Source organism: Nicotiana attenuata, chromosome 8, assembly GCF_001879085.1.
Source record: "Nicotiana attenuata strain UT chromosome 8, NIATTr2, whole genome shotgun sequence".
In the NCBI taxonomy this organism is placed as follows: domain Eukaryota; kingdom Viridiplantae; phylum Streptophyta; class Magnoliopsida; order Solanales; family Solanaceae; genus Nicotiana; species Nicotiana attenuata.
Window position 1 is genome coordinate 23,363,069 of NC_031996.1, and position 67,231 is coordinate 23,430,299.

Sequence of the window (67,231 nt, forward strand, 5' to 3'; positions counted from 1 at the left end):
CTGTACGCCGCAGCGATATAGTGCTTGGGATGTAGGGACCCCTCTGGAGTCTGCACGCCCCCCAGTGAGGGCAGTCGACTATATATATGGATCGGGCTGCACGCCGCAGCGATATATGGATCGGGCTGCACGGCGCAGCGGTTACTATATGGTACCTAATGAGCGTGAGTGCTGAGTGTGAGCGCTGAATGGTAGGAGTTGAGTCACGAATGACAGAGAGGCTAGCCCGAGGGGCGATAGATATATACATGCACATGAGTGATGTTTGCCTGAGGGGCCTGATTATGAACTTATTGATTGTCACTTCTCTTTAGAGTGAGTTTCTATCGAATATGTTGATTTAATGACTGTTTTCACTCATCTTTATACTGAGCCTCTGTCGAAAATGTTAGATAAATGTTTTTAAACAACTTTTAATGGAAAATGGTTGACTTGGGGAATTGTGTCGGCTGGCCTTGTCTTCACGAGAGGCGCTATCAAGACCGGGTCCGGTTTGGGGTCGTGACAAGTTGGTATTAGAGCCTAGGTTACATAGGTCTCACGAGTCATGAGCAGGTTTAGTAGAGTCTCGCGGATCAGTACGGAGACGTTTGTATTTATCCTCGAAAGGCTGCAGAACCTTTAGGAAAACTTCACATTCTTGAATTCTTATCGTGCGTCCTTTGATTCAGCTTGAAATATAACTCTTTGAATTCCTTCCACGCGTTCGTGTGCGTGCATGGGTGCTCAGTATCAGATTTGCATCGATTGCTCGTGATTCCCTGATCGAGGGGCGAGATGTGATCTCAGTGTGTAGATGTTGGGCCAGTCTGGAATACTTGAGGCCGGATTTTTGCCTATAGCTTGAGCACCGAGGTGTTGATTGCGTGAGCGCGTGTTTCAGGATCTATATGTGTTGGTGTGTCCCTATTAAGGGAAGTGATGACTGGATAGTTACGTGACGAGTATGATGTGACTGCGAGATGTATTCATATGATTTGGAAGCGACGAGAAAGGTCTGCTGGAGGATAGAAGAACTATTAGGTGCTTGATTTCCATCTTGATTCTAGGTATAGCCCCGAGTTATGGGCGTGTGAAGAATCTTTCCATGTTTCCTTGTGGGAGTGAAGTAAAAAAAAATTCATGGTGCGGTATGAGTTCAGACTCAGGAAGACTAAGTGATTGCATAATGTTTATGACGGTGGAAAGTATACGGAAATTTTAGTTTGAGGCAAAGCAGGTGGGTTATCTCCTACGGAGTGTTCTGAGGTTGTGTGATCCTTATGTTGTCTGTTAGAAGATCTCATTTACAAGTGAAAAATATGTGTTGAAATTTAAATTTGGGTCGCTTAAGAGAGTGGGCTTGACTATTGCGAGGATGAATGCGAGATTTGCAGAAGATTTAAAGTACCAAATGGTCTGTGTTTCACGAGCTTATGAAGGATTGAGTTTAATCTCACTATGGTATTATGACAGCAATAGGGTATATGCGTTATGAGTTATTGTGTGTGTTTTGGTCTATGGCTCGAGCCAAGTGGGGGAGTCTGCTATTGATTAGGCGATTGCACGGTTATGTGCTATGTTAGTTCTAGTTTGAAGCGTATTGGTGAATCAGTTATGGCTTATGGAGATTGAGACCGAGGATGTCTCGAGTAACGGAAAATTTTGACAAAGGTTATGTCATGCTTCATAGGTGTAAGAGAATATCAGAATGTCTTGAGTTGTTGTTGGTAAAAGATGCTCGGTTCATAGAGCAGGAAGTTGCTTGGTTGCATTAAGCTGAGGTTACGCTCTGCGGTGTTGGAATGCTAGGTCGTCCGGTCCGTTGATCGGGCTAATTGCGGTTTGAGTAGAGCGGATGACTTGCGAGAATGGTTCTAATGTATTCAAGATTCTACATATAAGAATTGGGTATTGTAAAGTTGCATATGTGGTTAGAAACTGAGTTTTCATTGGAAGATGTCAAGACTTGTGGTATTTTCTATAAATTGTGGGATTCTATGTATCAGTATCAGGAAGGTAAAGGTAACGGATTTAGATTCGTAGGAAGTCTCTTCACAGTAAAGTATTTTGAAGGCGGTGCTTTTAGGGATATTTAAGAGAGTATTCAGCGGCTTATGAGTCTTAGACGGTGTGGTTTTATGCTTGGGTCTCGTGTGGTAAGTCTGGGTTGAGAAATTGTGATGTTATAGCAAGAAGGAGTATCAAGTTGAAGGTAAGTCAGAAGGGAACTCGGATAGATGGGATAGCTTGGTAGTGGCCCGGATCGGTGTGGTAAGGATATAGTTAGTTCTTTGGATGCCTATGAGGTAATGAGTTTATACAGGTGGTTAGCGACAATGCTCTTGGGTTTTAGTGGCCTGCATAGCTTGGTTGAGTTATAAGGATTCAGTCCTGACGGTTTAGTTTGTGCAAATGAAATTCGGAGAGTTCTTGATGGCTTTCTGCCACGGTTAGAGATGTATATTTTCTATGAGCATGAGGAGCATGGGATGTATATTGTTTTTCTTCTAGATGGGATCAATGGGAAGTTCTTGGTTAGTTGAATACATAGTTGCTTGTGGCTTGGAAGGGATATGAAGTTCTCATGATATCCTGGGATGGTATGGCACATGCGATATGTTATGGAGAATGGAGAATTGCGTGAGTAAGGTTACGGTTTAGTTATGTAAGGAAGGACATAAAATTCTTAGGCAGCACGGGCAATTTCGGATGATTAAGGAAAAGGTACTGCTGACTGGTGTGGCTTGATGAGGGTATACATTTCAGAAAGGGCGATGTGTTTGAGTTATGGATGCTTTATTGATATTGCGGCACTATCTTGTCTTATTGACTGATGATATGCGAATTTTTTAGGTGGCACAGAAGAATTATAGGTGTACCTCTCATGGGATGATTGAGTATTAGAGGTGTGTTGTATATTCGAGCGGCGAAATTGGGATCAGATATGGTAATTCATGTGCTTTATGGACTTGGAGACTGGAAGTTCTCATAAGCAGGTTGGCTCGTGGTTGAGGACGGTAAAGATGTGGGTAAGTTAGTTAGATGATAGTATGTGCTATAATTCAGTCATTGTGAACCTTTGGAGGGTTATTTATCTGTTGTGAGTGACTAGAGTTGGTGTATGGTTCATTAGTAGACTTATATGGATGCGTGTTCTGCATCGGGACGGCTTTGTTGACCCCGAATTGTATTGTTGAGGGATGTGTTGATTCGATTGTTATTGAGCTTATTAGTAATCTGGGGAGGTCTATGAGTCACCTTTCTGTGTTGCGAGGAGTTATGATTTGTTGGTTATAGGAACATATGGTGCAGTTCTATTGGGGTCTCATAGTGGGAGTCGAGCGGGAGGAGTATTGCATATTGCTTGGCAGATGGCGCATCGGTTATGTCCTTCGGGTTGTGCGGTGTTATGTATTTGTTTCACCGTGGTTATGATGATTTACTTTGGTTCTAGACATCAATTGCGCGTGGTCGTCAATTTCGAGCAGAGTGACTTGAGGTGTTTCATGTGGAGCAGTGTTTGGGTAGGGTCGCGCATTGCAGCGAAGTTATGTAGAGGTATGACCTTGAGGGTTAGATTCGTTTGTTCTGTTCCTATGATGTGAGACGGGTTCTCAACCTTGTGTTCTGGTGGTACTGGTGAGCTTGAGGTACAACTCTTTCATTTGAGACGTTTTCATGATTTGAGTATGTTCGGACTGTTGCTTATTGGTGCGCGTATTGTGCAAGTTGCGGCTTAGGCCTGTATTGATGTGTCATGTCACCAGAGTAGTGTTGGATTAGAGGAGATCGTTGGGGTCATTAATAAATACGAAAGGATTCGATTTCAACATGTTGGAAGGATAATATCGAGGTCCGGCTCAGAAAATTTGCTATGGTGTTTGCCAAGGAAGAAGTTTCATGAATGGTTGATCTGGGAAATGGTTATGGCTTACCGCGTGTTTTAGGGATCATTGGCAGTATATGAAAGTGTTGGGATGAAATTTTAGTTGATAAGAGTTTTTCTATCGGTATTCGGTGCTGTGTGCAGCTGCTGTGAATAGAAGTTATCGCTACCAGCGTTTGAGTTACGTGGTTTATCATGGAATTGCATCCGAGGTTGCAGGTATGGTTTGCTACAGCTGGTTCGGGCTTATTCAGAATATAGATGTGAGATTCTGATCTTGTGAATGATGTCCGAAGTGGAAATGTGGTTTTAAGGCTTATGGGCTAGGTTGGAATGTGAAAATGCAGTTTCATTGTGTTATCGGACCTATATGAGATAGGGTGACGTGGGATCACCTCGGGTACAAGCATGGTAAGGTTATTCAGCGATTGGTTGGCTTTTAGAGCAACTCTGGGCATGTTCGAGGACGAACGTATGTTTAAGTGGGGGAGGATGTAACGACCCGACCGGTCGTTTTGAGCTTTTGCACTTTGCTCGCCAGTTCTCGGGCATGGCTTGCCCCGTGTGATGTATTATGACTTATGCAAATCGTTGGTTTTGGTTTTCAGGGTAATCGGAATGAATTTGGAAGAACAGTTCTCAGTTGAAGCATGAAATTTGAAAGGTTTGACCGAGTTTTGACTTTTTAGTATTCGATCTCGGATTTGGATTTCTATGATTTGGTTAGCTCCGTTAGGTGATTTTGTACTTGGGAGCGCGTCTGGAATGTATTTTGGAGGTCCGTGGTAGATTTAGGCTCGAATTGGCGAAATTGGAAATTTGGCGTTTTCCGGTCGGCAGTGGAAATTTTGATATCGGGGTCGGAATGGAATTCCGGAAATTGGAGTAGGTCCGTTGTGTCATTTGTGATGTGTGTGCAAAATTTCAAGTCATTCAGACGAGGTTTGATAGACTTTTTGATCAAATTCGGAATTCGGAAGTTTTGGAATTCTTAGGCTTGAATCCGAGGGTGATTTGATGTTTTGATGTTGTTTTGAGCGTTCCGAAGGTTGAAACAAGTTTGAATTATATTATGGGGTGTGTTGGCATATTTGGTCAGGGTCCCATGAGGCTCGGATATGTTTTGGAAGAGTTTTTGGAAGATTTTGGCGTTTTGAGCATAAGCATGTAATGATCCAAAGGTCCATTTTTAGTTCTAGAGATCAAAATTTGATTTTGAGACTTCCGGAATTTTGATAATGAATTATAGGAGTGATCTGGAAAGTTCTAATTTCATCAAGTCGCGATTGGATTTTTGACGCGAATCATGAGTTAATTGTTTAACGAGCGAAATGGATATCTCACTGAGCAAACGAGCTCCGAATTAAGTTTCGATTGAAGGACTATGTTCGTATCATTATTTGTGACTCATAGAAACAAGAATCATCGAATTCCGAGTTCGTATGATGGAGTTAGAGCCTTTTAGTGAAATTAAAGACTGCTGGTGCATCAGATCTGGTGTGCACCTTTTAGCGACCAGATTGGACCTTTTAGCGACGGTAATTAAGCCTTTAACGACCAGAATCGGATTTATTAAAGCTGTTACGTTTTTTTTTAGCTCATTTTGACGTTTTTTTTGGTGAAAGAACACGGCTTGCGGCGATTTTTGAGCAAGAAAGCATGGGAAATATTGAGGTAAGTCACTTGTGATCATTTCTACTCCATAATATTGAATTATCATCGAATAATCCGACTAGATTACATATTTTTGAGGTATAAATTGGGGATTTGGACCTAGGGATTTAAAAATAAGATTTGAAGATTTGGAGGCCGAATTGTTATCGGAATTTAGTAATTTTGGTATGGTTGGACTCGTGGTTGAATGAGTTGTCGGATTTTGTGAGTTTCGTCGGATTTCGAAGCATGGGCCCCGGGCCGGGTTTGAGCAATTTCAAGATTTTGATGTTAAATTGGATATTTTCGAGTGGGATTCGCTCCCTTAGCATATTTTTATGTACTGATTGTGGCTAGATTTGGAGCATCCGGAGGTCGATTCGTGCAGGCGAGGCATCGCGGGCTAGAGTTTGGACCGGATCGAGGTAAGTAATGATTGTAAATACTGTCCTGAGGGTTTGAAACCCCGGATTACACATCGTTGTGTTATTTTGAGGTGACGCACACGCTAGATGACGAGCGTGGAGTTGTGCACCGTTGGGGATTGTGGCTTGGTCCGTCCCGTACGATTGTTAAGTCGCGTATTTAATTTGAAACCTTATGATATTCCATGTTCTAGAGAATGATATTATATTTTGGGTCGTATGCCATGTTTGGGGCCTTGTGCCGACCTGTTGAGACCCTTAAGGGCATTTTTACTATTTTTCCTCACTCTATTTGTTTTGAAAGCATATCCTCAGTCATGTTTTTACCTGGTTATTGTTTAAATCTGGTTTTATCAATATATTTCTTAAAAATGTGAAAACTGTTTGGGCTGGGTTCCCTGTTTTACTGATGGTCCGAGTGATTGTGAGTTGATGACTGAGATAGACCGAGGGTCTGATTGAGAGGTTGATGACTGAGATAGACCGAGAGTCTGATTGTGAGGTTAATGACTCAGAGAGGCCGAGGGCCTGGTTGTGAGGATTATATTTCTATGGATCGGGCTGCACGCCGCAGCAACATATATATATATATATATATATATATATATATATATATATATATATATATATATATATATATACATATATCGGGCTGCACGCCGCAGCGATATAGCGCTTGGGCTGTAGGAGCCCCTCCGGAGTTTGCACACCCCCAGTGAGCGCAGTAGACTTTATATATGGATCGGGCTGCACGCCGCAGCGATATATGGATCGGGCCGCACGCCGCAGCGGTTACTATATGGTACCTATTGAGCGTGAGTGCTGAGTGTGAGCGCTGAATGGTAGGAGTTGAGTCGCGAGTGACTGAGAGGCTAGCCCGAGGGGCGATAGATATATACATGCACATGAGTGATGTTTGCCTGAGGGGCCTGATTATGAACTTATCGATTTTCACTTCTCTTTAGAGTGAGTTTCTATCGAATATGTTGATTTAATGACTGTTTTCACTCATCTTTATACTGAGCCTTTGTCGAAAATGTTAGATAAATGTTTTTAAACAACTTTTAATGGAAAATGGTTGACTTGGGGAATTGTGTCGGCTGGCCTTGTCTTCATGAGAGGCACCATCACGACCGGGTCCAGTTTGGGGTTGTGACACCTTTGGCCTTAAGGTTGTTATTTCGAACTTGTCGAAATATTAACCCGTCGTTGTTCGATCGAGGTCGAACTCTTCTCTTTGGCGATGGCCCTTGGCCTTAAGGGTGTTATTTCGAACTTTCGTCGAAATGTTAACCCGTCGTTGTTCGAGCGAGGTCAAACTTTTCTTTTTTGGCGATGGCCCTTGGCCTTAAGGGTGTTATTTCGAACTTTCATCGAAATGTTAACCCGTCGTTGTTCGAACAAGGTCGAACTCTTCTTTTTGGCGATGGCCCTTGGCCTTAAGGGTGTTATTTCGAACTTTCGTCGAAATGTTAACCCGTCGTTGTTGGTGATGGCCTTTGGCCTTAAGGGTGTTATTTCGAACTTGTCGAAATGTTAACCCGTCGTTGTTCGATCGAGGTCGAACTCTTCTCTTTGGCGATGGCCTTTGGCCTTAAGGGTGTTATTTCGAACTTGTCAAAATGTTAACCCGTCGTTGTTCGATCGAGGTCGAACTCTTCTTTTTGGCGATGGCCCTTGGCCTTAAGGGTGTTATTTCGAACTTGTCGAAATGTTAACTCATTGTTGTTCAATCGAGGTCGAACTCTTCTTTTTGGCGATGGCCCTTGGCCTTAAGGGTGTTATTTTGAACTTGTCAAAATGTTAACCCGTCGTTAGTCCCAGTCTTCTGGAGAGTTTTGGGTGTCCTCTGGAGGAGTCCCAATTTTTTGCTTAACTTGTGTGTTACCTGGGTGAGTCCCAGTTTGCTTAATTTGTGTGTACTGGGGAGTGTGATGCTGGAGAGTACTGAACGTTGCTATCCTGCTAATGTTTGCTTTATACGTGTATTGGGGTGTGTGATGCCGGAGAATACTGAACGCTGCTATCCTGCTAATGTTTGCTTTATGCGTGTATTGGGGCCTCCCTGTTTAAACCCCCCGTTGTTCGGCCTGGAGAGCTCGCCGATAGGCGGGGCGATAGACTGTCCTTTGAGCTTTGGTGATGCCCCCCTTGTTGCCTCGTTCAAGACCTCCCCGAGAGAACCCGATTGGGACAAAACCCGAGTGAGGGAAAAAGTGTGCGACTGTAGGGGACGTCATTTTCCAGAGGTTGACGTGTCTGAGATGGGCGATATTCAGGATATTTTGTAATAGTTCTACTCTCTAGTTGGGATGCTTCTCTGCTCGCTCGCCCATGCGGCGCTTGTGTTCCTGTTTAAGCGAACAACAAAAGGTGAACCAAGATGAGATTTTCCTTACCTCGGTCCAATGGGTTGATGAACGAGGGTAGTCTTATAGTGTTGTTCGCTCTCCGTAACGTTTAAGTGGTTGATGGAATGGTGGTTTGTGGATTCGGCAGCCGCGTTTGGCCTTCTTTTCTTCCTCTCTTTTTCTTTTAAACATGCCCTGGTTCTGCGTGGGTTGGGTTTGCCTTAGCTCGTTCGTGGATCATTCGGTGCGTGGGTCACCCCATAAGATACGCTCATCCTCTTGCGGGATTTGCGCACCTGGCGTCGTCTTCTTTTGCAAGCTTTGCGTGGACATTGGTTAAAACTTCTGCTTCTATGCAACGTCATGCTTTGGATTAGCGCGTGAGGTTTACTTACCACTTTCTTCAGTGGATGATTATGGGTTTCGATCTGGAGGAGACTAGGAATTTTGACTGAGAAATCCCCACAGACGGCGCCAAATTGTTTGACCAAAAGATATCAAAACCTTTTTTATTAAAACAACTAATAATAATAATAAAGAGGTAAATCTTAGTCAAATATAATAAACTCTAGATCTAAAAATGAATCAGAAAGCTATGAGCAAGATAAAATAAGGGCGATCAATCTTATTGATATTTTTCATTTCTTCCCTTTTGATACAATGGGGATGACCAATTTACATGATGTAGTGAGGATGATTAACTTGCATCCTTCCCTCTAAGAAAGTTTTAGAAGAGAGGAGAGAGAGAGAAACGTAAAAAAAGGCCTCCCTTTTCTTGGAGGATTCCCCTCTTATATATAGTCCTGGAGTCCTTGCTATATTCTTGGGTCGATGCGCCTTCATACCACGACCTTTTTCGTTGTTACCTGAGTATTGTTCTTCAACTTAATGTGTACTGTAGGTTACTTGGTTTGGAGCAAGTCGTGACGTCTCTCACTATCCCGCCGCTTAGGCGGGATCCCTGTTAGGTCGATCGCAGCGGCGGTCAGATTTCGACCAATATATATATATATATATATATATATATATATATATATATATATATATATATACCAAAAGTCTAGAGAAGTAACATACGAGAACACGACTCGTGTCAGCAATTCAATACCAAACATAATCATTTGAAGCAAAGTAACCTAGTTTATGTTTTCTCACCCCTTGGTCATTAGTGCTTAACCAAAAGACATTAACTGGAACTATTCATTCGATTGACAAAACTGAAAAGCTGTGAAGACTTTCTTGGATTTGAGAGTATTCACATTCCTCCGTTGTTCAAAATTGGTTTATGACTTCATATATCATATGATTGGAGGAGATTTATATTTTATTCAAGTTTACACACAAGCGTAATAAAATTCAACAGGTTTTTGCTAGTAAATGTGGCAGAGTAAGTACGCCCTATTAAATCTCTAGTACTACTTTGTTTTAATTTGACTAACTTGTTCCCTTTTTTCCCGGTTAAATAAGTACTCTCCGGTCCACTTTAATTAATTTTTTTGGCCTTTTTATGGATCACAATATTTGATTATTTTCGGATATCAATAACGAATTAAATTTTTGTTTTTCAAAGTTGTCCTTGTAGTAAAGAACCCACACTACTAGAAATTCGGCCAAAAGCTCAAAACCGACCGCGGCCAACCGACCGACTTTGCTCGGTCAAAAAACGACCGAAAAATCGACCGAAGTAGGTCGGTTTTTGGAAATATTTATTTTTTAATATTTTTGTACGAAACCGACCGACTTCGGTCGGGTTTTTTTTTGGCGCAAAAATGCGGGAAACTATTTTAGCGCCCAACGAAATTTATTTTTAAGAAATCGGTCGGTTTGCCATATAAAATAAATTAAAATTAATATTCAAAAAACTGACCGAAATCGGTCGATTATTTTAGTTAGTCATTTTAAAAAACCGACCGACTTCGGTCGGTTATTTATATTTTTAATAAAACCAACCGAAAATCGGTCGGTTATTTTCAATAAACAATTTAAAATTGATATGGTCAATTTCATTATTAATTATTGCTAAAATATAAATTTCTTAATATATTAGAACAAAATCAAAAAATTAATTAATGTGAACCAAAGAAAATAGTAGTTAAGAAGGGAAAATCAACAGGACTAACCCATAAAATTGAAGCATTATTACCTCAGGATCCACGAAAAAACAACCTCAAGAGTTGTCTGATTTATGGTCTTGTTATACAAGAATTACGATGTACTCAAGTGTTTGGATTCTTGTACGATGAATAATAATATAATAATTATTTTGTCAGGATCGTTTAATTATTATTTCACATTTTATCACGTATGAAAAATAGTATAATATTAGTAACACAATAATTGGTTTCTACTATATGCATTAATCTTGTATTAATTATGATAAGGGAATATATTGCTAATTTAGTATTTCTTACTGGAAACTAAATTTTGTTTTACAGTATCAAAATGAGGAATATTATTTAAGGAAACAAATATGTACCATTAGTTAGATTAGGGGTATCAATTGTTCGGTTCAGTCAGTTATTTTATAAAATATGTACCATATTAATTTTTCGGTTATTTTATTATGTATAACCAAAATTAGACATTTCGACAGTCCCAATCATGTAGGTTTCTATTCGGTGTCGGTGCAGTTCGGTTAATTTTGGGTATATTTTTAAAATCATGTAAAAGTCACTAGTAAAAGTAGAATGCAATAATAGACGTACTTTTATAGGTCTTAGCAAAACACTCTAGGCATTTTTACTGTTTAAAGCCTAGAGTTAGATCCATTAACTATTCTACAGTAGCGTAAAAGAAACTAAGCAAAGACAAAAAAAGTCTAAATCGCACAAGTGAAAAGATATTAACCAAGTTGGGACTCAAGAATAAAGTCCATGAAAGATTAAATATTCAAAAAATAATAATTTAAATCATGCGAAAAAAATATATTCAATACATTGTTACTCATAATCGCTAGAAAACCTTGTGTCTTGCTAGTGAATATGCTGAAATAATTTAGTTTCAATAGGAGTAGCATAATAAGTTTGAGAATTAGGATTTTGAGTTTTAATTACTTGTTGGCTTATAATCGTTTTCATAATTCAAAGGCCTGAGGAAAAAAATTAATGCCTTATTATCTTTTAACTTAACATACAAATATATTTTTTACATAAAAATTTATTCGGTATGGTTCGGTGTTTTTTTAGTTTATTTTCATAAAATTAAAAATTTACCTTAATTATCGGTGTTGTTATAGATTTATTATAAAACCTACTGTTCTATTAAAAGAAACTTAAAATTCGGTTCGTTACGATATGATAATCGATTTAATCAGACTTTAAATGTCCATTGAAACCCGAAGTTAGATGGCATACGTAAGTTTGGTTTCTTTTTCCCTCAGTACACAATATAATTTTTTTTTTGGGGTAATTGGCTTAGATTATCGTTAATTCCCATAGATGAATCATTCAACCACAGCCAAAGAATTAAGGGCAAAGGGTCAAAATTGCCCATCTACTATTGTTTATTGGTTGCTTGTGCCACCCGTTATACTTTTCGGCCATTCTGGTCCCTACCGTTAACAAAGTTTGCAAAATTATCCCTAACCCTAACGTCCCTCCACAGTGGCAGCTGACCCCTCTAATATTTTGTCCATGTCAGCAGCCATCTCATCGACCCCACCAAATTAAAACTCTAACATAAACGACCCCTCACTCCTCACCTCTCCACCCTTTCTCTTATATTTTCTCCCTCACCTCATACCAAAATCGCCGGAAACCATGGCATTTCGCCGGAAAATTTTCAGCGGGCAGAACTAACCTCCACGGACAACAACCTGTTCTCTGGCAAGAAATTCAAATAAACTCACACAGACAAAAATTGCCTATAAGGTTAAAAGCCATCAAAGTATTACTACTGTAGCATTACTCAATGCAGCCATGTCAGAACTTGTTGGCAAACACCCATTTTTTGGCATAAAAAATATTTCTTCTCTTCATATCTTGCTTGATTTCTCTCATGGCACCATTGAAGAATTTGTAAAGAAAGCTTGAGAATACACGGTAGGGGGTTTGTAAATGTTTCTTCTCTTGTAAAGAATTTGGTTATTCATTGTTTTACTGTGGATGAGAATGTGAAAAAAATAGAGGAGAAATGGTGGGGGGTTTATGTGAAGAAGGTTGGTCTGTCAATTATTGGTGGTGTTAATGGTGGCTAGTTAGTACCGCTTTGGGAGAGGTATCTGAAAGGAGACTAAAATCACCATACAAAGGATTTGGAAAAGCTTGAAGAATACCTAATGGGTCTGTCATGTTCTTCAGAAGTTGTTGAAGTTCATTTTATGTTACTTGAATATAATGTTGAGGCTGAAAATTGTTGATTAAATTCTGATTTTGAAGCTATTTTGTGGTGAAATATTGAGGCTTTTGGGTGGTGAAGCTGCCGATGGAAGAAGAAATCGAAGGGGGAGAGAGGTATTGGAGGTGGAGGTGCTGACATGGCATTTTCTTTGTGGGACCTGCTGACTTGGCTGCTGACAGGGACAAAATATTAGAGAGGTCAGGTGCCACAGTGGAGGGACGTTAGGGTTAGGGGTAAATTTGCAAACTTTGTTAACGGTAGGGACGAGAATGGCCGAAAAGTATAACGGATGGCACAAGCAACCAATAAACAATAATATAGGGGTAATTTTGACCCTTTTCCTAAAAATTAATGAAAGAACAAATCCATTACTTCAGCCAAAAGAGAAACAAATCCATCGGATATTTTTTTAAAAAATTATTAATACTATACAGGACCCACTTAGGACTATAGCGCCACTAGCTCCGTCTCTTGAGCAACCTTCTTTCTCCTCTTCATCGGCGGCGATGACGACGATGAAGAAGAAGAATACTCCGGCGACATTGATGATCTTTTAGAACCAACTCTAATGGGATCAGGTTCACCAGAATTAATCCTTAACGGGAAATTAAGCAATGCACGTGACCCCCGCATGCGAAACGCCGCCTTGTCATAAGCAAACGCTGCGTCCTCCGCCGTCTCATACGTACCCAGCCACACCCTTGCCCCATTCTTCGCCGGATCCCTAATTTCAGCTGCAAACTTCCCCCACGGCCTCAGTCTCACGCCCCTATAATGCTTTGCCTTTGGCGGCGCCGGTGGTTCCAGTTTCACCTCCGCCGCCGTCTCCGGCGGCGCCACAAACTCCGGTAAATTCCATATTTCAGGTGATTGTACGGTCATTTCTGGCTCTAATTTGATAGTGTGGAGTGTAAATTCAGAAGCTGGCTCAAATCCATAGCCAACAATGCCTTCATTAAAGATATCGTTATAAAACATATCAGCTGTATAATCAAATTCATTGGGCAAGCAATTAGGAAACATGTTGGACTCGATGCTGTTGCTTCGGCTTAAATCAGAGGCTGTTGAGTTGTCGGAGCTCGTTAATGGAGCTTCCCAGTCTTCAAGTAAGTGAAGCCTAATCGATTCAAGAACTGCATAATCATTGTCTACTTCACAATTCGCATACATCTTTAATAATTTTCTTGAATATTGGTTTTGGATTTGTAAAATTCGTGTGGTTTAAAAGTGAATTAGGAGTAGAGAAGAGAGGAAGTTGTGAGCTTTCTTGTTGAAAGGGGAGATGGGGTATTTATATGAGAAATGGTGCATGCACGGGTGGGAGATTAAAATGATTCTAATGATTAAAATATTATTTGTTGTAAGATTGTTAGATTTTTCTGAGGGGGGATTTTGAGCTTCCTTGAACCTTCTAAATGGAGAAAAATTCTAAGTTTAGTAGAGGGAGAGAGGCTTTCAATCACGTGGTGTATTTGCAATTTGGAAAATTTTGCTTACATATAAACTCATAAAGAAAAGGAAAAAGAATACGGAAAAGGGTCAGCTTTGCCCCTCAACTATTACATTTGGTCTAATAATGCCCCTCATCCACCTATTGGGCCAAATATACCCTTCTGTTAAGATTTTTTGGTTCACACATGCCCTTTAAGTTAACAGCCCACTTCAGCTTTTAAATCAAAATTATTTTTAATGACGTGGCATAATATTATTGGTTGTTTTAAAACCCACCCCAAATATGTCCAACCCACCCACCCGTTTGAGATCGACCCGACCCAACATATAAATTACCCACTAAAACACTATAACCCATACGACTGAAGCTCCCAGAAGCTCCCCAAACGACTGTCCCACAAAAACTACCCCAAATGCAAATCGTTTTGGTTTATAATATTGTTGGCCTTCTATAGCTGGGTCCGTGAAAAGTCAATGTGGCTGAATAGCAAGATGATGCAGTAGCTGTTGTTGCTGTTGGTTGTAATTTTGTTGCTGGTCACGAACTACTGTTTCTTAGCTCAATGGCAAGAAGATGCAGCAGCTGTCGATGCTGTTTTAACTTGGCTGTTTATAATTTGTTGCTGGTGACATACTACTGTTTGAAAAGGAAAATGCTGTGATGGACAGTAAAACGAGGGCTCTCAAAGCAAATGCTGGTCATTGAAACCAAGCATGATTCTACTGTTTCAACCATAACGGAAAAAGAAAGACAAACGAACTGCTTGTTCCTCATCATCTTGATGCGAATAGAATTGTACTTAGCATTGAAAGTGTAATTTTAAAAAATAAATTAGTGGAATTCCATTTACAGTTACATGAACAGAACAATAATTTGGATAGTACTGAGGAAGAAAGTTTTGAAGTTATAAAAGATCCTCTTCACTTCAATAAAGATTATATATATACCAACTTATGATTCCACATTGTTGATGATTTCTCCTGAAAATAGAGACAAGAATGCAATGTTGGACAGTCGTTTGGGGAGCTTCTGGGAGCTTCAGTCGTATGGGTTATAGTGTTTTAGTAGGTAATCTATATGCTGGGTCGGGTCCATCTCAAATGGGTGGGTGGGTTGGACATATTTGGGGTGGGTTTTAAAACAACCAATAATATTATGCCACGTCATTAAAAATAATTTTGATTTAAAAGCTGAAGTGGGCTGTTAACTTAAAGGGCATGCATGAGCCAAAAAACCTTAACAGAAGGGTATATTTGGCCCAATAGGTGGATGGGGGGCATTATTTGACCAAATATAATAGTTGAGGGGCAAAGCTGACCCTTTTCCGAAAAGAATAAGATAAAATCATAGGGTATTGACGTCTAAAATGAACTTGTAGTTTTCTGTCTGTGAGCTGTGTTTTTGTGATGACCCAAAGGGCCATCTTTTGTTTTAAAGTCCATTTCCGTGTTCTAAGGTCTTGAAAACCTCCTTGTATCTCCCCTCGATTTGCGGGCGCGACTCCGGAAAGCTTTTATGTGAATTCTAAAAAAAATATAAAATTTAGCCTTTAAAATTGATTAAAGTTGACTTCGGTCAATATTTTTGGTAAACGGACCCGGACCCGTGATTTGACGGTCCCGTAGGGTCCGCAGTAAAATATGGAACTTGGACGTATGTCCGGAACCGAATTCCGAGGTCCCTAGCCCGAGAAAAGAGTTTTTAAAGAAAATTATTTGCTGGAAAATATAAAGACTTTTAGAAATAAAACGGTGTGTGTTTTTGATGGTATCGGGCCCGTATTTTGGTTCCGGAGGTTGGTACAAGTTTAATATAATATTTGGTAAGAAGCGGAGTTGATTTGGTATAAGTCGGACCTTTAGTTGAGAAAATAGAAATTTCTATGTTCTTAGACTTGCGTGCATGTTTGGTTTGGAGCCCCGAGGGCTCGGATGAGTTTTGGATAGGCTACGGGGTGAACTGGACTTAGGAAGTTTCAGAATTTTCATCTGGTATGTGTTCCAGGCTCTGATCTCGCAATTGCGAGGTCAGATGTCGCAATTGCGATCCTATCAGGCCTGGGAATTGCGAGGAAGTCTGGCCAGCATTTGATCGCATTTGCAATCTTCCCCTTCGCAAATGCCAAGTCATCAGGGGAGGTCAGTCATCGCAATTGCGACTAATTGTTCGCAATTGCGAAGAGAGCAGGCCATGCCTACCTTCGCATTTGCAAAGTTTGGGCCGCATTTGCGAGTTTGCATTTGCGAACCTGTCATCGCAAATGCGATAAAACGCCTGTGAAAACTCCAACTTAGATGGGATTTTCTTCATTTTTCAAACTCTCTCAAACTCTAAGCTCTCTTGGGCGATTTTTCAAAGAAAGGTTCTTCCCCAAATCATAGGTAAACAACTTCTAACTTATTTTTTTCAATCTATAACATCTTTTTACATGATTTCACTTCAAAATCTAGGTTTTTTCATGGGAAATTGGGTATTTTTGGGTAGAAGTTAGGATTTTCAAATTTTAGGAATTTGGACCTCAATTTGAGGTCGGGTTTCAAAACTAATTGCATATTTGAGTTCGTGAGTGAATGGATGATCGGGTTTTGGTTCGATTCGGGTTTTGACCAAGCGGGCCCGCGGATGGGTTTTGACTTTTTGGGGAAAACATTGGGAAATTCATGTTCATGCATTAGAATTGGTTTAATTAGCATTTATTGATGTATTTGAATTAATTATGGCTAGATACGAGTGAATTGGTGGTGAAAACGAGAGGTAAAGCGGTGATTGAGTGTTGAATTATCCGTTGGCTTGAGGTAAGTGTTTGGTCTAACCTTGACATGAGGGTATAGGAGTCCCCGACTTATGTGCTAAATGAAATATCATGTGTGTGGCGTATAGGTGCGGTAACGAGTACCTATGCACCACCAAATTCCATTTTTAGATTGCTTTCCCTTCCCCGTCTCCTATTATACTATTTCTCCTCCTATTTGCTACCTATTTAAACTGTTTCCATGCCTTAACTGTTATTTGATCATAAATGTCCCCATGCCTTAATTTCTACTTGATCATAAATGCTTACGTGCCTTAATTGTTACTTGATCACAAATGTTCTGTGTCTAATTGCTCATGTTAATTGTTGTTCTCTTCATTGAATTACTTAGTTGTTACATGTTAGTTGTTGATGTTTCCGTTGAGGTATTATTGGTTTCGTAGCTTCATTTTATTATCTCGTTAGTTTATAATGATTGATTGGTGCCTTATGGTGCACGTTGGTTGGTCTCGCTGATTTGGTTTCATGAGCGAAGTTTCAAAATCGGGGCGAAATTTCATTGTGTAGTTGAAGTATAAGAATTGTGAAAATTGAGTTAACTTGTGAAACACCTTGTGTTTATTCTTTGTGATTGGTGTTGATATATATACATAATGTTGGGATCGGGTTGCACGCTGCAACAGGAGGAATAAGGGAGATTTGTGATTGTATGGTGGGATCGGGTTGCACGCCGCAACAAGGAGTAATAAGGAAGGATAGGTGAGATCGGATTGCTCGCCGCAACAAGGAGGAACAAGGGAGGATATTGATACTGTTATTGTTGAAAATATTGATATTATTATTGTTTATATGGTGGGATCTGGATGCGCGTCGCATCAGTTATTGTTTGGACATTTATTTCGGTCGAAGTTATTATTGAGGTGTTGAAACTCGCTAAGGATTGGTTATAGCTGAATACTAGTAGATTGGCTGAGTCCTGTGTTCCTTTAATGCAAAATTCCGGCTACTTTTCATTCCGTACTTCTTTTTTCTGTTATTATAAACTGCTGCAGGTTATATATTGTCATGCCCCGCCGTAGCCTCGTCACTACTTCGTCGAGATTAGGCTCGGCACTTACCAGTACATGGGGTCAGTTGTACTGATGATACACTCTGCACTTCTTGTGCAGATCCCAGTGCTAGACCGTACGGACCGTAGATCGAGGTTGCTGCCTTCAGTCCAGTGGAGATCCGAGGTAGTCCTGCTGGCATCCACAGGCCTTGGCGTCCCCTTCTATCTTGTTTTTATTCTGTTTTATCTACTTCCGAGACAGATTTGTATTTTTCTTGTTCAAACCACTATTTGTAGTATTCGTTGACAGTCCGTGAAATTGTGACACCAGTTCTGGGTGGAATGTTATTATGGATTTCGTATTAGTATTAAATTAAATTGTTAAATTTTGCTCTTCCGCATTTTTTATTTTTCGCTATTTTTCTTACATTATTTGGTAAATTTTTAAAGATAAAGGAAAAAGGTAAAATAATCAGTAACGTTGGCTTGCCTAGCGGGTTCAATGTTAGGCGCCATCACGGTCCCGACGGTGGGGTACTCGGGTCGTGACAAGTTGGTATCAGAGCTCTAGGTTGCTTATGTCTCACAATTCACGGACAAACTTGGTAGAGTCTGAGGGATTGGTACGGAGACGTCTGTGCTCCCAGAGGCTACGAAGTTAGGAACAGTTTCACTTCTATTCATCTCTATCGTGCGGTTTGTTCTCTCAATGCTAATTGAACTCTCTACTCTGTCCTTTCGCAGATGGCGAGAATCGCGTACCACTTCATCAGCTGATCAGCAGCTCGAGCCCCCGATGGCAGCTCCTACGAAAGGCAGAGGACGAGGTCGAGGCCGTGCTAGAGACCGAAGCAGGGGTAGGGCACAACCCATAACAACAGCACCAGCGGCAGAGCCTCAGGTTGAGTTTGATAATGAGGTTCCAACCTAGACCGTTCCAGCGAGACCAGCTCAGGTCCCAGAGGGGTTCATAGCTACTCCGGTACTCCAGGATGCTCTGGTCCGTCTAGTGGGCCTTATGGAGAGTGTCACTCAGGCAAGCATACTTCCAGTAGCACCAGCCGTCTCTCGTGCTGGGGGAGGAGTACAGACTTGCGCTACTCACACACCGAAGCAGATGGCTCCCCAGTTTCAGACTCCAGTAGCTCAGTCAGTTGGGGTAGTCCCGCCGGGTATTGTGGCTCAGACCGGCGATGGAGCAGCTATGTCTACAGATGCTTTATGGAGGTTGGACGGGTTCACCAAGCTTTTCACTACTACCTATAGCGGTACATCTTCAGAGGATCTCCAGGGTTATTTGGACAGTTGCCATGAGGTTCTCCGGAACATGGGATAGTGGAGACCAATGGGGTCGACTTTGCTGCTTTTCGCTTATCAGGTTACACCAAGATATGGTGGAGGGATTTCTGTTTGGCTAGACCAACTAGGTCGCCTGCTTTGACTTGGGATCAATTTTCTCAGCTATTTCTGGAGAAGTTTCTCCCTATCACTCAGAGAAAGGACTATCGGAGGCAGTTTGAGCGTCTCCAGCAGGGTCCTATGACCGTCACTCAGTTCGAGACCAGATTTATTGACTTGGCCCGTCATGCTCTTCTTATACTCCCCACCGAGAAAGAGAGGGTGAGGAGATTCATTGAGGGACTTGCTCATCCTATCAGATTGCAGATGGCTAAGGAGACAGGGAGCGAGATTTCTTTCCAAGATGCGGCCAATGTGGCCAGAGGAGCTGAGATGGTTCTAGCTCAGGGTAGCGGTCAGGGGTCTGACAAGTGGCCACGTCATTCGTGCAGGTTCAGTGGTGCCTCATCTGGAGGTAGGGATTCTTTTGGTAGAGGTCACCATCCTAGGCCGTTTCATTCAGCGCTTCAGGCATCCCACAGAGCTTCAGGGAGTCGAGGTCCGTATGTACCTCCTTCAAGGCAGCCAGCTCATAATGGACCATCAGCTCCTATCAGAGCACCTCCTCTTTAGAGCTATTATCGTGGTCAGCTAGCCCGTCAGGGTCAGTCTCAGTTTCCTCAACCACAGTATTCAGGTAGATGTTTTGAGTGCGGTGAGTATGTTCATATTCAGAGGGCTTGTCTGAGATTAGTGGGTGCTCAGTCGCAGCAGAAGAGTTCACGTGCCATGATTCAGGCACCGCCGTCCCAGCCAACTAGAGGTAGGGGTCAGGGAGCCAGAGGTAGGGGTCAGCCCGTTAGAGGTGGAGGTCAGGCCATTAGAGGTGGAGGCCAAGCCGCTAGAGGTGGAGGCCAGCCAGTAGGGGACTGTCCCAGAGATATAGTCCACGGTGGTGGGGCCCCGCCCTGATGTTATGCTATTCCAGCTAGGCCCGAGGCTGAGGCCTCCGATGCAGTTATCACAGGTACGGTTTCAGTTTGCAGTAGAGATGCTTCAATTCTGTTTGATCCAGGGTCTACGTACTCCTATGTGTCATCTTATTTTTCTCCATACTTGGTTGTGTCTCGTGATGCCTTGAGTGTCCCCGTGTATGTGTCCAAGCCAGTAGGGGATTCTACTATTGTAGATCGTGTCTATCGCTCGTGTGTGGTTGTTATTGGGGGTCTTGAGACTAGTGTAGATCTCTTACTTCTTGATATGGTCGATTTCGATGTCATTTTGGGGATGAATTGGCCGTCACCTTACCATGCTATATTGGATTGTCACGCCAAGACCGTGACCTTAGCCTTGCCGGGGTTGCCTCGAATGGAGTGGAGCGGGACTCCTGGTCATTCTATCAGCAGGGTTATTTCGTATGTGAAGGCTCGGCGTATGGTTGGAAAGGGGGTGTTTGGCCTGTTTGGCCTATGTTCGTGATTCTAGTGCTGAGGTTCCTTCTATGGATTCCGTGCCAGTTGTTCGGAAGTTTCCAGAGGTATTTCCAGCAGACCTGCCGGGGATGCCACCCGACAGAAATATTGACTTTTGCATTGATTTGGCTCCGGACACTCAACCCATTTCTATTCCTCCGTATCGCATGGCCCCGCTAGAGTTGGAAGAATTGAAGGAGCAGTTGCAAGACTTGCTTGATAAGGGCTTTATCAGACCTAGCATCTCACCCTGGGGTGCGCCGGTGTTGTTTGTTAAAAAGAAGGATGGATCGATGAGGATGTGTATTGATTATCAGCAGTTGAATAAGGTCACCATCTAGAACAAATATCCGTTGCTGAGGACTGATGATTTGTTTGATCAGCTTCAGGGTGCCAAGGTATTTTCGAAGATTGATTTGAGATCTGGCTACCATCAGTTGAGGATTAGGGCATCCGATGTCCCTAAGATAGCTTTTCGTACTTGGTACGGGCATTACGAGTTTTTAGTGATGTCATTTGGGTTGACAAATGCCCCAGCAGCATTCATGGATTTGATGAACCGAGTGTTCAGGCCTTATTTGGATTCTTTCGTGATTGTCTTTATTGATGATATTTTGATCTACTCCCGCAGCCGAGAGGAGCACGAGCAGCACCTTGGAGTCGTTCTTCAGACTCTGAGAGACAGTCAGTTGTATGCTAAGTTTTTAAAGTGCAAGTTTTGGTTGAGTTCAGTTGCATTCTTGGGCCACGTCATGTCAGCAGAGGGTATTCAGATGGATCCGAAGAAGAAAGAGGCAGTCAAGAACTGGCCTCGACCCACATCAGCTACAGAGATCCGGAGTTTCTTGGGTTTGGCAAGTTATTACTGTCGGTTTGTGTAGGGGTTTTCATCTATAGCAGCCCCGATGACCAGGTTGACCCAGAAGGGTGCCCAGTTCAAGTGGTCGGACGCGTGTGAGGCGAGCTTCCAGAAGCTCAAGACAGATTTAACTACGGCGCCGGTGTTAGTATTGCCTACAGGTTTAGGGCCATATACAGTGTATTGTAACGCATCTCGTATTGGACTTGGTGTGGTGTTGATGCAGAATGGCAAGGTTATTGCATATGCTTCGCGGCAGTTGAAGATTCACGAGAAGAATTGTCCAGTTCATGATTTGGAGCTAGCAGCCACTATACACGTGCTGAAGATCTGGAGGCATTATTTATATGATGTGTCATGTGAGGTGTTCACGGATCATAAGAGTTTGCAGTATTTGTTCAAGCAGAACGAGCTCAATTTGAGGCAGAGAAGGTGGTTGGAGCTACTAAAAGACTATGATATCACCATCTTGTATCATCCAGGGAAGGCCAATGTTGTGGCAGATGCTTTTAGTGGGGAAGTCAGCCAGTATGAGTAGTCTTGCGTATATTCCGGTCGGTGAGAGACCGCTTGCTCTGGATGTTCAGGCTTTAGCCAATCAGTTCGTGAGGTTGGATGTTTCTGAGCCCAGCTGTGTGCTAGCTTGCATAGTCGCTCGTTCTTCATTATTTGAGCGTATCCGAGATCGGTAGTATGATGATCCTCATTTTCTTGTCCTTAGGGACACTGTGCGGAAAGGGTGTGCCAAGCAGGTTACAGTTGGAGATGATGGAGTTTTGAGGATGCAGGGTCGTATTTGTGTGCCCAATGTGGATGGACTTCATGAGTTGATTCTAGAGGAGGCCCATAGTTCCGGGTATTCTATTCATCTGGGCGCTGCTGAGATGTATCAGGACTTGAGGCAGCATTATTGGTGGAGGAGCATGAAGAAGGATATTGCAGGTAAAGTACAAGCATCAAAGACCTGGTGGTTTGCTTCAGCAGATTGAGATTCCTAAGTGGAAGTGGGAGCGTATTGATAAGTCGGGATTCTAACATGTTTTATGCCTCTACTTGCCTATGCTTTGGTTATAAATTGCTACAAAATAGTCCCAAAATGCTCACAAGTTATGCTTGATTGCAGGTTTGATCGACAAAGTGACAAATGTCAAAGATCGGCTCAAAAAGGAGTGAAACCTGCTCAAGTGTCAAAGACTAAGCGAATTGAGGAAAAGAGAACCTAGTGCGGACCGCACAAAAGTGAATGCGGCCGCACTAGAAGGTTCAGAGAGTTGACATATTCAAGCTGGAGGCAACGTAGGCGCGGTACGATTCTCGCGGTCCGCGGTCAGGCTCCGCGGCCGCGCTACTCTTTTGTGTGGTCCGCGGAGCAGAGATTCAGAGAGTTGACAAAATGCTAGTTCCAAGCAATGCGGTCCGCGGTCGTACTTGTACGGACCGCGCCAACTTCCACCGCGGCCGCGGTACACTTCCACGCGGTCCGCGGTCCTCAAGTTCAGAGAAGCATAAATGTGAAGTCCAAGAGCCAGTGCGGCCGCGGTCCATTTTTTGCGGCCCGCAGTTTTTCCAGCCAAGTATAAATAGAACATTTTACCATTTTTAAGGAAGTTTTGTGTTCCAGACATTGCTGCGCTCGTGAGAGTCGATTTTGTAGCCATTTTTGGCACTTTAGCTTTAATCTTACGATAGATTCTTGTGATTTCTTTTTAGTTATTAATTAATATGCTTAGTCCTTCATCTATTTCTTCATTTTCTCTTTCAAGCACGAGTAGCTAAACCCATTAGCTAGGGTTGTGGCTCAACCCTAGTGTGGGTAATTGATGGGTGCCATCTAGGGTTAGATTGATTATGGGTGTTTGTTATTTGGGTTGATTTTATGTTTTTATTTAAGAATTGGTGGTTGCAAACACTGATTCAAGCTTTGTGGGTTTAACTGTTCTTGAGAAAGAGAGTTTATGACCCCAAAATTGACCCAACAAGGAATTGGGNAGGCTAAATGAAGCAATGCAAGAGGTGGTGAAGAAAGAAGTGATCAAGTGGCTTGATGCGGGTGTGGTGTATCCGATTTACGATAGCTCATGGACTTCTCCGGTCCAATGTGTGCCAAAGAAAGGAGGGATGAAGGTGGTGACCAATGACAACAATAAGCTTATTCCCACTCAAACCATTACCGGGTGGAGAGTTTGTATGGACTACCGGAAACTCAACAAGGTGACCCGCAAGGATCATTTTCCCTTGCCATTCCTCGATCAAATGCTTGATCGCCTTGCGGGGCGAGCGTTCTATTGTTTTTTGGATGGTACTCGGGCTACAATCAAATCTTAATTGCCCCGGAGGACCAAGAGAAGACTACTTTTACCTGCCCCTATGGTACATTTGCTTTCTCCCGAATGCCATTCGGGTTGTGCAATGCTCCGGCGACCTTCCAACGTTGCATGATAGCTATTTTCACCGACATGGTAGACATATTGGAGGTCTTTATGGATGACTTTAGTGTGGTTGGTGACTCTTTTGAAGAATGCTTGGTAAATTTGGATAGAGTCTTGGCCCGATGTGAAGAAACTAACCTCGTTCTCAATTGGAAAAAATTCCATTTTACGGTTGAAGAAGGTATAGTGTTGGGTCACAAGATTTCTAAGCATGGGATTGAGGTAGACAAGGTGAAGATCGAGGTGATTTCAAGGCTCCCTCCCCCTACTTCTGTCAAAGGGGTGAGGAGTTTTCTTGGGCATGCCGGGTTCTACCGGCGGTTTATCAAAGACTTCTCGAAGGTTGTGAATCCCCTTTGCAAATTGCTAGAGAAAGATGCCAAGTTTGTTTTTGATGAAAAATGCATGGAGGCTTTTGAACTTTTAAAGCACAAGTTGACCACTACCCCTATCATAACCGCACCTAATTGGAGTTTACCCTTTGAACTAATGTATGATGCTAGTGACGTTGCAATGGGGGCGGTGTTGGGTCTACGGGTTAACAAAATGTTCCATCCCGTGTATTATGCAAGTAAGACTATGAATGAAGCTCAACGGAATTACACGGTGACGGAGAAGGAGTTATTGGCCATTGTATTTGCCATGGAGAAATTTAGACCATATCTTATGGGGGCCAAGGTGATCTTGCACACGGACCATGCCGCCCTTAGGTATTTGATGACCAAGAAGGATTCCAAGGCAAGATTGATGAGATGGGTGTTACTTCTTCAAGAATTTGACCTAGAAATAGTGGATCGGAAGGGAAGTGAGAACCAAGTTGCGGACCATTTGTTCCGGTTGGAGGAAGAAAGGAGGCCATGTGACGGCCTTGAGATAAATGATACATTCCCCGACGAGCAACTTCTTTCCGTGTCAATGTGTGACATGCCATGGTTTGCGGATATTGCTAACTTCATTGTAACTGGGATTGTCCCGTGTGAGCTCTCTTCCAATCAAAGGAAGAAACTCAAGCAGGATAGTTTGGATTTTTATTGGGATGATCCGTACTTGTTTAAAATTTGCACGGATGGTGTAATTAGAAGATGTGTCCCGGAAGGTGAACAATTGAGCATTTTGGAGGCTTGTCACTCCTCCCCCTATGGTGGCCATCATGGAGGGGTGAGGACGGCTTCAAAGGTCTTGAGTTGCGATTTCTATTGGCCGACTTTGTTTAAAGATGCTAGTGACTTGGTAAAGAGATGTGATGCATGCCAAAGAGCCGGCGGAATTTCAAAAAGGGATGAGATGCCTCTCAATACGATTCTCGAGGTGGATATATTTTATGTTTGGGGCATCGATTTCATGGGTCCATTCGTGAGCTATTGTGGGAACACTTTTATTCTCGTGGCGGTGGACTATGTCTCAAAGTGGGTTGAAGCCGTGGCTTTACCCAACAATGAAGCCCGGAGTGTTGTGGCATTTTTGAAAAAGAGTATCTTCACAAGGTTTGGCACCCATCGTGCTATTATTAGTGATGGGGGGTCTCACTTTTGCAACAAGGCTTTTGATTCATTGCTTGCCAAGTATGGAGTAAATCACAAAGTGACCACCCCCATCATCCTCAAGCTAGTGGTCAAGTGGAAGTCTCCAACCGAGAAATAAAAAGTATCTTGTCCAAGACGGTCAATGCTAATATGACAGATTGGTCGAAAAAGTTGGATGACGCTTTATGGGCGTACCGGATGGCTTACAAGACCCCAATTGGTATGTCCCCGTACCGGTTGGTGTTTGGGAAAGCCTGTCATCTTTCGGTGGAATTGGAGCACAAAGCTATGTGGGCCTTGAGAAAGTTGAACTTGGAATGGAATGTTGCGGCGAATCTCCGTGTTGAGCAACTTAATGAGCTTGATGAGTTTAGATTTCATGCCTATTCCAGCTCGTCCTTGTATAAGGACAAGATGAAGTATCTTCACGACAAATATGCTCGGGGAAAAGAATTCAAAGTTGGTGATATGGTTCTTCTTTTCAACTCCCGGTTACGTCTGTTTTCGGGAAAGCTCAAATCAAAGTGGAATGGGCCATTTGAAGTTGTGTTAGTGACCCCATTTGGTGCTCTTGATCTAAGGAACAAGAATGGTGAAATATTCAGAGTCAATGGACATTGTGTGAAGCATTATATTGGGAAGATTGATGATAGCCATGTGGTGGCTATGTTACATTTCAAATGATGTGTTGGTAACCCGCGTCGTGCCGCGACGTTAAATCAGGCGCTTCTTGGGAGGCAACCCATGTCTTTTTCTTTCTCTTTGATTTTCTTTGTAATTTAGGATTTTTGAGCTTATTGGTTGTGAGATGTTGTAGGGATTGTGTTGATGCAGGGCAAAATAAGTTGGAACAAATTGAATAGTCTCTGAAGTTTGCCAGTGCGGCCGCGGTGCACTTTTGCGCGGTCCACACTGGCATGGTCCAAATGTGGTGCTCTTTGAAGTTTTCCACCGCGACCGCATTCCATTTAGTGCGGTGGGCCTCTGCAGCCGCAGTCGCTTTTGTGTGGTCCGCGGAGGCTGCCTACTGAAACTTCACTTGAACAAATCTAGCGCGGTCCGCGGTCGCTTTTGTGCGGCCGGCTGGTAGGTGAGTATGGGTCCCACAGTTTGTCTATAAATAGACTCCAAGGGTCACCTTTTACCCTTTTCGACCTCTAAACTCTCAGAACCAAAAATTTACTGTTCATTCTTTACTGAGTCCGTGATTCTTGCTTAGGATTGTTTAAATTGCACTTCATCTTTACATCTGGTAACGTTTCATTCATCTCTTATTCATTTAGTGATTAATTTTTGTTTTATTTTCTTACATTTAGCCCATAACTTCTGTTTCTTCCCATTTTTCTTTATTTTGTTAGTTTAGATTAGTTTTCATATTAGTTCTGGCCTGCTTAATGTGCATATTGAGTGGGAAAATGAGTAGGGACAAAGTAGATGTAAAAATTTGAACAAAAATGGCAAAAATGCAACCCTAACTTAGTGCCCATAAACCCTAGTCTCCGCGGCCCGCGGTCGCCTTAGCGCAGTCCGCGGTGCCCTGACGCAGTCTGCGTTGCCTTTCTGTGCGGACCGCGGTGTTCATTGACTGCAAGTTGACTTTATCCGGCGCGGCTGTATTGCACTTTTGCACGGTCCGCGCTGGCCCACCGCGGCCGCGACCCCATTTTGTGCGGACTGCGGTGGGGAGATTCGGAGAGCTGATATTCTGGGCCTTTGCCCAGTGCGGAGGCAACGCGGCCGCACTCTCTTTTGTGCGGGTCGCGGTACTGCGTTCTGCAACTGTGTCTGCAATACTGCATCTGTTGTCTGCAATCTAATTCATACATCTGTTTCACTGCCTGTGCTTAAACTAACAATGTTAGATGTGTATGTCTGTAGATAATGGTTAAACAAAAAGGCGACAAGGGATCACAACAACCCGGGAGAGGTGGTTCCTCCCTCGGGTGTAAAGGCAAGAGAGTAGCAAAACTCACTCCCCAGGCTCGAGAGAACATAAAGAAGACCCGAAAACTGATAAAAGCTGCTGATAAGGCTGCTTCTCATTCCTCGGGGAGTGAGTATGTGCCTTCCAAGGACATCTCCTCAGATTCAGCCCCAACTCACATAACCAACCCCTTCCACCTAACCGATACCCTTCCAGCAGCACCCACCATCAAAAGACCGGTAAATGTAGTTTCTGATTCTTCTGACGAGTCTGAAGCCGGTAGTGGGAACGACTCCACCTCCCCCACATCTTCATTATCTGGGGAGAGTGCAGGCGGAGATGAGGGTGGTAAGCCTCAGATTGGGGGAATTGCACGAACTAGGAAAGCCGAAGAGTGGGAAGATAGATTCGTGAGCCAAGTGGCTTACCACAAGTTTAGGGAGTGGTGGACGGTGAGGAAATTGATACCGGAGAGGAGCTTTATTGACAATGACCTCTTACCCCACAACCCTAATGTGCAGAGGGAGTTTAGAACTAGAGTGGGATGGGAGTTTTTCATAGAGAAGTGCATTGATGCAAATGAGCACATAGTCAGGGAATTCTATAGTAATGTAGCCCATATCGTCAAGGATACTAAGGTAACCAAGGTTAGAAACAAAACGGTGTTGTTTGACGGGAATTCTTTGAATGAGTATTTGGGGTTCAGGGATGAAGATGAGTCTCTCTATCTGGCCAAGTTAGGGATGGGTGAGGAAGTCCGTCCTTGGTTGGACTGGTACTTGGCAATCCCAGGTACTGTTCCAGGGTGGTTGCAAGCCGGGGCAAAAATATACTGGAAGACCTTCAACTTTGAGGCTCGGGGGTGGTTGACTTTTGTGTGCAGTCGGTTTGACCCTTCTACCCACGATCAGACTATTGCACTTACCCGGGCTGTTCTTGTGGCATCTATCATGGTTGGATACCCTATCAACGTGGGCAATGTTATGTCCCGCGTCATTTCTGCAGTACGGCTTGAGCATGACCGGAATTATCCTTTTCCCAACACCCTTTCGATGTATTTCCGGGACCTGGAGGTGGAGAAGAAGAGATATAATGTCAAAACCAAACCTGTGGCTCCTTACTCCTGGTACAGTATGCAGGGCCCGGACAACCCTAAACACAAGAGCTACCAGCCACCTGCCTCTGCCCCAACTGGCCAGTTATAAGGAGCCAGTTGCGGTAGAGCCTTCTACCGAGCCTTCCACCATGCATGCTGCCACTACAGTTGAGGACTTGCCTCCAGGACCTTCCTCTATTGTTGGTCCCAGTACTTCAGCTGGCCCGGGGGTTCCATCTTCCCGGAAGTATCCCATCACTGCCCATCAGTTGAGCCAGACATTTGCCAGTTTGAACAACTGGATGTCAGCTGCGACATCCAAGTTGTCTACATTGTCTTCCACCATTGAGACCCAGTTAGCACCTCAGCAAGCTTAGATTCCTCAGTCAATTGAGGACACCTTGAAGAAGCTCTTGGAGAACCAGGAAAAGATTATGGAGACACAGACTGCCTTGTCTACAGCGGTGGAGTCACATGGCAAGGCTCTAAAGAAGCTTGCCAAGGAGCACAAGAAGATGAGGAGATCACGGGCTTCCAAGGAGTCTGTGAAATAGCTCAGGACAGATGTGGACAAGCTATTGGCAGACCAGATGCCTCTAGACTTGCTATTCGGAGACCCAGCCCCAGCAGTAACACTAGTAGCAGAGCCACAGCAGGAGCAGGCACCCAGGCTACCAAGGAAGAAGAGGAAGCTCCCCAGTACAGCTGATGCGGTTATTGAGGTGGCAGACCCACAGGAGGTCTCCTCCAGTTTGCCACATGATGCACCTGACATCCAGCCGGTCCAGGAACAGGCCCCAGTACCAGCAGCTGAGCAGCAGGAGACCGGGAACCAGTCTGAGGTTCCCGCATATACAGAGGACTTGGGGACCACTGATGATCCCATGCAGACGGACCAGGCTTAGGGAGCCCCTATATCCTTTCTTGTGACTTTTTGATGCTTATTTTGATAGTTGGCATTGGGGACAATGCCAGCTTTTATTCGTGGGGGTGCGCCCTACTTTTTTTTGTTTATCTGGATGACTGTATATATTTGACTTAGTTTATGTTTTTGTGATTTTCTATTTTGGTCTGTATATAACTTTACATTTAGCTACTTTTATCGTACTTTTTATTCTCTCTTTGGTCTGTATATAAAGTTACAATTTGTACATATTCATCCCCCGTTGTATATTCTAAGCCCCTATTGTAAATATTCATTCTATTTTCTATTTTCGTATTTTCGTAAAAATTTTTCATTTTTAGCTTCGTAGTTAGGCTCGCAGCCCTTTGTTTTGTTTTTGGCGTTTTCAATAAGCCCTTGGTTTTCTTAATGTCACGGTTCTTTCCAAGGGTGGAGTATTGTGTGAACCGGGTGGCTCTTCCCGATGATGGATGGCGTAACAACTTTCTTAAGGGTTTGAGTCCGCTTTTGATTTTTCTTTTATTTTTAGTAGTTTTTAGTTAAGGGTACTTCAAGCATAGCTTCACTTGGGCCTAACACATTTGCCTTTGATCCCATGGTCAAAGACAAGTGGTTGTGTTTAGGATGGTGAAAGTAGTGACCTTGAGACTCTTGTGTTGACCAAACAAACATCATGTGGTCTTTCGGGACTATTGTGTGCTCAATCGTATCTAAGGTTGTTGTGGGCTCTCACCTCTACGTCTTTAGCAATCCTTGAGTGTGTGTGGTGAGAAATTGAATTATGAGTCCAAGTCCCGAGCCAATAGTCTAGAACTTGCCCTGAATGTTTGTTGAGGCAAAATTTTGAGTGAAATTCAACTTGAGAAGTGATTATAGGCTCTCCTTGATCCAAATGATAAGTTGAACAATTCCATAGCCTACCAATGAGATAATCCCTAGCTAACCCCTTTTGAGCCTTAGACCTTCTTCTTTCAAGAACCAATGCTACAAGCCTACACCCGTTCTAAATCCTACTCTCTCTTGGCACCCACATCTTCCCTTGAGTAATGGCAAAATCTAAGTTTGGGGGGAGAGACAAGAAAGGAAACAAAGGGGTAAAAGGTACCAAAGCAAAAGAAAAGGAAGGCAATGAAAAATAAAGAAAAGAAAAAGACAAAAAGAAAGCCAAATGTGAACAAGAATAAAAAGGGATTCAAAGGGATTCAAGGAAAACAAAAGTGAAAAAGGTGTGGAAAAAGTAGAAAAGGGAGAAATATTTTGAATTGCATAAGAAAGAGTGACAATGTGTCTCTCTAACCCCTTGGAAGAGGTGAAATGACTCAAAGAGTCAAGTGAATTGTGCCAAATGAATCAAAAGAAGTACTTAAGGGAAGATTGAACCCACTTGAACAAAAACATATCCTACCCTTACCCAAAAGCCTTTACATTGACTCCACAAAAGCCCTATATGATCTTGAGTAGGATGACGCTCGCATTAGTGGATACTTACATGAGGGTCAAGCATATGGTACTTAGAGCCGGACTTGTGACATTTCCTTGAGAGAGACGAGCGAACTCCCATTAACCTCGGTTTGTGTGCTTATACTCTAAAAGGTGAGGTTTGCTTAGGGAGAGTTTAGGATGCATGAGTTTGGGTTCCACAGCGACTAAAGTAATTGAGAGAGTTCTTTGATGTAATGAGTCAATCCTTGATGCTCTTGTGTCACACTTGATCCACAGTTTTCAAGGTTTAAATGTTGTTAATCATCCATTTGTGTTGAGGGCAATTGTTAGTCCCAATTGATGCTTGTTGAGGTTACTTTAGGATAACTGGAATTACTTGGATTGTCCTTTAAGGGGTGGGTCTTATTTTGTTTCCTTGAGGACAAGCAAAGGTTTAAGTTTGGGGGAGTTGATAAGTCGGGATTCTAACATGTTTTATGCCTCTACTTGCCTATGCTTTGGTTATAAATTGCTACAAAATAGTCCCACAATGCTCACAAGTTGTGCTTGATTGTAGGTTTGATCGACAAGTGACAAATGTCAAAGATCGGCTCAAAAAGGAGTGAAACCTGCTCAAGTGTCAAAGACTGAGTGAATTGAGGAAAAGAGAACCTAGTGCGGACCGCGCAAAAGTGAATGCGGCCGCACCAGAAGGTTCAGAGAGTTGACACATTCAAGTTGGAGGCAACGCGGGCACGGTACGATTCTCGCGATCCGCGGTCAGGCTCCGCGACCGCGCTACTCTTTTGTGCGGTCCGCGGAGCAGAGATTCAGAGAGTTGACAAAATGCTAGTTCCAAGCAATGCCGCGGTCGTACTTGTGCGGACCGCGTCAACTTCCACCATGGCCGCGGTACACTTCCACGCGGTCCGCGGTCCTCAAGTTCAGAGAAGCATAAATGTGAAGTCCAAGAGCCAGTGCGCCCGCAGTCCTTTTTGTGCGGCCCGCACTGACCCCGCAGGGGTATTTTTGTCCAGTTTTTCCAGCCTAGTATAAATAGGACATTTTACCATTTTTAGGTCATCTGTTACCTTCAGAATTGAGCTGCGCTCGTGAGACTCGGTTTTGTAGCCATTTTTGGCACTTTAGCTTTCATTTTATCATGGATTCTTGTGATTTCTTTTTAGTAATTAATTAATATGCTTAGTCCTTCATCTATTTCTTCATTTTCTCTTTCAAGCATGAGCAACTAAACCCATTAGCTAGGGTTGTGGCTCAACCCTAGTGTGTGTAATTGATGGGTGTTGCCATCTAGGGTTAGATTGATTATAGGTATTTGCTATTTGGGTTGATTTTGTGTTTTTATTCAAGAATTGGTGGTTGCAAACACTGATTCAAGCTTTGTGGGTTTGACTCTTCTTGAGAAAGAGAGTTTAGGACCCCAAAATTGACCGAACAAGGAATTAGGATGGACTCATGAGAAATGATAGTCCCAATTAACAGGTTAAATCTCGAGAGAGTAATCACCCTACTTGAACCCTAGTTGCTTGATCTTATTGGCCTACCCAATTGGTCTCGAGAGAGTCAATTGGGCAAAATCACTCTCTCTACCGAGAGGTGTGAGAGTGGGTACAATTGTGCAACGGTTATAGCATAAGCCCCTAATATGTCAATCTATCCTTAGTAACATCTACCCGTCAATTAGCCACCTAGGTAATGCCACGACCCTAGTGCCTTCCTTGCCATTAGATACAACTTTGCAATATTCTAGTAGCATCATTCAGCGTTAATCATTAGTTTTATCATATTTGTTATAAAATCAAAAACCAAGAATGTTTGAAGTGACATTAAGAGCACAAACACATCTCTAGACTAGACAGAAAATCCAACTCCACTACTAGCTCCTTGTGGAAATCGATCCCGGCCACTATTCTGGTAAAAGCTATTGCGACCCGCTCTTCCTATCTTGGTGTAGCGTCGAGTTGGCAGTGATGACGTATCACCACGGACTTCGTTGTTGGGCTCCCACGGAGTCAGAGGAAATTCGATGCGGTATGGGTTATTGTTGATAGGCTTACTAAGTCAGCGCATTTCATTCCTGTGGCAGTCTCCTATTCTTTCGAAAGGTTAGCTGAGATTTATATCCGGGAGATTGTTCGTCTTCATGGTGTGCCCGTGTCTATCATTTCTGACCGAGGTACGCAGTTTACACTCGCATTTCTGGAGGGCAGTTCAGCGTGAGTTGGGTACACGGGTCGAGTTGAGCATATCATTTCATCCTCAGACAGACGGACAGTCCGAGCGTACCATTCAGATTTTGGAGGATATGCTCCGAGCATGTGTTATTGACTTTGGAGGTTCGTGGGATCTGTTCTTGCCATTAGCGGAGTTTGCTTACAACAACTGCTATCAGTCGAGCATCAGATGGCTCCTTATAAGGCATTATATGGTAGACGATATCGGTCGCCAATTGGGTGGTTTGAGCCGGGGGAGGCTCGGTTGTTGGGTACAAATTTGGTACAGGATGCCTTGGACAAGGCTAAGATCATTCAGGATAGGCTCCGTATAACTCAGTCCAGGCAAAAGAGTTACGCCGACCGTAAGGTTCGTGATGTGGCATTCATGGTCGGAGAGCGAGTGTTGCTTCGGGTGTCGCCCATGAAGGGCTTGATGAGATTCAAAAAGAGGGGCAAGCTAAGCCGTAGGTTCATAGGGCTTTTTGGGATTCTTGATCGAGTGGGAGAGGTGGCTTACAAACTTGCGTTGCCCCCGAGTTTATCAGCCATGCATCCAGTGTTTTATGTGTCCATGCTTCGGAAGTATCACGACGATCCATCCCACGTGTTAGACTTCAGTACTGTCCAATTGGACAGGGATTTGACCTATGAGGAGGAGTCGGTAGCTATTCTAGACCGGCAGGTTCGTCAGTTGAGATCAAAGAGTTATCCGTCGGTTCGTGTTCAGTGGAGAGGTCAGCCTGTTGAGGCAGCTACTGGGAGTCCGAGTCCGATATGCGGAGCCGATATCCCCATCTTTTCACCGACTCAGGTACTTTTCTATGTCCGTTCGAGGACGAACGGTTGTTTTAGAGGGGGAGAATGTAATGACCCAAAGGGTCATCTTTTGTTTTAAAGTCCATTCCGTGTTCTGAGGCCTTGAAAACCTCCTTGTATCTCTCCTCGATTTGCGTGCGCGGTCCGGGCGCGATTCTGGAAAGCTTTTATGTGAATTCTAAGAAAAATATAAAAAATTTGGCCTTTAAAATTAATTAAAGTTGACTTCGGTCAACATTTTTGGTAAACGGTCCCGGACCCGTGATTTGACGGTCCCGTCGGGTCCGCAGTAAAATATGGGACTCGGGCGTACGCCCGGAATCGAATTCCGAGGTCCCTAGCCCGAGAAAAGAATTTTCAAAAAAAATTGTTTGCTGGAAAATATAAAGACTTTTGGAAATGAAATGGTGTGTGTTTGATGGTATCGGGCTCATAATTTGGTTCCGGAGACCGATACAGGTTTAATATAATATATTTACGTCATTTCTGTGAAATTTGGTAAGAATCGGAGTTGATTTGGTATAAATCGGACCTTTAGTTGAGAAAATAGAAATTTTAATGTTCTTGGGTAATTTCATGAATTTGAGGTTAAATTCGAAGTTGTTGATGTTATTTTGATGATTTGATCGCACGAGCAAGTCCGTATGATATATTTAGACTTGCGTGCATGTTTGGTTTGGAGCCCCGAGGGCTCGAATGAGTTTTGGATAGGCTACGGGGTGAATTGGACTTAGGAAGTTTCAGATTTTTCATCTGGTATGTGTTGCAGGCTCTGATCTCGCAATGCGAGGTCAGATGTCGCAATTGCGAGCCTATCAGGCATGGGAATTGCGAGGACTTCATCGCAGCTGCGAGGAAGTCTGGTCAGCATTTGATCGCATTTGCGATCTTCCCCTTCGTAAATGCGAAGTCATCAGGGGAGGTCAGTCATCGCAATTGCGACTAATTGTTTTGCAATTGCGAAGAAAGCAGGCCAAGCCTACCTTCGCATTTGTGAAGCCTGGGCCGCATTTGCGAGTTCTCATTTGCTAACCTGTCATCGCAAATGCGATAACTGCGCCTGTGTAAACTCCAACTTAGACGGGATTTTCTTCATTTTTCAAACTCCCTCAAACCCTAAGCTCTCTTGGGCGATTTTCCAAAGAAAGGTTCTTCCCCAAATCATAGGTAAACAACTTCTAACTTATTTTCTTCAATCTATAACATCTTTTTACATGATTTCACTTCAAAATCTAGGATTTTACATGGGAAATTGAGTGTTTTTGGGTAGAAGTTAGGATTTTTGAATGTTTGGAATTTGAACCTCAATTTGAGGTCGAATTTCAAAACTAATTGCATATTTGAGTTCTTGAGTGAATGGGTGATCGGGTTTTGGTTCGAACTTCGGGTTTTGACCAAGCGGGCTCGGGGTCGGGTTTTGAATTTTTGGGGAAAACATTGGGAAATTCATGTTCATGCATTAGAATTGGTTTAATTAGCATTTATTGATGTATTTGAATTAATTATGGCTAGATACGAGTGAATTGGGTGTAGAAACGAGAGGTAAAGCGGTGGTTGAGTGTTGAATTATCCGTTGGCTTGAGGTAAGTGTTTGGTCTAACCTTGACTTGAGGAAATATGAGTCCCCGACTTATGTGCTAAATGAAATATCATGTGTGTGGCGTATAGGTGTGGTGACGAGTACCTATGCGCCACCAAATTCCATTTTTATATTGCTTTCCCTTCCCCGTCTCCTATTATACTATTTCTCGTCCTATTTGCTACCTGCTTAAACTGTTTCCATGCCTTAACTGCTATTTGATCATAAATGTCCCCATGCCTTAATTTCTACTTGATCATAAATGCTTGTGTGCCTTAATTGTTACTTGATCACAAATGTTCCGTGTCTAAATGCTCATGTTAATTGTTGTTCTCTTCATTGAATTACTTAGTTGTTACATGTTAGTTGTTGATGTTTCCGTTGAGGTATTATTGGTTTCTTTAGCTTCATTTTATTATCCCGTTGGTTTATAATGATTGATTGGTGCCTTATGGTGCACGTTGGTTGGTCTTGCTGATTTGGTTTTATGAGTGAAGTTTCGTAATCGGGGCGAAATTCTATTGTGTAGTTGAAGTATAAGAATTGTCGAAATTGAGTTAACTTGTGAAACACCTTGTGTTTATTCTTTGTGATTGGTGTTGATATATATAACATATGTTGGGATCGGGTTGCACGCCGCAACAGGAGGAATAAGGGAGATTTGTGATTGTCTGGTGGGATCGGGTTGCACGCCGCAACAAGGAGTAATAAGGGAGGACAGGTGGGATCGGGTTGCGCCGCAACAAGGAGGAATAAGGGAGGATATTGATACTGTTATTGTTGAAAATATTGATATTGTTATTATTTATATGGTGGGAACGGGATGCGCGCCGCATCAGTTATTGTTTGGACATTTATTTCGATCGAAGTTATTATTGAGGTGTTGAAATTCCCTAAGGATTAGTTATAGCTGAATACTAGTAGATTGGCTGAGTCCTGTATTCCTTTAATGCAAAATTCCGGCTACTTTTCATCACGTACTTCTTTTTTTTCTATTACTATAAACTGCTGCAGGTTATATATTGTCATGCCCCGCCGTAGCCTCGTCACTACTTCGTCGAGGTTAGGTTCGGCACTTACCAGTACATGGGGACGGTTGTACTGATGCTACACTCTGCACTTCTTGTGCAGATCCCAGTGCTGGACCGTACGGACCGTAGATCGAGGTTGCTGCCTTCAGTCCAGTGGAGACCCGAGGTAGTCCTGATGGCGTCCGCAGGCCTTGGCGTCCCCTTCTATCTTGCTTTTATTCTATTTTTTCTACTTCCGAGACAGATTTGTATTTTCTTGTTCAGACCACTATTTGTAGTATTCGTAGAGAGTCCGTGAAATTGTGACACCAGTTCTGGGTGGAATGTTATTATGGATTTCGTATTAGTATTAAATTAAACTTATAAATTCTGCTCTTCCGCATTTTTTATTTTCTGCTGTTTTTCTTACATTATTTGGTAAATTGTTAAAGATAAAGGAAAAAGGTAAAATACTCAGTAACGTTGGCTTGCCTAGCGGTTTCAATGTTAGGCGCCGTCACGGTCCCGACGGTGGGAAACTCGAGTCGTGACAGTCTTCCGCCATGACTTTCTTTTTAAAATATTTTTCGTTATCTCCATTCCATTCTAAAGTTTAAATTTTTGATTTTGAAATATAAAAAGTGAATCTCTAACTAATTAAATTCAGAATAATTTGAAGTGACAACAAAACATGATATTGAGAATTCCTGTATGCTAGTTAGAGCTGTCAAAACGGATCAGTCTAGCTCAGCCCAGTCCAAGCCTCGTGGGCTTTTAAATTTGATGAGCTGGGACGGACCGGTCCACTATATGAATATGCCTTAAAATGATCAACCCAACCCAGCCCTGAGAGGGTCGCGGGCTAGGGGGAGCCAACCCTTCAATTCTTTTTAGAAAAAAAAATTTCTGTAAATCCTTAAATAGTTTTTCGTGACGTAGTCGATTAATCATGTAAACAATTTCTATTTGCTTAGAGCGTACAAAAAGCTTGATATTTGATAAGAAATCTCTGAAATGCAAATTCTCTAGTTATTTATATTCAGACTCAATATGCATCCGTCAAATTTAACACATCTTACTTTGTAGGCTAGTAGTTCATCACTTCATCTTAAAATATCAATCTCAATTTTTCTACTTTGCATAAAGGCAGTGCCTTGTTTGATTTATCTGCAGATTAAATATGAAATTTCTCTAGCACAAGAAAAAGTGAAACACGAAAAGTAAGTAAAATTTTCCACTTTTTAATCTTGTAGGTTAGTACACCATTGAAAGTAAATAGGAAGTTACACTTGTAAGTTCCATGTCAAGAGAGCCAAAATGTGTAGACATATCCATGTGGTTCATTGATTTTAGACAAAATGAATACGTTACGGGGCATTATTTTTCTTGGATAATACACAGGAATATATATACCACTTGCAATATATTTAATTACTTATATATAAGGTTGCTATTTAAGTAGTAGTATATACTTTAGCCTAGTGGGTCTCTTTTGTCCATGTATCCCACATTAATTTATTTGTTCATATACATTTAATTTTCTATCAGAATTTTGTCTTAACCGTCGACTGATTCTATGTCAACATCAACGATGGCTAAGGTTCTCGATCCTCCTGTCAGAAAGCAATTTTTTAATTGGTTAAGTTCTGAAGCTTTTAACTAAGGTACATTATCGGGTTCTTATTTGCCTGTATATCAAGGTTTCTCTTAGTAAATTATTATAATAGAAGAATTAATTTATATAATCGCCCACCTAATCTCTTATACTAAAAATAGCTGATGAATATATAATATAAGTGTAATTATGTATAACTTATGTATATAGGATAGAAAAAACAAAAAATAAATTTAGCCGGCTATTTGTATAATAATCCCGGACTTAGGGTTATAAAACGTGCTATCCGCTAATTGAAAGAAGTTTTATCTAGAATGATAGCATAGAACAACTGAACAAACTTATCAAAAATCGTGTACATTACTGAATACTTTGCATGTGATACTTTTGGGACATATATTATTAACCACGTATTTAGATATAATATATTCTAATAATTGTCATAGTTAAAGTCTAAGCGGGAGATTATTGGGATATATACTATTAACCATGGGTTTCTGTTTAGATATAATATTTATTATGGAATAATTATTTATTTAATTTTAATAAAGTTTTAAATAGATCATATATTGGTCTGTGTCCTTTGCTTATATAGTAGTAGATGATTTAGTGTATACTCTTAATCTTGATATAATTATTATTAGCTGTGTACATTATTATTGTTTTGATTTATTAAAAGGCGAGATTCTTCGTGGGTCAATATGCATGGTAAATTGGATAATACTAATGTACATTGGCGAAGTAATAGTTAGTTGATAGAATCCATGTCTCGGTTTAGAGATTGATAATACACCTTTATGAAAGCTTATAAGTTTTCATGTGTAAATCCGGCCGGTAAATTTTGTATAGACACATGAAATAAGTTAAGCGAAAGTCTAAAGAAAATAATCAATAAATTAAATCGTCAGTAATTTAATTTAATTAATTAGTATCTGAATCTTAACATGGGGAGTTAAATAAGATTTAATGGATGAATTTCGAAATTGAATAAGGAGTGCAATTATAAATTTTTAGTGGAATAATTCGTAATTAATTATGGTAGATATTAATTTCGGAAATTAGAAATTAATTCCATAATTGGAGCCTTGTTAATTAAATTATGTGGTCCCTACTGTGCCTAAATAATAGGAAACAAAGGAATCTTTTTTCTGGTGGAAAATAAAACCCAACAGGTTTTGGAAAAGGGTTTTGACCCTTAAAACTTATGCTATAAATACATAAGGTTTTCCACCTAGAGGGGGTAAGACATGGTGGCCGAATTTCAACCAGATTTTCCTAAAAAATTTTGCCTACACGAAATTACTATTTTCGGATATTATTTGGATAAGACAGTGGAAGACCGTAGAATGTTCGGAGATCATGATCGTGGTGGTAGTGGAGATTTTAACAAGACGATGTGAAATTGAAGGATCACGTGACTGAAGAGTCGTGTTCACGCTTCAAGAGGTAACCCGTAAAATCCCGTTCATAATAGGTGTCTAGATTACATATAATTTTGATACTGAAATTGTTTTCCGTTGCTTATTATAATCCATTAATCCTAGGCGTGAATATGTGAAACCAAACTTTTGCTTAAAATATAGAATTGCTCTTTATATTTATTTCCGAGAGCATAAGCTTAAACAACAATATTTTGTACCTGCTTTTGACTTGACGTGCATTACCAAATTGCAACTTGCAAGTAAAACAGATGAATCATTACTTAAAATAAACCAAAATAATCAAGAGCATCTTATATCAATTAAATCACTAGATACACAAACATATAAGATAATTATAAGGCGATGACGGTTGGCGGTACTATTTTAATAGACAGTTCAATCATTTCCTATATTGATTAATATAATTAAAACTGTACTAAGTTTCTGCCAAAAAACTTGACCTACAACATTAAAATATTATATCTACTGTACATATCATTTAGAACTCTTTAAGCAAGTATAGATGAATTAACAGTTACAACTTTATTCAAAAAAAATTGGTCCTTGTGACTTTTTTTTTTTTTTTTTTTTTTTTGGTGTGAGAATATATTTTTAATAATAGAATATACTTGTGCAAATGAGACTCTGTGAATGTTTTTACTTGGTCGTAGAACAACCGTCTGATATGACGATTGGCACATACAACAATGCAGACCAAATGTGATTGCTCTACGACTTTGACTCAGACTTTTAACTCTTAAATATATGAAAGAAAACCATAATACGAAGACACAGTCTCTACTTTGCCAAAAAATGCCCAAAACGTGCATTTGGCCGCAATCTTTGAGGCATTTTAAGCTTTGAACTTTTTATTTTTATATAAATGTACAGTATTTCTGGTTTCCTATTTGAGTTCTAGGAAAATGAATATTCAAATTAGGGACTTTTTGAGTCTTTGACAAATTCTCGGTGTTGCATTTAAAAATAGATTCACTTTATACATCGACAACAAAAAATTTACACTATATGATTATCTAGTGATTCATTGATAAACTTAGAGATCTCAACCCTACTATAGATATTAATCTTAATTATCACTTGAAATAATCTATTTTACTTTGTTATCTGGAACCTCCGGACTAATAAAAATAGGAATAACAAAAATCATACAAGTAATATATTATCTAGTGCTCTTGTAACTCGACAATTTATAGAATACAAACTCCTCGCTGAAGGGGAATCAATTACACAACAGAGGATTCCTCTGCATATTATTTGGCACAAACTATCGAATGAATAGTACTCCTAAAACCTTAACACTGATGGATCGTCTAAAGCAAACAAATTACGTTATGATCTTGGTGCACCTTGTAAGCATTTAAATTTTATTGGATTTAAATTCATAAAATAATTTGGACTATATTAAATTGAAGATAATAGTCCAGACAAATATCATGGCTAGTAAATTGGGTTAACTCAATATATATGTATTGGGTTAGTCCATTTAATTGGGCTACAAATTAAATGATAAGCCCACTTCATTAGCCCAAGGTCCAAATGGCTATTAGCCCATCTTAAAGCCCAGGCTCATGCCATGTGTCAAGTGATGTGGCATCCAAGTCAAAAGAACGAGCCAACAAAATCATGCCATGTGTCAAGTGATGTGGCAATCCAAGACAAGTAAATGAGCCAATGAAATCATGACATTTTGTCAAGTAATGTGGCAATCCAAGCCAAATAAATGAGCCAATTAAATCATGCCAAGTGTCTGGATGGTATTGGTCAGTTCAAACGGACCAATCAAATCGCAGAGCCACACCACTCCCTACAACTATAAATAGAGGTCTTCATAAAGCCATAAGACAGCAGAAGTGATAACAAGAAGCAAGCAGAGAGCACGTGGATCAAACACCGCAGATTTCTCTACAAGCTACAAGTTCAAGCACTCATGCTACAAGTTCAAGTTCAAGTTCAAGATCAAGAACGAAGTCAAATCAAATACCAAGGCGTTCAAGATCAAATTACTTGTTCGTGATCAAACCCAAATTCAAGTTCAAGGAGGAGATTCAAGATCAAGCGTTACAAGCCCTTGAATCAAATCAAAGTCAAGCTCATTAAGATACTTTACATTCTTGAAGAATCAGAGGAATACCATAGAGATTGTAACACTTTCATTTATTGAAATCAAATACTATATTTGTTGCAATTTTCCTGTCTTGATTATTTATTTTTCTCGACGCGAAAATTTGTTGTTACAAATTTCTGGCACGCCCAGTGGGACAATCTCTACCTCTCATCTCTTCAAATTACCAAATTTTAAGAACACAGAAATGGCTCCTAAGAAGATTAACTTCAAACTCACTGCTGCTAAGGCTACGTCGTCCAGTGACATTGGAGGAATTCCTGCCAAGCTGGTTACACCTGCGAGATTCCTGTGAATATATCAAGGCCTCATGTTGTAAGATAGATGAAAAAGAGACAAAGAAGGAGGATCCATCATTGCTGCCACCTCCCTTGCCTGAAAAACTCACCGGGAATTCTGAAGAAGTGGGCGTTTGTGATGCAAAAATCACATTTACTAATGATGATCTTTTGCTTGGTGAAACATACCATAATCGCCCCCTATTTATGGTTGGCTTTGTGCGAGAACAGAGAATAAGTAGAATCTTGATCGATGATGGGTCTGGTGTCAATATTCTCCCAATTCGTACTGTCAAAGATCTTGGCATACCAATGGATGAACTATGTGAAAGTCGTTTGATGATTCAAGGGTTCAATCAAGGGGGGCAAAGAGCTATAGGGGCTATCAAATTTGAAATAAATATGGGAGATTTGCATTAGAGTGCATGGATGCACGTGATTGATGCAAAGACCTCATATAATATCTTGTTAGGAAGGCCATGGATACACGAGAACAAAGTGGTTTCATCCACCTACCATCAGTGCTTGAAATACTATGAAGGTGGGGTCGAAAAGAAGATGTTGCTGATGATAAGCCCTTTACCAAGGCTGAATCATACTTTGCTGATGCAAAATTCTACTTAAAGAGTTACGTCTCAAAGGAGGTTAAGGTTGATGATGTGATGTTGACCAAAAGTATTGCAAAGAAGGTTGATGCAACAACTAGCAAGGAAAATATTATAGTTGAAAAAGATTAGGTGCTTCACGATAGGAACAAGATGAATGAGGCATCTTCAAGTAAGAAAGTAACTCCTGTTCTTCGCTATGTCCCAAAGGCAAGGAAGGTCGAAGATCCATCTTCTGAACTACAAGGTGTTAGGAGACTTGACCCTTCCTATCAAGTGAATTGATGCAATTAAGCCGTCTACAAAGTTGCTTAAAGGGTTTGTCAAATCATCAAGCCACAATTCGCTTCCAAATCTAGCACTTCCTGCAAAGCGCACAAATGAGGGCTTTGACCCAAACGCCCACAAGTTGTTGGCAAAAGCTGGATATGATCCCAACGAACCATCCAAGTTGGGAAAGCTCCCGCCTGAAGCTTCAACCCTACTCAAAAGATGATGATGGAGAAAGGGTACCCACTGAAGCAATCACGTGAAGGATTGGGTTGCAAACAACCCCCGCCAATCTGTATCTCCATTAAAAGGGCAAGTTGTAACTACATTACTGCTAAAGAAGTGTCTACGGCGCTTAATAAGAAGCCTTCTGTGTTTGATCGACTTACGAAGCCAAGGTCCTCAGTCTTTGATAGGTTGGGACCACTGAAGAAGGAAAACAAGCGTCATGGAAGTGATAGAAGGATTGGAGCACCTATCTTTGCTAAAAAAGAGATTTCGACCACAGACTACCCAAGTCTGATTCCTTCTAGAATGAGGAGAGAGACAAAAATTGTAGTTTCGTGCGAAGAGGTCCTCGAAGCAAAGGCTCATACTATAATACACACTAAAGAACGGGAGGAAGATGAAGAAAGTGTGGGGTCATCATATCATATCACCATTCATGATGAACAAAATGTTTCATCTTATACGGAAGTCGAGGAAAAGTGCCTTGATATTCATGTATGTCATCACATATCTTTCAATGATGGTGATCCTCAAGAGGATGAAGACGCTAAAGGTGCACCACCAGAGCTTGAAGAAGGGGTGAAGACAACGGTTGATGTACTAAAAGAAGTCAATCTCAAAGTAGTTGAAGCAGTCTTTCCACTTGAGCGTCAAATCCCATTGTTCCGGCTTGCCATTCAAGAAGGACTCACTGATGAAGAAAATGCTCGGTTACGCCTCGAAGAATTGGAAGCTCTTGATGAAAAGAGGCTAGAAGCTCAACAAAGCCTTGAATGTTATCAAGCTCGCCTGTCTCGATCTTTTAACAAAAGGGTGCGCGTTAGATCTTTCCAAGTGGGTGACCAAGTTCTTGTGATCAAAAGGCCTATTATTACCTCTCGTCGGTCTGGGGGCAAATTCTCTGCTAAGTGGGATGGACCATATATCGTACAAGAGGTATACTCAGGTGGCGCTTACAACATAGTTGACTCGGAAGGTTTGTGGATTGGCCCCATCAACGGGAAATTCATAAAGAGATACTATCCTTGAAGAAAACAAATACGCTCCTTAACGCACGAGCCTATACTGCAAGTTGTAATGCTCCTCAATGCACGAGCCTAAACTGCATGTCGCAATGCTCCTCAATATACGAGCCTAAACTGCAAGTTATAGCGCTTCCTGGTACATGAGTATATATTGTTTGTCACGAGGCTCCCCAATTTTGAACTACATCTTTAAGGTGTAAAGTTATTCGAATTCGAGCAAAGTCTTCAAGTTGTAAAACTCTTCAAATTTGGGAAAAGTGCTCGAGTCGCAAAGCTCTTCAAATACGAGCAAAGACTCCAGTCAAAAGCTCTTCAAAGTCGAGCAAGGACTTCAAATCGCAAAGTTTTTCAAATTCGAGCTAAACTTCAAGACGTAAAGCTCTTTAAGTTCGGCAAAGTCTTCAAGTTGTAAAACTCTTCAAATTCGAGCAAAGTGTTCAAGTTGAAAAGTTCTTAAACTTTGAGCTAAATCTTCAAGTCACAAAGCTCTTCAAATTCGAGTGGAACTTCAAGTTGCTAAGCTCTTCAAAATTGAGCAAGTCTTAAAGTTGCGAAGCATTTCGAATTATAAGCTAAACCTTCAAATTACAATGCTCCTTGACGCACGAGCATAAACTGCATGTTACTCCTGGCCCACAAGAGTATAAACTGTGCACGGCCCTAAAAAAAGGGTCCGCTAGGTTGAAAACCTCGAAAGAGGCGGCTTAGGCAAAAGTTAGGACATCCAAAAAAAAAAGTCCGCTAGGTTAAAAAACTCGAAAGATGCGGCCTAGGCAAAAGTTAGGACGCAAAAAAAAAAAAAAAAAAAACTCACCCATTTCGAACTACGGAACGACTTGATCCTCTTCACCGAGGTACGTAGGCAGCTTAGAGTTTCATTCTAAGTTCAGTCATATGAGTTCAAGAAATACATATTACCCAAGGCATTATTCAAATGAGGTATGATAGAATATAATTCACTTGATTGACACTTGAAAATTAGGTGTACATGTATTCTTTCTTTGAACCCTCTGTCTTATCTTGATGGGTCAATGGGGGCAAGGCCTCCATGTCGAATTGAGGTATTTGATGGAATGATTGTAGTTTCTTTAATAAGAGGCTAAATATTCAAGTTGAAGGCTCCAATTCTAAGTCAAGTTGATTTTGCCAAGTCTATTACATCATCAATTTGAAGTATTCAAGCCCGCTAGGTCTTAAAGCTGCAGTATTCAAGTGCGCCAAGTCATCAAATCCATAAAGTATTAAAAATAAAGAAGCTCACTCGTTATAAACTGCAGAATGACTTGATCCTCTTCACCGAGATTGGTATCTTCAAGACAATTATAGTCTTTTGCAGGCTGCAAAGTTTTCAAGACTGTCATGTCTTTTAGCTAAATTCTTCAAGTTTGCCAAGTTGCCAAGTTGAATTCTTCATATTTTCTATATCATTGATTTGAAGTCTCTGCATGCTAAATCTTCAAGTTGAAGTTTAGTTAAATTCTTCTAGTCCGCTAAGTCTTCAACTATCCAAGTCTGCCACGTCTTCAAGTTGAATTCTTCAAAGTGGCTACATCTTCAAGTTTAACTCTTATACTTTAACCTTCAAGTTGAATCATCAAGTTAAAATCTTCAAATCCACTAAGTTTTCAAGTCGAAGACTTCAAATCTGTCAAGTCTTCAAGTAGAAGCCTACAAGTCTGCCATGTCTTCAAGTTGAAATGTAAAAAAGGATTCTTCGATTGTGAGGTTATCTTTACTAATGTAATATCTTTGGAATTGATTTCTTCTTCTACCTGCAAAAAAAAAAAAAAAAAAAAGGAGAGACATATCTATATAAAGGAGATCATAAAATTACCTGTGAAGATTGAAGTTGAAGAGATATTCTTGGTGGTCAGCTTTTTGAAAAAAAATAAATAAATCATGCTTTATACAATCTTTGATTCATGTATCTCGAAATGAGGACGAGTTTTCATTCCTTTGCACCAAAAGGTCAAATCTTTTGGTGGTGAAGTAAAATCTTCAAGTTAGACTGTATGATGGACTTTGCTGGTCTTCGTCTTGGGCAAAATATAGTCTTCAGTTTAGACGGTGTAATGGTATTATCCTCGGACAAAGTAAAGTCTTCAGCCTAGAGGGTTGCCTTCGCCTCGGACAAAGTATAGTCTTCAGCTTAGACGGTGCAATGGTCTTAGCTTCAGACAAAATAAATCTTTGGCCCAGACGGTGTAATGGTCTATGCCTCAGATAAAATGAAGTTAAATCTTCAAACAAGATGAAGTCATTAGCTTAGACAGTGTAATGGTCTTCGCGTTAAATAAAATGAAGTCTTTGGCTCAGACGGTGTAATGATCTTCGCCTCAGATAAAAAGTAAAGCCTTTGGCTTAGATGATATAATGGTCTTTGCCACAGATAAAGAAAGTCAAGTTTTCAAATGAAATGAAGTCTTTAGCTTAGACGGTATAATGACCCTCGCATCGGACAAAGTAAAATTATTGGCTCAGACAGTGTAATGGTCTTCACCTTGACTTAGACGGTGTAATCGCCTTCGTTTAAAAAAAAAAATTTAAAGTCTTCAATTGTGATCTCAAGACAGGGACGTTAAGCACATCCCTTTCCATCCCAAGATAAAATCCTTGCGGTATGATGAAGTCTTCTATATTATCTATGGAATTCACATTATATACCGCTCCAACTCCTGTGACCGAAGAGTATGTGTGTATATATATATATATATATTAAGGACTAAAAAACTCGCTTGACGAAGAAATGCTCGATTTGCTCGGAACTCTCTTGCTTACTGTATTCTAAAGAAAAGGGATAAAAGAGAAATCAGTAAAGTAAATGCAGATTACAGAAGGTCTTCTTGCTATTAAGACATGAAGTTTGCACTATGCAACCTATAATGAAGCATTCTGTGAAATCACATGAAAGAAGAAGGCATTAAACACATATTCTTGGGTTAAAATATATATATATATATATATATATATATATATATATATATATATATATATATATATATATATATATATATATATATATATTTATTTGATGAGTCTTTTCTTCACCTATGTTATCCTGCACATGCTTGTTTCTAAAATAATTGGTGTAATACTCATTCTCCATTGCCTACAACAACAAAAAGAAGGCAAAAAAAAAAAAAAGGAAAAGGACGAGCATTACCTAAGAAGAGCTGTGTCGAGACTGCCTTTGGTTATAAACCATGACGCGGAAAATAGATGTTGCTCAGTGTTTGTATTAATAGGCGTGGATTCAATATAGACCCTACGAGTTGATCTCCTTAAAATAAGGATTTGAGTTCATCAGATTGGACACTGTTAAGAGAATGCAGTCCGATTGAAACTCAAAAATTCTGAAATCTATCTTTACGAGTCCATTCAAATTCAAATTCCATAGAATTAGGCATCAATTTGAAAGATAGTTACGTGGAATTGGATGTCTGAATAAGATGAGTTCAACTTCTGTTTCTTAGTCTTATAGAAATTAAGTTCAAAAATATCTAAAATCATGAGATACTTTCATGTGGGGCCATTAGATATGTGATATGTATGGATCTTAATTGATGCTTTAATCTTATCAACCATACTCTCTGCTCCATCAAAATGGACTACATGAACGAAGTAATTACAAGAAGACAATCGAAATTTTTTTGTCTTACTTCAAGCTTCGTCTAACAATTTTACACCCCGACAAATCTTGAAGTTGGGGGCATTTGTAAGCATTTAAATTTTATTAGATTTAAATTCATAAAATAATTCGGACTATATTAAATTGAAGATAATAGTCCAGACAAATATCGTGGCTAGTAAATTGGGTTAACTCAATATATATGTATTGGGTTAGTCCATTTAATTGGGCTACAAATTAAATGATAAGCCCACTTCATTAGCCCAAGGTCCAAATGGCTATTAGCCCATCTTAAAGCCCAGGCTCATGCCATGTGTCAAGTGATGTGGCATCCAAGTCAAAAGAACGAGCCAACAAAATCATGCCATGTGTCAAGTGATGTGGCAATCCAAGACAAGTAAATGAGCCAATGAAATCATGACATTTTGTCAAGTAATGTGGCAATCCAAGCCAAATAAATGAGCCAATTAAATCATGCCAAGTGTCTGGATGGTATTGGTCAGTTCAAACAGACCAATCAAATCGCAGAGCCACACCACTCCCTACAACTATAAATAGAGGTCTTCATAAAGCCATAAGACAGCAGAAGTGATAACAAGAAGTAGGGGTGGGCATTCGGTATTTCGGTTCGGTATTTAAGAATTTCGGTTCGGTATCTCGGTATTCGGTTTATCAATTGTGTATACCAAATACCGTACCAAATTATTTCGGTACGGTTCGGTATTTCTTATTTTGGTTCGGTATGGTTTCGGTACGGTTTCGGTTTGATAATCGCTAAATAAGCAACACCAACGAGTGACAATAATCGCAAAATTCAATACTAAGCAGTGCACAATGATGTGTTTTACAATAATCGCTAAATTCGCCAGCTTCAAAGCAAATGCAAATACTACACTGGAAGTGCATGGAGCTATGACTTTTAACGTGATACATGGAGGATTCGAATTTGAGGACATAACTGGAGGATTAGGCTTTGCAAAGGGAAAATTGGACTCATCAAATACTACATGGCAGGAGATATATACACGTCCTGTTGAAACATGAAGGCATTTATAGCCTTTATTATTTGGATTATACCCCAAAAAGACTCATTAACCAGATCTAAAAGCAAGCTTATTGGAGTTGTAGGGTCTCAAGGATGGATAGCCCTAATTCAAATTATTTTAGAGTGGGCTGGGGGCTGGGGCGATGGGGGTGATGGGCTGTTGGACTTGGAATTAAAATTATTTTAAGTGGGCAGGGCGATGGGCTGGGGCAGACTGCAGACGGGCAGTGGACTGGACTGGGGCAATATAAGAAAATGTATTTAAACAAATCGGTATTTCGGTATTTCGGTATACCGAAATTTCAAATTTCTAATACCGAGGACCGTACCGAAATACCGAAATACCGAAATTTCAATACCGAATTAGACCGAAATACCGAAAAAACCAAAACCGAAATACCGAATTAATTCGGTTCGGTTCGGAATTCGGTTTTTCGGATTTTATGCCCACCCCTACCAAAAGGGTCATCACCTGTTTTCTCTTTCATTCCGTGCTTCCGAGGCTTTGAAAACCTCACTTTTACTTGCCTCAATTTGCGTGCGCAGTCCGAGCGCATAGCCGGATAGCTTATATATAAATTCTGTGTAAAAATTGATGAATGTTGATATTAATATGATTAAAGTTGACTTTGGTCAATATTTTGAGTAAACGGACCCGGACCCATGATTAAACGGTCCCGGAGGGTCCGTAGAAAAATATGAGACTCGGGCATACGCCCGGAGTCGAATTCCGAGGTCGAGAACCCGAGAAATGAATTTTTCTGTGAATTTTTTTTTCAGAAATTAATATGGAAATTTGAAAAGGAAATTGATTAGAACGTGTTGGTATCGGGCCCGTATTTTGGTTCCGGCGCCCAGTACAGGTCTTATATATGATTTAAGATGTTTCTATGTAATTTGGTNTGATCCTAAGCCCATTTGACCTGTTCAACCCGCTCAAGGTTGTGCTGCTCATTTGTTGAACGCAGCCCATCTTTACCCAACCCGTTTTAGCCCCAAATTGATTCATGAGTAACTTTGCTAAAATATCTTTAAAATAATTTTATTTTGGTTTTATATGTTAATATATGACCATAACAAAGAAAAAAGTATTATTTATTAATTAAACAAATCACAATAAAACAATACATTATTAAAGCTTGATAATAGTGGGGCGGGTTGGGCGACCCAAATTTTAACCTAACTTGAGCCAACTCATCCCCAAGTTACTTTTGGGCAGGTCAATAATCCGCTCATTTATTGAGTCAGCCCATTTAAACCCGCCCAAATGAGCCCAATCTATGCAGAACTTTTGGCCCTTAAACAAGATCTTGAGATTACATTGGAGTTAAATCTAACTTCACAATTCTTCAAGTGAAGACTGACTCAACTGACGTAATTAAATTCACGGAACTAGCATATCTACGTATGATACTATTATACATAGTTGCAAATGTGAAATGGCTAATGTCCAGAATGAGGATACTGACGATTAGGCATATATTCCGACAAAGAATAAAGCAACTCATCTTTTGGCTGGGGAAGCAATCAATCAATCAATCAAATAAATTTTCGGATTTTAATAAAAATAGACGATCAAATTTACTGTTTACTTTTTCTTAGCAAATATATATAAATATTAAATATTAATTAGATACAGTTATACACATATAATACATAAATTATACTTATATTATATATTCGTTGGCTATTTCTAGTTTAAACGATTAGGTAAAAGGCTATTTGAATTAATTCTTCGTAAATTTTCACATCTTCTAGTCCCACTTCCTTTTGTCATGATCAAGATGCTAGCAGACAAGGATGTAGTTTTTGTGTGAAACCTATTTTGGGAAATGTTTGTAGAATGTTAGCCAAACTAGGCAATTTGAATGCCCTTAATGGCATTTCTACGGGTGTAATGTTCATATGGGTTGTAATATTAGTACTTCCTCCGTTTCAATTTAGATAAAGTAAGTTTACTCGATATGGAGTTTAAGAGAAGAAAAAAGACTTTTAAAACTTGTGGTATTAAAAGCTTAAGGAGTAAAAGTTTTGTGGGGCAATGTCATTTTGTGGTTATAAAAATTTCTCATTAAGGATAAAATTAGTAAAATGAAGAGTTTAAAGTTGTATTATTTTCAATTCTAGAAATATGTTATTTTTTTTTGGAACAGATTAATAAGGAAAGTGTGTATCTAAATTGCAATAGAGGGAGGACTATTTAAATTAAATTATCAGTTTATAAAAAAATAAAAATAAAAAGACTAGCAGCAATACGCAAGCTTGACTATTTATCTTTTCTCAATAGCACAATATTGCTTTATTGAGTAATTTCTTGCATTAATACGATCGTTAATGCCCATGGATGATTGATTCAGTTTCAATCACAGTAAAAAAAATTAAAGAAATAACAAATTCATTACTTCAGCCAAGTAAAAAACAAATTCCATCAACTAATTCTGTTTTTCTTAATCACTACACAGAACCCAGTTGGGACCTATAGCACCGCTAGCTCCGTCCCTTGACATACCTTCTTCCTCCTCTTTGGTGGCGACGCCGATGACGTCGACGACGAAGAAGAATGCTCCGGCGACATTGATGACCTCTTCGAACCAACTCTAATTGGTTCAGGTTCACCAGAATTAACCCTCAAAGGGAAATTCAGCAATGCACGTGACCCCCGCATGCGAAACGCCGCCTTATCATAAGCCAACGCTGCGTCTTCCGCCGTCTCATAGGTACCCAGCCACACCCTCGCCCCATTCTTCGCCGGATCCCTAATTTCTGCTGCAAACTTCCCCCACGGCCTCACTCTCACTCCCCTATAATGCTTTCCCTTTGGCGATGGCGGTGTTGTCACCGCAGGTGATTCCATTTCCACCTCCGTCGCCGTCTCCGGCGGCTCCACAAACTCCGGTGAATTCCATATTTCAGTTGATTGAATTGAAATTTCAGGCTCTAATTTGACATTGGGGATTGTAAAATCAGAAGCTGGCTCAAATCCATAGCCAACGCCTTCATTAAGGATATAAAAAAGAAACGTATCTGCTGCATCAAATTCATTGGACAAGCAATTAGGAAACATGTTGGACTCAATGCTATTGCTTCTGCTCAAATCTGAGGTTGTTGAATTGTCGGAGCTTGTTAATGGAGCTTCCCAATCTTCAAGTAAGTGAAGCCTAATTGATTCAAGAATTGCAAAATCATTTTCTAATTCACAATTCCCATACATCATGAAAAAATCTTTAATTTAGTAATGAATTTACTTTCTTTTGTTGAGAGTGAATTACAGAGAAAACAGAGGAAGTTGTGACTTGTGAGATTTATTGAGGAAAGGAATGGAGTTATATATTTATATGAGAAATGGTACATCCAGGGGTGGGAGATGAACATGATTGTAATGATTAAAGTATTGTTTGTTGATAAGTTTGAGCTTCCTTGAACCTTGTAAACGGAGAAAAACCGCGTTTGGCCATAGATTTTATTAAAATAAATTTGGATTTTATTTAGCAAATACATATATGATTATAGATTCTATTTATATTTTGGCAAAATTTTAAATCTTCTGGGCCAAAATATCACTATTATATGTTTAAAGATTGCCTCAAACTTTTATTTTTTATAAATAAAGTCCATTATTTATTATTTTGTAACAATATTATTTCGTATTCTCGGTCATCTGATAGTGTATCATGTATAGTTCATTATAAAAATAATAATTTGTATCAAATTTATTTATGTTTCAGGATTATGATTTGAGATATATAATGAATATTATTGACAATGATATTATTGGGTATTTGTGATAGTTTTTAGAACTTGTGGTTATAAGTTATATTTCATATTTTTCCAAAATAAATTTGAGAAATTTATTTTGAAAACTAATATTCAAATATATTTTCATCTTAAAATCAAACTTTAGCCAAATTAAAATTTTCAAAACATATTTGGGAATCTATGTTTGTGAGGAGAGAAGCTTTCAATCACGTGGTGTATTTTGAAATTGGAAATTTTCACCACTGGATAGAATTATAGGTTATTGACGTCAAAGTTCATTAATTGAATTGTCGTTTGCTGTTACTGAGCCGCTTTTGCCGCAGTTGGCTGTAGCAGTAGACATCTGGACCATGACTCACCCCATACCCTTGGTTGCGATCTTATTTGAATTTTGTGCGAATGTAAAATGCTTTATACATCGGGCTATCTTATTTATTACATATCTGTTTTATTTAGGAGTTCTCCATCAAATCTCGGACAAATTACAAGAATTATTTAGTATTTTGTTGTTTATGGTGAAATTTGAACATGAAACTTCATGATTTTCAAGCGCTTTATTGATCACAAAATCACATTATAGAATGTTATGATAACATATTGTTTTAAACCGTATTTATAGAGTAGAAATTCTTACAATATATAATTTATCGCAAATATTATTTCTCTTTTTGGTTGATCACTGTGTAGGATTCACTAAAGGAGAAGAGATCACTATCTAAATTTTTTTTATTTATTTTCGGAACTTTAACCCGAAACTTATGATTAAGAAGAGATATCTCATCCATTTCTAGGGTGCAAAACGGTCGGGTTGGTTGGGATATGAGATGGGTCAAACGGATAATGAAAAAACGGATAAATTATTCGATCTGATCCATATGTAATACGGATTAAATGGCTTCTTGAATATGATCACTTTTGGGAGAATTCCTAGTCTCCCAAACTTGAGGAACCCCCAATTTGAGGCTTTATAAATGTAAAAGTTAAACTCAGTAGTTATCCATTGATTATCCATTTTCTAAATGGATAATATGGTTCTTATCCATATTTGACTCGTTTTTAAAAAGTTCATTATCCAACTTATTTTATAATAGATAATATGAGTGGTTAACTATTTCTTTTTTAACCATTTTGCCAGCCGTATCCATTCCCATCCCTTTTGGTGGTAAAGTTTGAAAACCAGGCGCTTAAAACTTTTTGTAGACTAAAAATTCTTCTATAAAATATTTTGTGCAATTTCCATAATGAGGTTTATTTGTGATTTGAAATATAACAAGTATGTTTCTAACTAAGTAAATTTATAGTAATTTGTAGTGACAGTAAAAACAAGGTATTTAAAAGGATAATTCGTGTATGTTAATTATTAATATTCAGACTCATCCGTTAAATTTCTACTTTGCATAACGGTCAGTGCCTTGTTTGATTTATCAGCATTCAGCAGATTAAGTAAGATATTTCTCTTGCACAAGAAAAGTGAAACACGAAAAGTAAGTAAAATTTTCCACTTTTCTGTACACCATTAAAAGTAAACACTACTCCTTTGTTCCAATTTATGTGAATTTATTTTCTTTTTGGTCAATTCCAAAAAAAAAATAACATCTTTCTAAATTTTGGAAATAATTTAGCTTAAATTTTCAATTCTACTCTTAATGAGAAGCTTTTATAACCATACAAATACTCTGACCCTTTTCTGACATGTTTAGGACCATAAATTCTAAAAGTTTTTATATTTTCTTAAACTTCGTGCCCAATCAAATATATTCACTTAAATTGGAATGGATGGAGTAGGAAGTTACACTTGTAAGTTCAAAAGTAATAAAAACTTGCTTTGTAATATTCTCCACTTCAATTCCATGTCAAGAAAGCCAAAATATTGGACAAGGAAAAAGGCACTTGCTAGTTGGCTAAGTACTACTAGTAGTATAGCCTAGTTTGTTTTTTTCATCTGTCCCACATTATATTTTATTTTTAAGTTACGAATCCGCAGCTACTACTTTTTGGGTGCGCTCGGGGTAAATCCCGCTCTAGTATAATAGCTCGCAAATTCACTAAGAAGTAAATTACACTAGACAAGTCCCGTACGACAAGCTCGACTGAAATAGAATGTAGGGGTTTCAAACCTACGACCACCCTTTTTGGGAATCTCTTGCTCAACCAACTCGGCCATCCTCCGGGTTGTCCCACGTTTGTTTTTTCTTATAAATTTTCAAGTATTTATCAAGATTTCTCTTAACTATTTAATTCTATGTCAACATCAACGATGGCTAAGGTTCTAAATCCTCCTGTCAGAAAGCAATTATTGTATGCTTATTGGTTAGGTTCTTAATCTTTTAGGCTAAGGCAGTTATCGGGAATAATCGTCCATAATGTTGCGATAAGAGTTATAAAAAGATCATGCTATTTTTGTAAAAACTTGAAACTTTTCTTTTTGGAACAATATGTGGATATTTTATTTTCCATTTTTGAATCAAAAAATATTTTTTGTCCTTCTACGAACATGTATGATGTATACCCATTATCGAGCCGACGAGTCGTGACACAGAACTGATGAATATTCAATTTTTATTTCTATTGATTGATCCGAATGAAAAAATATAAAATTGCTACTATTTATTATTTTGTCGTTTACATGATGAGCACTAAACATAAATAACAATATTTCGTATCTGCTCTCGACTTTGACGTAAGTTGCCAAATTTGCAAGTTTTAGGAAACATATGAATCTTAACTTAAAATAATTAAACCAAAGAGCCCTCTATATAATCAACAAAATAATATCAACTAGACATCCCGAGTCTGAGGACACATATTTAAAGGTAAAAATTTACTCACGCTCGATATTTATTGAGACTTACAAAATAATGTTAAAACGATGGTAGTACTATAGCAATGCATGATGGTACTATTCCTTTAGACAAGTTATATTACTATCATTTTCTATATTGAATTATTGATTAAGAATTGAAACTATACCATGTTTTTCCTTTTTATCATTTCTTAATTAAAAAGAGAGGAATTCTTTTTGTTATATAACCATAACTACATTAGATATTATATCTACTACACATATCATTTAGACATCATTGTGTTTTCTCTTCGAGCAAGTAGAGAGCATTAACAACTTTAACACCTTTGTTCAAAAAGGTTGACCTATTTTGAATTGTAGTACGTATCTTATATTTATTTATTTATTTATTTATTTGTGTGCGTAGAGAATTTGTTTTTAATACATAGAATATTGTTGTGGAAATAAGTCTCCGTAAAGCTTTTACTTGGTCACAGAACAACCGTCTGATATGAATGAAGATTGGCACATTAACAATGCAGACCAAATTGTGTTTGGTTTATGACTTTGACTCCCATTTCTGTCACTTAAATTTAAATTAAAATAAAACCCTTATATGGAAAGAAAAAAAAAGGAGAGACATTCTTTACTTGCCAAAAATGCTAAAACGTGCAGTTGGCCGCCATGTTTGAGGCAATTTAAGCTTTGAATTATGTATATTTTATTTTTATGTATATATACGAAAATATATTTTTGAAAAAGGAACTTGTGTGTCTTTGACATTCTCGATGTCGGTATTCAAAATAGAGTTTATTTTTATTTTTGATATTGCAAACAAATATTTAAAGATAATTATATATAATTTTTTAAAATAAGTTGAGCTAGTAACTACGTAAAAGATAAAGCGGACAGCGTGTCAGTGTAAAATTATTTACAATATCGTAGTAAAAAAAATTAAATTCTAAAAAATAATTAGCTCGGACAGTTAGATGAATTAATTATAGACGCTCCATTCGATCTGGATCAATTTCGTTACAACATAGAATAATTTGTCTTTTAATTCAAAATTATAAGTTTTAATACTTTAAGTTATCAAAATCTTATAATTTCCCCCCATTATTATACATAAAGTTCTCCAACCAAACTTATAAAACAATTCTCGGACATGGGATCTAGTATAAAGAAAACATTTGGTGAAAATAGGACAATAATTGCACTTCTAGAATATAAGATAGATAGCTTTGAAATTGAATTATCATCCAACGCTAGATTTTAAAGAATAAGATTTAAATGTGTACAGTATTTTACGCTTCTTATTATATGAGTTTTTTTTTCCATATAAATTAAATTCATAAATCCAAACGTGATAAAAAGGAAGCTGCAGGTAATTTTCTTAGCTTTGTTTTGTACGGACAAGTGGCATGAGATATTATAATCTGAAGAAGAAAAATAGAACAAAAGGCTATAATAAACTAACGGGTTGCACTTTTTATATAAATTAATTACAAGTGGACAATCAAGTTGGGTTTAATAAATGAAGCAGCATCTTCTTGGTTCTTTCGAGTGTATGCTATTATTGATCAGTAACTCCTGCTATTAAAGTTGATTAATCTTTAATTTAGTCAATACATAAATAAGAAAAACTTTGTTAGATTCTGTTATCACTTACTTCCTTTAAGTAATTTATATTGGATTTGCATCAATTTTTTCCTGTTATGAGCGTAACTATATGGACGTATCCACTCGAGGGAGATCATTAAAATATAAAATAACTTTCAATTGATTAATACCAATACCATTGCAAGTCAGAAATTATATTTAAATGAAGAGTTTTGCTTTTAGTATAAAGAGGCAAAATACCTCAAACTACCCCTAAACTTGGCTCAGATTATTAGTATCCTCCCCGAACTATTCCCGGTCTTATTCACCCTCTTCAACTTGGCCTTTTGAGAGTCATTACCCCCTAGACGCTGATGTGGCAAAAAGTATGGGTGCAGTCGCCTGCCATGTGGATTTTTCTGTATTTGTGGCATTTTTTTGAAAAATAAAATATATTTTTACCTTTTTAAGAATATTACTTTATTAGATAAATTTTTCGAACATAATTTATAATAAAACTTGGATAGAACTACATTATTTAGGCTAAAAATATTTTTATTTTGCCAATAATAATAAAATTTTAGTTAATTTTTTTTGAATTTAACCTGAAAATAAAGATTTATACAATTGAAATAAATAGTCAAGTAGTCTAAAAAGTTATAAAAAATACATAGTTTGAAATTAATTATTTTAGATATAATTTTTTATATTTCTCTAAATTACGGTGCTCTAGTTTTTTTTATTTACAGATTTGACCTAAAAAGGTAAATATACTCAGTTGAAATAAATAGTCATTGCATCAAAAGAAGAAATAAAAAGAGAGTACAATTGCAAGAAATAAAACGAATCACTTGCATTATACTGCAATTGTACACTCTTATTTATTCTTTTGATGCAATGACTATTTATTTCAACAGTGTATTTTTACTTTTTAGGTAAAATATGTAAAAAAAATATATTTTTAGAGCACCGTAATTTAGAGCTATATAAAAAGAATTATAGCCAAAATAATTAATTTCAAACTATATATTTATTATAACTTTTTAGATGACTTGACTATTTATTTCATTTGTATAAATAATTATTTTCAGGTCAAATACAAAAAAAAGATTTAACTAAAACTTTATTATTTTTGGCAAAATAAAAATATTTAGCCTAAATAATGTAATTCTATCCAAGTTTTATTATAAATTATATTCGAAAAAAATTATCTAAAAAGTAATATTCTTAAAAAGGTAAAAATATATTTTATTTTTCAAACAAATGCAAAAATCTACGTGGCAGGCGAGTGCACCCGTACTTTTTGCCACATCAGTGTTTAGGGGGGTAATGACTCTCAAAAGGCCAAGTTGAAAGGGGTAATTAAGACCGGATATAGTTCGAGGAGGATAAATAATTTGAGCCAAATTTAAGAGTGATTTAAGGTATTTTGCCTATAAAGAATTGACATGCCAAGTTTTTCGAAATGTTTGGGATACAATACTTCATGTTAAATATAGTCATTAAAGTGTGCTTGATCTGTGAGCCAGCTTAATCCTTGTTTGTTGGATGGACTTGACTAGCCTTCCTCCATCTCTTAAAATAAGGGGAAGTGAAAATAGCTAAGTTATCACGGGATTAATTATTTCGGGGGTGACGTAGTTATCTTGTATTAAGGATAGTTAATCGGACGCCCTTTGTCGGAAAATTATATTGTGTATTTTGGTCAAATACTACTTTATATGATCATATATTATCCTTTGAGCACCCTTTATACATGTGGGGTGTTAATGCATATTTAAAAACAGAGTAAACCGACCGAACTGTACGGCAGAGAATCGATTTTTAGGTTTCTTTTAATAAAACTGTAGATTTCTTTATAAATTTATAACCGTACCGATAATTAGTGTAGATTTTTTATTTTATGAAAAGATACTGAATCGCACCAAATAAATTTACATATGAAAAATATATTTATACTTCAAATTTTTAAAACTAATAGAATATTAATTTTTTTTTTGGGCCTTGAAATTATGAAAACGGTTACAAGCCAACAAGTAATTAAGCTCAAATCCTAATTTCCAAACCTATTATGCTACTCCTACTGAAATTAAATTATTTTCAGCATATTCACTAGCGAGACACAAAGTATTCCAGCGATTATGAGTAGCAAATTACAATATTGTATTGAATATGTTTCCTTTTGTATGATTTAGGTTTATCTTTTTGAATGTTTAATCTTCTATCGATTTTATTCTCAAGTCCCATCTTGGTTAATATCTTTACACTCATGTGATTTATATTTTCTTTGTCTTTGCTTAGTTTCTTTTACGTTGCTGTAGAATAGTTGATGGATCTATACTATGGTCATCTTTCAAGTTTTCTTAATTCATCACTCTTTAAACAGTGAAATGTGTAGAGAGTTTTGCTAAGTCATATAAAAGTACGCATATTGTTGCATTCTGCTTCTACTAGTTACTTTTACATGACTTTAAACAAATACCGAAAAATAACCAAAAAATAACCAAACCGTACCGATATCGAAGAGAAACCGACATAATTGACGGTTGATGATAGGCTATAATTACGTATTTTAGTTGATTATTACACTCTAATTTACTGCACTTTAGTTGAGTTTGCGCTTTAATCGCTAGTATTTTGCACTAACAGTGTGTTTTATGCCTTGTAGGAGTAATTCCGAGCTATATAGATGTTATGGAATGAATTCAAGTGATTTATATCTTTGAAGTAAAATCTCAAGGAATTAAGCCGGGATCGTATTCAGGGATCAACGGATGATAGAGCAACAAAACGAAGAACCGAGTAGGCATATTGCATACTGTCTAGTAAAATGCACATAACTTTTTGATCAAAACTCCATTTGGGCTCCACAATATATGGTTGGAAATCTAACTCAAAGGGCTACAACTTTCATGTTTTACGTTTGTCCAAATACCAAACGGAATAGGGTGAAAAATGCGGTCGAAACCGCAAACGCGGACCTAAAGCGGGCTGAGGCAGTATACTTGCCATATACCGCGGTTTACCGCGACCGTGGCGTCCAGACCTGAAAAAATTATCTTTGTTCGCGTAGGAGAAGGTATAATAGTTTGGGCCCGACCCTACTTGGTATATATACATGGAAAAACAGTATTTTTGAGGGAGGAGACCAATTTTTTACACAGATTCGACCTAAGGAGGCAGAGACACAATAGGAGCAAGGCGGGGAATCCCACGAGTTTTTCCTTCATCTTTCTATTTTTCATTCTTGGTTATGACTTTTAGTATTGTAGTTTTATATACTATTATGAATAGCTAATTCGTTTTCTAGGTTTTGATGGAACCTTTTGTAGGATAAATTCTTGTTATGTTTTTATATAATTGAGCCGTTAGATTTCTCTACTTGTTCAACTACGTGTTTATTGTTATTGATTGAATGGCCATCGATTGATTGTGCCTATTTATTATGTGTTGCTTGAGAAATGATACATATTTAGGTGGTTGTTGAACAACGTCACTCCTAACGTATGTGAGAAATCAATACAGCGGGTTTAAAGGCAGGTTTAGAAATAACAAAGCCTTGACGTGGTCATAATGAGCGGTTAGATAAAGCCAACTAGCATAGTTCGAGAGAATATGTCTAGTAAATTGTTGTAGTTGCTCAAGAGAGAATCACGGCACCTAAAGTGCTCACGATCAGTAGAGAATACATTGGCAAAATTGTAGGGAACATAGCTAGAAGGATTCCGACAATTGGGAAAATCATAACTCTAGATCTCCTTAATTTAGTCTCCAACCCTTTGTCTCTTTAGTTGATAATTTTACCGCTTTGTAGTATTTGCTAGTTAATTAGTTAAAAATATAAATCTCAATCTTTTTAATTTAGAAAATTGTTCAATCTTGTCTTCTTAGTGATATTAAACAGATATAGCTAAGCCTTACTTCTCTGTGGGATTCGACTCCGGACTTTTAGACTGGACTATATTTGCAGCGATCGCTTATCCTTTTTAGGACTAGAGTTGGGCGTGATCAAATTTTGGCGCCGTTGCCGGGGAACTAACGGTGTAGTTGTAGCTGTATATATTGCTAGGGTTCAAGTTTGAACTTTTATTTTATTTTTTGTTTTGTATTTTTTATAACTATTGATTTGAGAAACATGACATCTTGGAATTATGGGAATTTGTGTGTAGATAATTCTACTAGTGATCCTCATACATATTGTGAAGGAAACCACCCGTATTAAAATTATCAAAATATTCCCGAGAGCGAGTTATGTGCACCAACTCAATCTTATTTGTGGAATGTGTGTGACGTGTGTGGTGGTAAAAATGCTCACTTTAATGGTAGTGCTTATATTTCTTATCTCCCCCAAACCCCTTACTATGATGGTTCTACCTTTTCTTGTGAAGTTAATAGGAATAAAGAACCTAGGTATGCAGACCTGAAGGAGATCAAGGATATGTTAAAGTGCCTTCTGAAACAAAATAATGAAAAACAATTGCAGATAGAAAGGCAAGAGGCAACTATTCGCAAGTTGGAGGCTCAATTGAGTCAAGTGTTGGAGCTTTTAATGCTCAACAAGTCAATATTGATGATAGTAGCCAAGAAGAGCATGAATTTGAGGTGTTAATTGGGGAGGTCAGAGTAGAAAATCAACAACCTAGCCAACTACAATTTGAGGATGTCAATGTTGAAGAAGTGAGACTAGAGTCAGCCAAGGACATAGAGGATACAAATTTTGTTGACTCTAGTATCATTGATGTTGAGGATGCTGAAAGTCCTGAAGTTCATGTGTGTTAGTGCATTGGTCCTCACTCCAAATATTTTTCTACATTGTGCTTGGATGACGATATGGAAATAGAGTCATCCGAGCCGATTGAGAAGTCAAGGAATGAGGAACAAGGTGCCTACATTCTGGAATTTTTCTTGCCAGAAAGACAGGACTACATACCTCATCTAAAAGCCAAGAAGTGTAGAATAGTACAATGGTTGCTTGGGCCAATTAGATTTGTTCCTCCACCCCTGGAGCATAGCCGAAAAATTGATGCCAAATTGGGGGTTCAATTCATAAGCTTGAGGTGGAGGCAAAAAGTGATTCGCGTCGTGCCGCGACGTTAAATCAAGCGCTTGTTGGGAGGCCACCCAACTTCATTGCTTTCTTTTATTTTATTTTTTTAATTTTATTATTTTTGTAGTGTCAATTTTTTATTTTCTAGGAGCACGGAAAGCAAAGGTATTGGAAGGATGCAACAGCAAACCAAATGGTTGGAACTAAGTGTGAGGTACCCGCACGAAGGACCAAGCTTGGGAGAAGTCTGAGTACCCCATGAGCTGTTAGTGTTTCGGCCTTTGGCCTACCAGGGAGTCTCTTTTACCCTTTTATTAGTTATGGTGTGCATTGGGGACAATGCACAATTTTAAGTGTGGGGTGAGGAGATTGTTTGGGTGACTTTCTATGCTATTTTAGTTGTGTTAGTTTAATTGAATACTTTTTTTTAAATAGTGAGTACTTCGGTTGTGATGCTTAGGCTCAATTTTTGACTCTTGTATAAGTACCTTAAATTTTATGATCTTAAACTTGCTTAACTGCTTTGACTAGAGTGTCTTGATGAAACCAATCCTGAGTGAGTTATGTGCCATGTGTGTGTAAGGATTCGTTATATTCTGTGCATTGCATTTGATGCCTAGAACTTGCCCTGTGTGTTTGCAAAGCGAAATAGTAGTTTTGTTCAGTCTTGGAAGTGATATAAGTGTTTCTTTGTTGAGCTAGATATGTATATTTTACCCACCTAATTGTTATGTATCGTAGTTAACCCCTTTGAGCCTGTAATCTTATTTCTTTGGCAACCACATTACTGTAGCGACCCGGCCGGTCGTTTTTGGAATTTACGCCCCAATCCCCTATTAACTGCTTTCCCCAAGTTTATTTCTGCTATTTTGATTTGTCGGGATGTTCGGTTTTGAGTTTCAGAGAGTTTTGGGACACTTAATCCCTAAATGAGAGCTTAAGTGTTGGAAAGTTGACCGTAGTTAGAACAGTGTGAAGACGGCCTCGGGATGGAAATCCGATGGTTCCGTTAGCTCCGTTAGGTGATTTCGGGTGTAGGGGCATGGTCGGATTGTGTTTTGGAGGTCCGTAGCTAATTTAGGCTTGAAATGCCGAAAGGTCGAACTTTGAAGTTTCCGATTTGATAGTGGGATTTTGATCCGAGGGTCAGAATGGAATTCCGTGAGTTGCAGTAGTTCCGTTATGTCATTTGGGACGTGTGTGCAAAATTTCAGGTCATTCGGAGATGGTTTGGTTGGGTTTTTGATCAAAAGCGGGATTCGGAAGATTTTTAGAAACTTAGGCTTGAATCCGATGAGTTTTGGGGAATTTGATATTGTTTGAAGTGTTTTGAAGATTGGTACAAGTTTGAATGATGTTTGAGCATTGGTTAGCATGTTTGGTTGAGGTCCCGGGGGCGTCGGGTGTGTTTCGGATGCTCAACGGGTCATTTTTGGAACTTAGGAAAATGCAGAAAAAGTTGCAGCAGTCAGTTCTGGTTTCCTTCTTCGCGTTCCGCGTTCGCGAAGAGGCTGGGTGGTTGTGCTACGCGTTCGCGATTGGGCCTCGCGTTCTCGTAAGAGGAATTGGCCCGGTGGAGTTTTGTGCATCGCGTTCGTGTGGTGCATGCCGCGTTCGCGAAGAAGAAATTTAACACCTGGGCAGAATATTTTAAAAGGCTTATTTTGCGAGTCTTAGCCTAGTTTCCTCCATTGTTAGGCGATTTTGAAGCTTTTTAAAGTGGGTTGAAGAGGGATTCAAGGGGAATCACTTGGAGGTAACAATACTAATTTGGGAAAAATGGGTAATTAGGGTTTGAGTTTAAGAGGCCTTGAAATGAGGATTTGAGGGGTCATTTGGGCTCCGATTTCAGTGTTCTTGGTATGTATGAACTCGTGAGAGTATAAGGTTTCCGAAAATATAAATTTTACCCGATTTCGAGATGTGGGCCTGAGGGGCATTTTGGTCATTTTACCTAATTTCGCGTATTAGCTTAGAATTTAATTATAACCATGTGTTAATATTTTTATCCTCCCTTTATTATCCAAACTTAAATAGAGACCATCGTATTTGGTCCAGTTAACTCTTGTTTTTTAATCCAATTTTTTTTCTAATAAACAAATCCTAAATAGAGCTTAAAATTTGTATAAAAACAAGGAACTGATCTTAAAAGTAGTTTTAGTTATAAGTTTCTTGTTAAACAATCCTATATCTAATCTTTTGCTTTCTTTCGACTTTCTTTGCTCTATTTTCCTTTATTCTAACTTCTCTTTTTCATCAACTTTAAATTTCTGCTTTAAGTTTGGCCCTTACCACTGAAATTTTCTTTGTCATTTTCCAAAGATGGATGAGGTTTAATTTTTAAGCCTCAAGGGTGAAATTCAACAATAGCCAAATTTACAAGTGATAATTGAAAAATAGCCACAATTTTAAAAGTAATCGAAATTTAGTCACTTTTCATGTAAAGATAAATCTGAATAAAAACACTGTTCAGAATCCAAAAAAAATATTCAGCATAATATGCGGGAGTTCGAGTTTTTTTACATGTGAACTTCTAGCATAACATGATGGAATTTCATAATGTGCTGGAGTTCCAACATAATAGACTGAAAGTTCATACACAGGTGCTCCAATCTCCAGTATATTATGCTCGAACTTTCCGCGTGCTGGAATTCCAATATAATGTGCTGGAAGTTCGTACACATGTGCTCCAATCTCCAGTATATTATGTTGAAACTTCCCGTGTTGCAGCAAAATAGTGATTATTTTTCAATAACTTTGCAAACGCTAGCTATTTTTCAATTAGCGATCCGAAAACTGGTTAGCACGTGCTATTAGCCCAGCCTTAATGGTTAAGAAGAAACCCTGAATGTTGCTAACTATTATTGAAATTAGTTTGTCTAATTTCTGACCAAAATCCTTTGTAAGTACCATATTCGGTTATTTTCATTTAAGACTTATCTTTTTCATTCTTAATTACATGACTAATATCATTTGTTTGCAATTATTTTATTTGGATGATCATACCACTTACTCAGCCTTACAGGCTACAAACATTTGTTGCAAATTTAGAAAGTGAGAAAACAAGTAATCATATGGAATATATAGATAAAATCTAATGAGAAATACTTAGCATTATTATTATTATTATTATTTATTTTTTTTTTTTTAAAAAAAAGCCTAGCTATCACAATGGTATCACAAACACAAATAGCATCAGGCAACATTGGATCCTCTGCGCAAGACGCAGCAATTAATGTAAATTCATGTAATTCAAGGCATATGTCTAAACAATCATCATCCACTAAGCATCTTACAGTCCTAGGCTCTGTTGTTCGGATTCTCCGAAAATATTGATGGGTGCGTGTTGGATCTGTCACGACCCGGATTTCCCACCCTCGGGAGTCGTGATGGCGCCTACTCATAGAAGCTAGGCAAGCCACGAAATATGAAAATCACTACTCTCATATTTTAATCCCTTTTAACAAACTTAGATTAACAGGTTATCAACATTTAATATTAACGATAAACAGAACAAGCGGAAGACTTAGACAAATAAAATAACCAAAGCTAGTACTACAATGCCAATATACTCCTCTACCCAGAATCTGGTGTCACAATATCATGGACTGTCTATGAGTACTACATACAAGTGTCTGAAAAAGGAAATACAGTCTGTCTTGGAAACAAGTGAAAACAGAACACATAATAAGATAGAAGAGAACGCCGGGCCTGCGGACGCCTGCAGGACTACCTCGGGATCTCTAGCTGGGCTGAAGGCAGCCTCTCCAAGTGCTACTGTCCAAAAGCTGCTCTTGGATTTGCACATAGTGCAGAGTGTAGCATCAGCACAACCGACCCCATGTGCTGGTAAGTGGCTGGCCTAACCCCGACGAAGTAGTGACGAGGCTAGGACCAGACTCCAGATAAACCTGTGCAGTTCTGAAATTTTCCACTCGGATTTCCCACCCTCGGGAGTCGTGAAGGCGCCTACTAATAGGAGCTAGGCAAGCCAACTCAATTTACTTCTTTTAGCAATTATCGTCCATTTAATGAAAACAAAACATAATATGATAAAGCGGAAGTCTCAAATATAATTAACCGAAAGAAATGCAGAAGTTTAACAAAATCCTCTACCCAAGACTGGTGTCACAATACTCACGAACGACTAGAGAATACTAAGTACAAGGTTTGAATGAAACATAGAACTGTCTGCTTCGGTACAAATGACAACAAACTGAATAAAATAGAAAGGGACTCCGGGCCTGCGAACGTCAGCAAGGCTACCTCGAATGTCCCTGGAGGGAAAGCTCGCTCCCAGAATGCTACTGCTACTCAAATGCTGCTCCAACACCTGGATCTGTGCAAAAAGATGCACAGAGTGTAGCATCAGCACAACCGACCCCATGTGCTGGTAAGTGCCTGGCCTAACCCCGGCGAAGTAGTGACGAGGCTAGACCAGACTACCAGATAAACCCGTGCAGATATATATACAAGTACAACAAAATAATAGCGGAAAGTAAACAATTAAAACTGGGAGGGGAACATGCTTATGGGGTAGCAGATAAAACGGAATATCAGGAATAACAAAAGAAACTACATCTGATTTCTTCTAACACAGAATAAGGGAAAACAAACCACTTTCACTTGTTTCAATTTCCTCTCGTTGCAGGCGTGCAACTCGATCCCATTTCTCATAATATCACGTGGTAGGTGTACCACTCGATCCCATTTTATAATATCACGTGGTAGGCGTACCACTCGCTCCTATTTCATAATATCACGTGGTAGGCGTACCACTCGCTCCCATTTCATAATATCACGTGGTAGGCATACCACTCGCTCCCATTTCATCGTATCACGTGGTAGGCGTACCACTCGCTCCCATTTCATAGTATCTCGTGGTCGGCGTGCCACACGATCCCATTTCTTTCAACACAATACACAAAATAATCCCGGCAAGGGAGAAAGATGTTATAATAAACTATCCCGTCAAGGGAACAAGATAATATAATAAACTATCCCGGCAAGGGAGATCCAGCTATAACCAAGCTTACTCAATTTCTACTTAACACAATTAAATCAATACTCAGTCTCATCAATTACTGGCTCAATGTTAAAGATTTCCAACCAAGTCCTCATAAACAACAATTAAGAATTCGATAACATAGCAATTCAGGACTCACGGTCATGCTCGACACCAGTGTATAGATACTCGTCACCATGCCTATACACCGTACTCGACAAATAACAATTAGCAAATAAGACTCTACTCCTATTCCCTCAAGCCAAAGTTAGACCAAACACTTA

The 67,231-nt window shown here is 39.3% G+C and overlaps 2 protein-coding genes across 2 annotated transcripts; both read right to left on the bottom strand.

Annotated features, from left to right (window-relative positions):
• Positions 12,942-13,955, bottom strand: LOC109231062 (ethylene-responsive transcription factor 2-like). Its single transcript, XM_019396604.1, has one exon. The coding sequence runs from the start codon at positions 13,803-13,805 to the stop codon at positions 13,083-13,085; it is 723 nt and encodes a 240-aa protein (XP_019252149.1). The 5' UTR covers positions 13,806-13,955; the 3' UTR covers positions 12,942-13,082.
• LOC109231061 (ethylene-responsive transcription factor 2-like) lies at positions 51,034-52,204 on the bottom strand. The gene has a single exon (XM_019396602.1). The coding sequence runs from the start codon at positions 51,970-51,972 to the stop codon at positions 51,235-51,237; it is 738 nt and encodes a 245-aa protein (XP_019252147.1). The 5' UTR covers positions 51,973-52,204; the 3' UTR covers positions 51,034-51,234.

Bases quoted from the DNA above. Each gene is read 5' to 3' on its own strand.
- LOC109231062 (XM_019396604.1), bottom strand. From the start codon at position 13,805: ATGTATGCGAATTGTGAAGTAGACAATGATTATGCAGTTCTTGAATCG.
- LOC109231061 (XM_019396602.1), bottom strand. From the start codon at position 51,972: ATGATGTATGGGAATTGTGAATTAGAAAATGATTTTGCAATTCTTGAA.